The 69967-nt window shown below is 34.3% G+C and overlaps 4 protein-coding genes across 5 annotated transcripts; 1 reads left to right on the forward strand and 3 right to left on the reverse strand.

The window, feature by feature from the left end:
• Positions 1-5281: 5281 nt before the first annotated feature.
• LOC105780208 (DExH-box ATP-dependent RNA helicase DExH3) lies at positions 5282-20942 on the reverse strand. 2 transcript variants are annotated; one of them, XM_012604402.2, is made up of 19 exons: positions 20647-20942; positions 20350-20504; positions 20124-20211; positions 19783-20019; positions 18568-18663; positions 17612-17800; positions 17325-17484; positions 17094-17224; positions 16134-16304; positions 14003-14275; positions 13106-13300; positions 12345-12548; positions 11745-11814; positions 11214-11362; positions 8328-8636; positions 8178-8237; positions 7142-7294; positions 6938-7048; positions 5282-6213 (listed from the first exon to the last, which is right to left on the reverse strand). In XM_012604402.2, exons 1-19 carry the CDS (start codon positions 20848-20850, stop codon positions 5752-5754), a joined length of 3417 nt encoding a protein of 1138 aa, XP_012459856.1. In that variant the 5' UTR covers positions 20851-20942; the 3' UTR covers positions 5282-5751. The 2 variants fall into 2 exon arrangements, with proteins under 2 accessions (XP_012459856.1, XP_012459857.1); XM_012604403.2 differs by lacking the exon at positions 20647-20942 and having other exon boundaries at positions 19783-20003; positions 20350-20411.
• A 9782-nt stretch (positions 20943-30724) lies between these two features.
• Positions 30725-42392, reverse strand: LOC105779884 (replication factor C subunit 1). The gene is made up of 22 exons (XM_052629761.1): positions 42127-42392; positions 41733-41837; positions 40782-41363; positions 40634-40701; positions 40290-40365; positions 40148-40209; positions 39910-40058; positions 39352-39488; positions 38952-39140; positions 38720-38841; positions 38404-38611; positions 37707-37760; positions 37117-37286; positions 36360-36450; positions 35395-35576; positions 35256-35295; positions 34018-34142; positions 33071-33143; positions 32241-32333; positions 31916-32159; positions 31290-31346; positions 30725-31181 (listed from the first exon to the last, which is right to left on the reverse strand). The coding sequence occupies exons 1-22, from the start codon at positions 42127-42129 to the stop codon at positions 31033-31035; spliced, it is 2979 nt and encodes a 992-aa protein (XP_052485721.1). The 5' UTR covers positions 42130-42392; the 3' UTR covers positions 30725-31032.
• Positions 42393-50625: 8233 nt separating this feature from the next.
• On the reverse strand, positions 50626-54360 carry LOC105779186 (uncharacterized). Its single transcript, XM_012602938.2, has 2 exons — positions 54090-54360; positions 50626-51329 (listed from the first exon to the last, which is right to left on the reverse strand). Exons 1-2 carry the CDS (start codon positions 54223-54225, stop codon positions 50773-50775), a joined length of 693 nt encoding a protein of 230 aa, XP_012458392.1. The 5' UTR covers positions 54226-54360; the 3' UTR covers positions 50626-50772.
• Positions 54361-57250: 2890 nt separating this feature from the next.
• On the forward strand, positions 57251-60634 carry LOC105779187 (nuclear pore complex protein NUP1). Its single transcript, XM_052629284.1, is given in 8 exon segments — positions 57251-57268; positions 57314-57480; positions 57482-57512; positions 57620-57868; positions 57870-57950; positions 58034-58126; positions 58217-58345; positions 58413-60634. Coding segments are annotated over 8 exon segments (2664 nt in total). The 3' UTR covers positions 60309-60634.
• The last annotated feature ends 9333 nt before the right edge of the window (positions 60635-69967 follow it).

Here is a 69967-nt window from a genome sequence, read left to right on the forward strand (position 1 = left end):
AGCTGTAACATTCATACTCGACCAGCTCACCAAGTTTGGGTAACGGATGCTACAATTACCCGTCATATCTTACTAAATTCCTAATTGATTATTTGCAATCCTAGCCATAGTATATACTCTTACCCGTTACCAAATTTTCATAAGTAATAACAATAATAACTTCTCATTCTAAACGTTGAAATAATTACTATTCCATACAAGTATTGGGCTCATGTCGCCCTTCCAACCTAAGAGACTATAGCAATCATTTACAACTTAACGAGACATATGACTTTACTATGGTTATACTCAATAAATTCCCGAGGCGTGGCCTCTAAGGGTGCCCCTCTATATGCATGAAACAGCTACCCCCATTCACATGGGTCTAGCTATGACTGGCTTGATTCCCCCATCACAATCCTCGAGTCAAACATTAACCTTGCAACCAAATGGTTCAAATGTAAGTTCAGACGAACTTAGTGAGATTCCATTCAGTAATGCTATACAGGTTATCTAGTTCATGAGATAAGAAATGAAACGAAAAATTTTAAAACTCCCTATTTATCTTTAAGAGCATCATGGACATCCTGGTGTAGCCAATGCTTAGCATTCCTCGTGCTATAGTGGTGGTCTATCAGATAGTCCATCCCAATTGGCGAATTCTTACCGCGTTACCCTCACTGAGTCTTTCTTACAATTCTGCACGTGTTAGAATTTTTATTCAGGTGAAACCCCTTTTAAATCATTCTTATTAGCCATCTTGATTGGGAGATTTAGCGAATATGCGAACTCCTAGATCAAGGTGATTTCGTACCTGCCTAATGGACCTTATAGGACTATTCCATTTCTGGTTATTTTCCCACGATGTCCCCAAGGTATCAGTCAGTACCTAATGGCTCACTTTTCCTTAGGTTTTTCCTTGGCGAATTCATTGACATGCCCATGGTTCCATCTCATATCACCTTTGACGAGTTTCCGTATTATCTAGGTGGTTTATGCCTTTCTAGCAAACCTCTTTTATGCATATTCGTAATTTATCGTGTCATTCACGTTGTTCTTTCTAGGTGGTGAACTTCCTAGTTAGGGCCCCACGTTTTACATCTTGGCAGACTTATCTATGTTTACTGTCCCAACAGACTTTCTATAATGTCGTAACGCTATACCGTCATGGTCTAACTTAGCGTAATCCCTATGTTTAACATCCTAGCGGACTATTTGCGCTTGGGTACCAGCGAACTCCTTTGGTTTCCTTAATCAAACTAAGGTCTTACACCTTTCTCACTACGTATTCCCTTAATCCTGTCAGATCTCCCCGTGTTTACTATCCTGGCGGACTATTTGTTCTGTGCTTACTATCCCACCAGACTATCTCTATGGATACTATAGAGTCTTCCATCCATGGTCTTACTCAATATACCTGGTTGCCACATCGTCTTTCATTTATGGTCTTACACCGTATATCATATACCTTGTACCATGCTGTCATGACATCTTTCATCCTTGGCCTTATGTTACGTACCTCATACTTAGACTGTCATGACGTCTTTCATCTATGGTCTTACGTCATACACCGTCGTCACAATGTCGCCCTAAAAGACCAGTCAATACCACCATCATGATAAATACCTTTCTATCATTTTCATTTCCCGAATTCTCCTCCCATTACCTCCTTTACACCACCTAACCTTGATACTCGAACACCGTAATGTTCCTTCCGCAAGGTCCGAAGCTTCGCCCGTGACGATAACTAACAGGTTCACTCCCCATTTCCCTTCCTAACTTTATTTATCCATTCACAGTTTTCCCTACGGATATCATGCAATGTATGCAAGTGTTATCATACAACACAATAGCATGAAGTACTACAAACCCCTAAATCATACCATGATCATTTCATGCATACTGACATGCATCGGTGAATACTCATGTTATCATGCATACATGTCATACTAATCCAATAGAGAAAAAGAAGAATAGATAAATAGAATTATGAAGAATTTTGTTCCCAACTCGTCCTATTTTCCCTTGGCACGATCTCCACATACTGTTGTCACCTCTCAGTTCTAATTATTGTGTCTTCCACTATGGAACCAACCGGTTCTAGTCTAACCAAATTGGGTTTGAGATTTAACTTTCCCTAACCAGCCATTAAAATTTCTAAGTGTCTCATTAGTGCCCGTGAATTTTTACTCCTATTCAATTAGATCCCCGACTTTATTTCGAGTTCAGGTATTTAAGATAACCGGGTTTGACATTAGCCCTTATTCTTTTTTTTAGCTACACTTGACCATTTGCCTTTCGAAAGAGTCGAATTATTTTTTAATGGAAATGCTCACTAAAATATTATTTTTTTTAATTGTGTTGCATTGCAACCTATATGAGAGTTCAAGTGCACTTTATGCTTACATTGCTCTATTTATTTATATGCCACGTCAACAAGTAATAAAAATTTATTAGAATATTCTAAAATAAAAACATATAAAGTTCATAAAATTTAAAAAAACCATTAAGTATATATGGATTGTCATGCAAGGTTGCTATGCTTAAAATTTAACATTTTAGTTAGTATTTCCGTTTAAAAAACAATTCAATTCTTTTTAAAAGTTGTTGTTCAAACTTGATTCATTTTAAAAGTTGAAAGTCAATTTAGCCCAAAAAGAATAATAAATGCCAAATTGACATAAAATATAAACGTTAAAGGCTAAATTTATCATTATACTTATCATTAAGAATATTTTTATTCGTTGAAAACTTTCTCCGAACTTATACTAATATATATATATATATATATATATATATTATAAATTTAAAGTAAAAGTTATTTTATTATTAATAGTAATTCATATAGACCCTAATGGAATTACAAATTACTTATCTAAAACACAAATAGGATAAATGGTATTACTTTAGACATGTTTGAAAATAGACTTGTCCATGGGCTATGCCACTCGAAAAGTAAGAGGGTTTGGACAAAAATATAAGCTCGAAAATTGGGCTTGAGCAAAAAAATACCCATTTAAAAATGGGTCGAGCCTCGGGTAAGGCTTTTTTGAGCTAGGCTCGGCTCAAATAAGCAAAAAGACGCACACAAAAATTCTGTTGTTTTCTTGTTATTTTCTCATTGTTTTGCTACTATTTCACTGTTATGTTACTACTATTTTGTTGTTATTGTTTTGGTTATTGTATAACTCTTGTTTATTATTAATTTTGTTGCTATTTTAGAGGCATTTGTTTGTTAAGTTACACTATCTTAATATAAATATTTTTTTAATTTATTTCCAATTTGTTGGGAAACATTTATTTTAATATTTTTAGTATTGTTGATGTATTATATATATTTTAAAAATTATATAATAAAAAGAAGTAATTCGGACGGATCGAGCCAAATTTGAGTTTTAACATTTTTATCTGAGTCGGGTTTATATAAAATTTTGACAAAGCTTGACTTAAACTCGTCCCGACTCATGGACAGGACTATTTGAAGACTTTTGAGAATGTATGTTTATTTGATTGATGTGTGCTTTTTTTTTAATGATAAGCAAATTATGTATTTATATCCATATGAATTTTCAAAATTTGAATGATGATGGAGAAATTAGAGCACAATATTATTATATTATACTTTGAGGTTGGACATAATTTTCACTATTATTACCCTCAAAATTATTCTTTTGTGAGAAACAACAAACCAACTAGAAGGATCTAAGCTTTACGATGCGACCAACAATTTATTCAACAAATTCTAAAATATTGAATATGACTTTAATTCATTGAATTATTAAAAAGTATAATAAATATTTTTACATAAAAAAATCAAAATTGCTCTAAAAAAATGAATTTATGAAAATATAAAATATTCATTGAATTAAAATCCGAAATTTTCAATAAAAAATCTTACATATAAATACTATAGATGGTAAGAGAACATAAAACAAACACATAAAACCTTGAAACAGAATACAGTCATGCGCGTGCACGTCACACTCTTCTAGATGGAATTTAGCAACACAACACCCTTGTCTAAGGCTTCTAGATGGAAATATATTTTATTCATTAACCTTTCCACATCATACCTGACCTTTTAGGGTCTCTCGGAATTTGAAAAAATGATGTAAATTTTGGAAATTAGAGTTTTGGTAAAAAGAAAAAAAAACCCTCCATTGGGCAAAGAGAGAAGCATTGATGTATAAAAAACTGATGATAATGAAAGTTCAGAAAGCAAAAGCAACAAAACAGACAGAAAAGAAAGTAGTTCTATATTTTGATGAAATTTAAAACTGCATATCTTCAAAAAAACAGCAGAATAAAGGGGATAAACGTCCCTTTCAATGGAAAACAAGCAGATGATTGGTCCTCTAAAATGCCAACCACAAAAATTATCAATATTTTTAAAAGTAATAAATATGGTTTTCAGAATTAAAATTTCCTGAAAATATAGAGCATTAGCAGCACAAATTCTGAGATTTATTCCTTCACTACCGTCCTGTAATTGAATAAATTTGTATTAATGAATAAACCGACCCTTGTAAACTCCTTGCTTTTCAAGTAATAAACACCAATACATGCATGGGATGCCCATTCAATGGATTACCTTCAATTTTTTTTTATAATGAATTTCGCCCCCTTTTTTTTACTTTAAAATATCTTTTTCTATTTAACTTTAATGTATTTTTATATTTATATATTTTTACAAATCTAATTATATTCATTACATATTACCTTTTAATATAATTTACATTTATATACATCAAATTTCATATTTTCTAACCCCATTTTCTATGTGACACAATTTTACGTTTAAGTCATGTAAATTTCTGACATTACATTTTGTTAAATTAAAACACAAACAAACAAATTTAAATTATTTCCACCTAGATTAAAAAATAAGCACACTTAGATAAAATGCTTCTTATTTTCTCATGAAATTTGTTTGTTTTAATCTAGATAGAAATAATATAAATTTGTTTGTTTGTTTTAACCTAAAAATGTCATGTTAACATTTACACACGACTTAACAGAAATTTATTTCACATAGATAATAGAGTTAGTGAAACTTAATGAAATGTAAAAATTAAACCAAAATTAAAGTTTGATGTATATAAATGTACTAAATTAAAGTTGCTATATAACATTACAAGCTGTGTCAAAATTAATGTATAATTTTAATATTTATCTCTATTATCATTTCTAACCAAGTCTTCCTATACATATATATATATACACCACTGCCTATGTATCCCAACCATAAATTTTAGAAAAATAACATAACATGGTTTTTTCTCATTAAGCAGCAGTGTAACGATTATTAAAATGATTTTTATAGAAATAAACCTATAATTATTGCATTTTTCTTAAAAAAACCTAAAATGTTTAAATAATCCTTAAATCCTGCAAAAATATAATTGCAGAACTATTTCTTTACAGAGCTCAATGCAGCAGCCTACATGCAAATGCAATCATCAGCTTTTATGACGGTTGATGCTTGCATGCGAGGAGAGTTACCTTAATTTATACATACATCATGTATTTGTTTCAGAGATCTACATTCTCTGTTTCAGCGATCAGCTCAGACATCTGATGCAGATCCCTCAGACGTTCCTTGAGCCAGCTCCTCACTCTGATGTCACCGAGTTTCGGTAATTGATCATTGAAACAATTTGAGCACCAATCAGCAGTAGATATCGAAAGTTCTCTTCGTTTTAAACCCCCGACTCCAGGCCACTTAGAGCTACAATGGAAAGGCACATCACGCAGCAATAGAGAAAAGGATACCTATCGTCTTTTTGATCTTCGACGCTTCCCCAAAAGTTTTAACATGTTGTCAGTGACATCAAGAGGGGAACCATCATCACCACGACTATTGTCAGAGGTATGAGTCAACCATGCCAATGCTTCTACAGCGGCATCCCTCTCAGCAAGCTGCTTGTTTTTCATGGGCTTTCCCACAAACTGCATTCCTTTGAATTCCACTAGTGCCCTAAACTCATTTGTCTTTAGATGCTTCGTCTTGTATTTTGGAGGTGAGTGCCCAGCCCTCATTAACAAAGTCTGTAGCAAGCTCTTTGGATTTGTTCCATCCCTCGTGAATCTACTGTTGTCAGCAGAATCCTTGGGCTTCCTACTTGCACGGCCAAAAACAAATCGCCCTTCACATAAATCTCCAGACACTAGCTCTTGAACTGCAAGCATAAGGTACTTCCCTTCCTGGAGAATATCAACACTAGGATCTTGAAGCTGCATATAAGGCAACATATCATTTTAAACACAAGGCAGGTCATGCAGCAAAATACAAAAGTCAAAGCATAAAATCTATGTTAATCTCAACTGAGTGCCGGCTATGGGTATGTTCAAATTTTATTTTTTTAAGCTCTTTATATTTAGAGAGTCATTTTCCCAAACTCATGTCCATATGTGCATCGGACACAGATACCTGCTACATCTACACTATAGAGCACCTTAGCATGAACCGGAACTAAATAAATCCCACCAATGCTATATTTGATCTCATCCTAGAAGTCAGCAACAGGATTTAACAGCTATTTGCAATGCTCAATACATGAAATCTTGAATTCAATTAAATCGTGAGAAGAGAAAAGAATAGAAGCGCAAAAATTGTGGTGTGATGATTCAAAATGCCAACTGAATACATGAATTCTTTTTTCCCATTCTCGATAAACTATTCAGATTTTTTCAAACGGATAGGTGTGCTATAATCAGTGAGATAAAGAATTAACAACTCAGAAGAAAAAAAAGTACACTTAAGATATTGACATCCAAGTCGAGGCTGTATATATTATGCTAGTAAAATAAATATGGTAAAAATATCAAAAAGAAAGAATCAACTTTTGATTGATAAGACAAGCAGCAAAATCTTAACACTTAACACAAGACACATTTTGTAATTTCTAATATGTAAAAGAATGCATCATAAGAATTGCATATAGAAGTATTCTTTCACCTTCTTCTGAATAAGTCTATCAAGTTCTTCTTTGAGCTTCAAATAGCATTCAGCCAAGGTAGAATCCATGAAGAAATCAATGTACCCTTGCAACATTTTCAAATGCCCAACCTGGAAGCAACCAAGAGATTAGTTAGAAATTTTTTCACAGTTCAATCCTATAGGAAGGAAAATTATGCGTAGGTTTTCAAAAAATGAAATCACCTCTGCCCCACGGCTTAGAGAACCACCAAAGAGCATTAATATAGAATCTGATACGCCAGTGGAGTCACGTATGAAAACTGTATTGACCTTTACTTTTTCACCAAACACTAGCCACGGATAAGGTATTGTTTGGTACCGTGCATTCACAGAATTCTGAAACAAAAATCATTATCAGCCTCAAATAATAGCAGTGGCATCTGGAATTTAAATTCCACTAAATGCGCCTTTATCTTTTTTGATAACTGACAATAACGTTAACACAAAATTACAAGATGTAGTTCTGAGTAAATAACCCTTTCAATATCCACCCCAAGATTCACCTTTTTATGGTATTATTGACTAGCCATAGATGTCTGGCTAGTTATTAGGACCAACTGATCCATAAATTTGTATCCATGTATGATGAACTATGTAACTCAAAATTAGGGGTGACTGCTGGATAGGGTATGCTCAATTTTCAGGTTTACTATGTACTTGAAAGGTCAGTGAATAAAAACTAATAAATAATTCAAAATAATTTCTAAAACTGACAATATAAAGGCCTTGCATGGATTTCCAAAATAAGCTATTACTTCACAAATTTGTACTTTGGTGCCAAACTTAAAAATTTTGGCCCTTGTTACAAATATTTTCTTGACTTGTGTGCATGCGTATATAAACTAGAAAAAAAAGGTTGAAACAATCTGATTGGCAGCAGAAAATAAAATATAAAAGCAAAATGATTGACAATAACTTTCTTGCCTAAAGGAGTTCAAAGAATGTAAGAAAAAAATAATTTGTTGTTTTAATTTGCAACTTGAGTCCCCCATGATGAAATAAAATGCTGCCAAAGTTATTGTACAGGAAGCAAAATAATTAAATATCATTCTTGCTCTACTTCTGGTAAAGAAAAAGGCAATCTCAGGACAAGATTTGGTCTAGCTTCCTTTAAAAAATGCAGATAAGGATTATTGAATTTTTGTTTCATTGCAAAGGATGGGTTGCCAAGGAAGCATGGTTCATGGAACAATAGTCTTAATTTGGTGTTTTCACTTACAGCATATAACAAAACCTGGCCATCATCCATTGTTTTAAAAGACATTGATGTCTCTCTGTGCTGCATATAAGGCACAAAAATGAAGATGTCATCTCATATAATCAATAAGAAATATTGAAGCTGCATTTACAGATAATAAAGATGTCTCACCACTACAGATGCTATTCCAGGAAAGAGTCCAGAGCATATGACAGCTCGAACTAGAGACTGGTTGTGACTTAATTTATTGTTTGCAGCTACATCTGCATCTACCAAGCCAGCTTCTTTTAGAATATAACCAAATTGTTTCCTAAGAGAATGAATAGCCTGAAGAGTTTGTGCAGACAGGAAGTTTCTCCAACAATACTCATATGCTGATCCTTCTCTTTCCGCATCCTTCCAGCCTTCATAAGCACGGACAAGAGCCATGTGATCACTGTAGTCTTTCGCAGAAAATCTAGACTTGGCTGTCCCAGCTAACTAAAATATACAAAGGATAATTAGTCAAAGAAAAAATTGACTTAGCCCAGATATATTAAAAATTTTAAGATGGCAAAGAATGTTGGTAATACAAGCAATGATCTACAAATATCAACAGCCTACATGTCAAATGATCAAATTGATAACTGTTATCTTGTAGAAAATTAACTTAACAGAAATAAAAGTAATTAAGCACTTTGAAAAAAGCTACATAGAAGCACCAGACGGTTACGATACTATAAAATTAACAAGCTGCAGAAGAGATGGGCCTCAAATAGCAATAAGCAAAAGATCTTTGGTTGGGCTAATATGGAGTGCAAAAGGATATTTACAATAAAAACAGAATATACATCAATAATTCATAGTTCAGTGGTAGCAAGTCTTTCCACATAAAAGATGGAGCTTATAAGATTAATCAATTTTCAGGGTCAGAATTTGAGCCACTATTTTGACATTTAGAAAAATATGACCTTTTAAAAATAGACAAATGGAGTAAAATGCAAGTAAATAGCTAAGATTTATATGAGCCAAGTTCAGAGAAGTTGTGTAAACTACTTTAGAAACTCCCATTAAATTAGTCAAAACACACACTTATTCATAAACCTTGAGAGCTTTACAGCTACCAGAAGTGCCAATATCACAGTTACTTTTTCGGAAGCCAACAAAATGATTATAGCCAATTTGCTTTCTTTCCCTATCATCTACAACATCGAAATGAGATGCTTACATATATGCCTCTAGTTGTTCCTAGCAAGGCAGTCAATACTATACTGGTAGACATACCATTTTTCTACCGGTACTGGTATGTACCAGTACCGGTCTGTTTCGGTGTACCGTTTTGGAGTTATCGTTATTTTTGAAAAACATTTGATATGTGTATATGAAAAGTATATACAAATATCAAATAATGAGATTAAATAAATACAAATATCAAATAATTCTTTTTACAAAAAATTTAAAAATATATTAATTCTTTTTACAAATAAATAATAAAAATTTAAATTTAAAATATAATTTAAAATTAATTTTTTTTGGGTACCGGGCAGTACGGGCGAAATCAACCGGTATGCACCGGTACGAGTGGTACCGACTGAAATTTACACTGGAACAGAACCTAAAGTTTGTTGTTCTGGTTTACTATCAGAATGAAGCGCTCCAGCTGGTATGGGCGGTACCAGAATGGTACCCGACTACCATGGTTCCCGGTCAACTTTCTGGCATCAAATATCATTTTAATGAATTATCACCATAAAACCAAAAGTTGCGTTCAACTTGTACCTTAAAATAGCATTATGATGAATAAAGGCACAAAAATTATTCAAAGCAACCAGTATTTTTTTCTTCCTAGGAACAGTAGCCATTGTAGTCTTGTCCTGCACCTACCCACCCCAACTCAACCCCAATCTGCACTATGTGGATTCCAGAATAATTATTTGAAACTCATAAAAGAGAAAAGAAATGAAAACCCAGTAATGCAGAGGCATTATCCCATATGGTAAATCTGAATCCAGATTAATGTTGAATTACTTGCAAAATACTATTCTAGCAATAGTGGCAACCATTCTCCTTTTCCCTTCGTGTTTAAGCCCATTCACTCTTTTAGATTTTTTTTCCTTTTGTTTTTAAGAGTGCCTCTTTATGGTTTTATTTTTGGTTTGAGCCAATGGCACAATTAGAAAATTGTATTTTGATACTCTTTTATTTGTCTTCCTTCATTTTTAAAATTTTCCACTTTTCTAAAGAAAGCATTCATATATTCTTTTCCAATTCCTTACTTGTCCTTCCTCCCCTTTCTCTTAATTCAAATATTTGTTGTTACGTTTATTCGAGTTCTGATACAAATTTTAACTATACCTTTGTATATTAAATAAGTCTCACAATTGCAGCATCCGTTCTCTATGTCAATATCTCCAATTTGTTCTTTATGACAAATAAAGCTGAATTCTTCTCTATTTGTTGATCCTATCCTTCAGTACTCCATCAAACTAAGTGAATTGTTAAGTCACATTGTAGTGCAAATATAAAAGTTCTAATAAGTAAACACTTTACTATTACTACTTAAATCAAGTTAATTATATTATATGCACTATCAGTTTAATTTTTCTCATAAGAAGAAAAATTACATGTTAAATCTATCATACTAATGAAAAATACTTCCATGAATCACTTATACATGTATAACAAAATTTCTAAATTATATCATTCCAATACTAACAGTAAACTTATATATATCCGGATCTTTTCAATCAATAACTTAATGAAAACATAAAAGTTATGTCTTGCAAACTTGCTTTACATCACAACTGCAGAAGCAGCAGAACAACTAATGATTATCAAGGCGTCATTTTTTCTGTTCTCAATGTGGATTTGCAAGGAAAGAGAAAGAAAGGAGAATAATTTGAAGAGAGGAATGGAAACCATTATATGTTTTGATATACATTTTGCAAGAAGCATTTGGTAGTATCAAGGCAGTTCAGATCTTGTCATAGTTCTCAACACATGAGCAGCAAACATCAAAAGATAAGAAAGCAAAACACAGTTCAATATACCAAAAAGAACAGATGTTTATGCACTTACATCCTTCTTGTCTTGAGGCAAAAGAAAAGGATCCCTGACACTAAGTCCAGACACTATTGTTAATACAGGATCAAAGCAACGGAAGATGGCACCCATGATTAGCATTTTCCCAAGCTTGGGATCTACAGGAAGCATTGCCAAAAACTTTCCTGATTGGAAGAAGGGGGAAGACACAATAGAGGGAAATAAGTAACAATAGTGAATACCCCTTCAATTCCACATTGAACATGCACATTTGACTTGCACAAAGTTTAAGAAAAGAACTAGAACTCATGGTTTTTATTTTAAAATTCTGAAACATCATAAAAAACTAATGTCTAGTTTTTTAGTCCAAAAGGATGAAAAAGATCATGATAAATAAATGTATGAAACAGTAAAGTATTAGCTTGAGATATTCAAAAAAGGAAAGAAAACATAATTTTGAAACACCCAAAGAGGACAGATGAACATTCAATCAGTCATAAAGGAAAGAATAGATATAAAGTTTATGCTGCAAAACACATTTACCCAGCATAGCAATAGCAAACTAACCTAGATTAGTGAGATTTTCCTTCTCATCTAGTGCTCCAACCATTTTTAGAAAATCAATGGCGTTTTGGACCTGTCATTCATTATTTTGTCAATGAGCCATGTTGCAGTATTCATAAAAATGAAAACAAGAAAGAAAGAAATAAACAAGAGCTTAAGCGAAATTGCTAATAGGGAGACAATGGAAGTATCATATATATATATATAAATATATGTATGTATTGAGTATTGAGTATTGAGTATTGAGTGTTGAGTATTGATTATTCATTCTTGCACTGGGAAGAAACCGCTGTCTTGCCATCCTAACTTCCTTTTTCCCTTTCTTTTATTACTTTTGAAAGGATCTTAACCAGTTCACGCTATCTATAGTCATACATGCCTCGATTCTTGCATGTTTTCTATGAAGGAACATTTTTACATTCTCGCATGTTTTCGTAAGGTATCCAGTCACTGGAGTATTATTCTCATAATTTCTTCAATTAAACCTTGTTCTCTTATAGGAAATATAAAGATATGATTTCATACAGGTGAACCAAATTCAATAGTGTGGCAGATATAAATATGCTTAAACTATAACTAGTAAAAGCTTAAAATAATACTTACAGCCAATGGTTCTGGTGCTTGCAAAGCTGCTGACAAGAATCCTCCAATGCTTTCAACCTGCAAACTTTTTATTTGCAAGCAGAGAGAATTCAAAGGAGTTCTCAAAAGTTCAGGAAGTTGATACTCAGAGAAAGCTTCATAAACGCATCTTGGATATAGGTGGTAGCATTCGCCTGGCTGCACACGACCAGCTCTACCCCTTCTCTGGCCACCAAAATATCAATCAAAACCACTTACATCAGCCACAACAAGATAAAGTAGGCAACATAAACACAATGGGATCTGATATAACAGAGTCAACAATCAGAGTGTAACTCTTTTAAACATTGTTAAAAACACACGCTAGTCTTTGAAAATGTCTAAAGGTTGACCAAGGCCAAGAAGAACCTAACCATACTCTCAGGCAATCAAACACAAGTAGCATCTCCTGGACAACGCATATGAACACATGTACAAATAGAAAACTGAAAAAAAAAAAATCAGATTGCTAAACTTCTGTAACACCCAACAATTAACATAGCCAGATTTGTATAATAGGGGTATACATGTACAGTGTATACTCTACAGAGTATAATAGAGCTACACATGTACAGAGTATATGCAACAATTGACATAGACAAAATTTTATAATAGAGGTACACATATACAGAGTATACCCAACAATTGACATAGACAAAAGTTTATGATAGATACACATGTACAGAGTATACACATAAAAGGATAATCAAAATTACATAAACCTAGTTTCAAAGGATACTTACTTGCCGGGCTGATGCTTGAGATATCCAGGAAGGTAGCAAACATGGTGTATTATTGAGAGCATCGTATGTGGTCTCTTTTGCTTTTCCACAATCTACCACAAAAACTATATCATTGATTGTAATGCTTGCCTCTGCCATATTTGTAGCAAGAACAATTTTACGTATATTGGGAGGCGGTTTCTCAAATATTAATTTCTGCAATAATAACAACAGAAGACAGCCAAATGAATGAAATGAACCTGTACAAGAGCATAGTTGCCCTTTGCTTTAAAAGCTTAATCTTCATTTAATGGTATCTTTGCTTTGAGATGGTTCAAGAAAGTATGTTAGGCTCCTGAGCTAAAAAATTTAAGTTATTAGCAAAGGGATATATACTAACTGCATTTCTAAAACCCCTCCAAAATTGTGGTAAAAGGGATCAAACTATTACAGTGATTGATAGCATCAATGAAAGAATTTTCCAGAACTCAAGTTTGGTGCTTGCCAGCTACTTAGCTTTATCATATGGCATTGCTTATCTTTATGGGAAACAACTAAATGCTAGCACATTTGGTTCTCCAAAACCTCTGGATCAAAAGTTAATATTTCATGGTTTTAGGTCAAGGTAAATTTCTTCATCCATGGCCTGCCTACTTGCTATCTTTAGTTTCCAATTCTGTATTGATACATATCATCTCTTATTTTTCGTTGCAAAACTAAATGCTGAGCACCCATTAACTAAAAGTTACTGTGCTTGAATTTTATTTGAATTTTGAAATGCTTAGATTTAATGTGAAAATGTGAATGCAATTTCTTTAGAATGATAATGCCTTCATTTTCTATTCATTGTTTGGGCAACCTTCAATCATAAATTATAGCCAAAACTTCAAGTGATTCAGAGAGCAGAAATAAATCTACCTGTTCAGATGTTGCCATAGAACCATGGCATGTTAGAAGCAGAACCCTGTTAGGATCTCCCAAAAGAGGATGAGCTTTAAGTTGATCCCTCAAAGAACTGATATCTTCCCAACCAGTCATAAATACTAGCACAGCACCTGGTCTTTCCTTTCGGCATATATGGCATAGAACTGCTTCGATAAGATTGAATCCTATGCAATCAGGCATCCAACATGCAAGAGAATCACGTGCTCTTGAACTATAATTCTCAAAGCTTGATTTGTTGAGAGCATCCTGCAGAAATATGAGAAAAGGCGAAACATTTAGAGATAATCAGAATTTTTGTATTTAAGTTTAGCTTTAGAGGGTTTCAATCAAACACTATTCAGAAACAGGTATAACTGTCACACTATTCAGAAACAGGTACAACTGTCAAAATAAAAACAACAAAACCTGGCCTTAAAGTAAGTAATCATATCATAATGCCCCCCCCCCCCAAAAAAAAAAAAAAGCAAAAAAAAGAAGCAAACATTACATGATATAATGCTATTCGCTGGTCAGACAACTCCTATCCGAGGACAATGATGAATAATTGCAAAAGCCTTACTACAATAAGTCAAACTCAAATATGCTCAATGCTACATCTTACAAAAAAGACTATACAACTTTGTTTGAACAATAGAAAGTTCAATTTAGTGAAATCAATAGAGTAATGTAAGTCAGATGATCATCATCCGGTCCCAGTTATTCTAAGGTAGCTTCCTATGAGGGTTGATGCTTGTGACATTTCAGCATCAACTGCTATTTAGCCTCACTAGTCCTATGTATTTGCAAGAAAGCACAATTCCAACAACATGCATTACAAGTGGGATTAGAAACTCTTCTAATCTAAGTACACATAAATCCAGACTTTTCATCTGTTCAGTGGCTGCTAAGTCACACACCCAGACACTGCACATTAGCTACAGACGAAATAGTGCCTTAGACCTTTTCAAACGAAGTGCATTTGATCAGCCAGACTTTTTATAAGGTGATGAGCAAAAAAAAAACTTGATTGAAATTCTCGCCAAATTTGTTTTTCTAATTGTTCCTTTTCCTTTAGAGAAAAAGGATTAATATCAAATTATCTACTCCATAATGTAAGTATTTAACAACACAGATGGAACTACACAGAAATCCTTCATTGGGGGGGGGGGGCGTGTTAGAAAATTGACCAACAAAAGAAAAAGAAAATTTTGCAGTATAAACTGTACCAGTCTTTAAAAGTGTAACATCAGAATTACATATCTACAGACACAAATATACCTGCTTTACTTGGGCAAGGCCCTTTGGCCTCAATTAATATAAAGGTTCTAGTTTTCAAAGTGTTCCTTGCACCCTTAGCAATCCAATACCAAACAAAATTGACTTTCTTTTCTACTATCCTCTTTTAAGTACAACAGTCTGAACTTTGAAGTAGAGTAAGCCAAACCAAACTGACCAAATTGATTCCAACTCCAAAGTTGCCACTAAAGGAAGTAACTTCGATGAATTTTTAATCCTCCCAACAAATCATCACTTCTGGGGTAGAAACTAGAGGTGCTCATGGGCCGGGCCGGGCCGGGTTCCAGTGCCCGAGGCCCGGCCCATCTTCTAAGCGGGCCTCGTTTTTTTTCCCAAGCCCATATTTCGGGCCTATATTTTTACCCAAACCCTCCCATATTTCGGGCGGGCAGTCGGGCCGGGCCCGGCCCATGAGCACCTCTAGTAGAAACTATACCATGCCCACGCCCGCCACCAAAAAATATGCAGATCAGATTGAAAATATCCAGTTGGGACACTTACTTTCAAACTAAACTACCCCCAGAAAGGAAGACCAGAGTCCAAAGCTCCTCCTTTTAACTTAACCATCAGACATGTTCTTAAATAATTATACAAAAGCCCAATTAGGAATTGCAAGAAGAAGAGGAAGAAGAAACCCCATATGAAAAATTTTGAAAATATCACTGCATTCATCAATGGGACAAATGCCAACAATCCTACAAATTTTAGATTGCTTAAAAGTTAAATCGAACATTATCTTTCTAACAGCAATTAATTATCACTATTCCAAACAATGATTCCCAAAAATGCCATGATGTCCCCAGCTGATAACCAAGTAATTGTAGCATACCTCTACAAGAGCAGTAATCTGGTTTTTCCTTTTCCGTGGGGCAAGTTGCTTCTGCATTTTCCACATTTTCTCTTGGCCATAATCATCAATTTGATTGAAAGAAGTCAACTTATATCCAGTAAATTCCAAAACATCTTCCAGAAAATGTGCCCTGACCGGATACGTAAAACCCTGAGCATACATGAACAAAATTAGACTAGCACAAAGAAGAATTTGGGTAAAAGGATCTCACTAAATCCCATCCAGAGTAAAATATGTCAAAATCATGAACAGGTTTAAGATAAATAGTTGAAACAATAAAAGAAACATGAAATGAATAGACAAGCAATAACACAGAAACATTCAAATGCACCCCTTTTCCCATCAACATGCATGGTAAGAAGAGAAAAATAAAGATAAAGGAAGGAAAAAAAAATGATTAACTCCTTCAGGATGCAAAAATGGATTTAATTATATGAAGCAACTGAAATGTTATTATTTACTATTTTAGCGTTCAAACTAAGATTTATCATGAATTTGATAAGTTCACGATATCAATCCTGTGAAGGTTGTAAAAAGTAGGGACAAGTTTAATCATTAAAAGAATCAAACCAAAAATGAATTCCTCTATTGAAGTGTGTATATGGGTGGTCTGTAGGTAAGACAACTTTGCTGACCAACAGACCTAGAAATTTGGCAGATTTTGGAATGAATAAAGAAACTACATTTAGGTTTCCCAAGAATACAGAACAATTTTGTAGTCAATTAGATGTACAATCAATCCAACTCCAAAAGCCATATATGAATAACTAAAATCACATGCGTAGACTCTTATTTCCAACTGAAATAGAGATGATACATATGATAAAGCAGAGCTTATTATTCAGATTGATGACACACCCAGCTTGCATATTCTGTGAACACATATTAACAGAAACCTACAAATCAGTACACAAAGAGTAAGCTCAACTTCTAACTTACTGGAATGTGAATTTTAGGTGCCCCGCCAAAATAATTGGAGAAAAGCTCAGCATTCAAAGTGGCACTCATTAAAATTAATCTCAAATCTTGGCGACGTGGAAGAAGATCCTTCAACACAATAAGTAGAAAATCTGGAAAATTTCCCAAAAGGGCAACATACAATATTAAGAATCACACTAGATGGCTTTTCAAGAGTGAAAACACATAAAACAGAGTCTAATAGGATGGCACCTTCATTCATTCCTCGCTCATGTATTTCATCAACAAAAACATGAGTTATACCATTCAAGTTCCGGTCACTCAGCAGCCGCCTGAGTAAAATTCCACTGGTACAAAAAAGCAGTTGGGTATTTTTCCCTTTCATTCCCTCTAATCGAACTTTATAACCAACCTACCAAAAAATATCTATTGGAGCATGGAAGCAAGAATAAAGAAGTTTTCAAAATTAAAACTGCTGTGAGCAAGAATTTTATAATATTGTCCGCATGTGCTTGTTTATTGAAGAAGACAATACTTACTGTTTCCCCAAGTGGCTCTCCTCTTTCTGAAGACACTCTTTCTGCAACTGCCATAGCAGATATTCTTCGAGGCTGTGTGCAAATTATGCTACAGAATGCTCCACGACCAGTTTCTATTTCTGACTCCAATATGTATTGTGGAAGTTGAGTGGTCTTGCCACATCCAGTCTCCCCCGATATCACTATGACCTAAAATAGTAGTAAACAATTAACAGTGGTACTAGAAGCACAGGCATGAATAAGATTAGGTGCTAATTAACTCTAAAGAAATTCAGAATGCACTGCTTTTTTTAGTATATTTGATGCAGGGTGGAATATAGAGTAATCATTTACACACAAAACATGTTCTAAATTCATGATTAGTCCAACTTGTATCATACTATAATAAGCAACTAAAAATCTGTTAGCTGCAATTCAAATTAACACACAAGGAAAGGTACCTTATGTGTTGTTTCACAATTTTCTAGAATAAAAGAAAACAAAAGGCTAGAAAAACTACAACAACCAATAACCAAGAAGAATATGTAATATGCAACAGTCCTTCCCAATTTTTTCTTTAAAGCAGTAGAAAGAGACACATACATTGTCAAAATTTCTTACCAGGAGAATCTTCTCCTTTGGTACTCAATAATATATCCTTCTATATTCAAGTTTCTTCTTCTTTAAGAGATTCCTAATGAATTAAGTGGATTCAATTTCCTTAACATATCAATTTGCCGATACAAGTCATGATCAATACTAAGAATGTAATTAGCAAAGGCGAGAAAAAAAAAAAGAAAAAAGAAGAAAGACATCTCTATATAATTAATCAGAGGCATAAAGAAGATCAAACCAAACAAATGCAAAGAAATGAAAACCAGAAACTTCTCTAAACAGAAAAGTGAATACAAGGACATCTCTCAGCGACAGTGTTGTATGATTGAATATGCTTAGTTCAAATGATCACATGCACAAACCTGATTACGTGCAATTGCTTGCAGAAGCCTTTCCTTTTCCTTGAATGCAGGCAGAGATTTCCGAAATTCCATCATCTTCTTGCCTTCAGGTGATTCCTGAAAATGTGAAGGAGAACTGATAAAAAGGATATAAATGGTGGTTCTTTTGCACTTTTTACCAGCCTTCTACAAGTATATACAGCATGATACAATGTAAGTGCTTCCAATTTACAACAAAAATGGACCCAAAAAAATCACTTTATCATAGGGGAAGCAATCAAAACCAACTAGGCATGTAATTGACTTGCAAATGAAGGAATTTGAACCTCAAGGCCGCACCCAAAAACTCTCTGCGTGAAATCAATACCAAGTTACTTGTGGTTTAGCTTAGAGTAAATGCGCCAAGGCAAATCCAAGACAACTCGGAGGCAACACACAGAAAATTGTGTCTGATTTGGACTATTCCACCACTTCAACACAAAATTGACATACATTTGATCCTTGGTTGGTGATCAACAGAAGGCAATGTGTATAATAACCCAACTCATTTAACATAGTTTCCCTCACTGAGCATATACAACCCAACCCATGCAGATAATATATTAAGCAGGTCAATTTTGTGTTATTATGAATTACTTAAAGAAAAAGTAACACAAAGGACGAAACAATGGAAAATAAATAGGTCAGCTCCCTATCTTGCTCTAAACAGGGATGTAATTTGCAAGAGCGAGACTATGATTTACCATCCACCATTAAAAACAGAAAACTACAGATGCAAACAATGATATCAAGTTTCAAAATAAACACTAAAAGAGCAAGAATATGAAAGGAGACAGACAGACAGACAGACGGAGAACCATTATCAGGGAGATCAATGGCAGTAAAGAGAGGATTACCATTGTACTCATCAAATAACTACTTGCAATAGAACCATGATGAAGAGTACATGCCATTAATGCTTGAAATTTGAATATATTGTCAACAATTCAGGTACTGATTAAAATACAACATCACATATGCAGATCAAAACTTGTAAGTAACGGAGAAAAACTTCATATCTAAAACCAAAATAAATGGTCAAATAAAGGGAAAAAGGTACAAAACCATGAAAGTTTATCATAGAAAGCAAAAGGCTAGAAATTGAATGTCACAAACGTTACGCAATTAACAAACCAGTCATGCCCCCCAAGCTCTTACAGGTGCACAAAGGAAGAAGAAATTTGAAAAAGGTCATACCTGCCAAGCTCTTTGCATGTTCCGTAATCGCAAACTCCTCCTTTGAAGAACCTTTTCCATAACAGAACTATCCAGAAATGAATCTGGATTCTCATCTGGGTTCACATATTCAGCCGGATCAATGGAATTAGCAATATCTGAATTCTCGCCAACCTTCCCAGAATTTAACTGCAGCCGATCAAGGTACTCTTGCAGTAAACCCTCAACTCTCCTTTGTAAGCCTAATGGTACAACAACCTAAAAAAGTAAACCATCAGAAATTCCAATTCTCCTTTCAGGCAAGAATTAATTTTAAGCTTGATGAACTTAATAGGCTGTCAAGCACTCCCAGAGCTTGTTACCTCCCGTTGTGGCCGTTTATCATCCAAATCTGGCCTATAGTTAGGAAGTGGAACCTTGCTTGCAACAACCACTTTTCCATACATTTCACTGATACATAAGAAAAAAAAATGCATAATCAGGGCAGAAATTCCATTCTCATCATGCCACATACATATAAATATTCAAAAATATATTTCCCCATACATCAAATATATTGTTCAAAGCATGTAAAGGTAGTATATATACCTGTAAAGTCCCATCCTTTTAGCAAGGTTGGAAATTTGTTCATAGTCTCTCCTATCTCTTTTATCTCTAGATATAATTTCTTGGTCATTTTCACTACGTGACAGCATGCCGAGTTTCCATTTCCATTCATCAATGTTGGCAACCGAAGACGACGCCTAATTACATCAATCAATTATAAACATAGCTATCGATTAACAATCAGAGAAGCTTTTTTCTTTTCGATTTTCATGAAATGCAAGTGAAAAGAAAAACACACAATTCAAGTAGGAGGAAAGGAGTTGAGATAAGGAAGAAAACCTTATGACTCTCGAAATCACACTCGTATTCATCGTCTGAGAACTGCTCTACGGCGTACCCGCATAAACGGCGTCGTAGAGGAAGATAGAACCTGGCAGAAGAAGTATTTGGGAGTATGAAAGGGAGTGAATCAAACAAGGTGGAGACCCTAGCGTTAGTGAAATTGAATCCCAAAAGGAAACATCTGAGCTTTGGATTTTGCATTATAAGCGGAAGAGCATTTGAATTCAAAAAAAAAAAAATCGAACAAATTCAATAGACTACATATAAAATCTGATTTTTTTTTTGTGGGGGGGGGGGGGGGTTTAGGGTTTTGGGAATCAAATTTCTTTCATGAATGGAAAGCTGGGCAAGAAGATGATGATGATGGAAGGGGAATGTTTGTGAAAGCCCATTAAGGCATAGCCCACTGGAGATGAGTTCGTTTGTTTTGGTTTTTTTTTTTTTTTGTATTAATTTGATTTAGGTTAAATTAAGGTTCAATGAATATTTGACACATGTGTTATATGAAAAAAAATATAGCTATTTAATTAGGATAAAGAAACTTTGAGATATTAAATTGTATGCTGAAACTAAACTCAGGTACTAAATTAAGACAAAAAAACTTCAAATATCAAAATGAAAATATTCAAGTACCAAATTGAATATTGAAGCCAAATACAAGTACCAAATGGTATATTAACCCTTTGATTTGGTATCTGAGTTTGATTTTAAGGTTTAATTTGATACTCCGGCTAAACGATATAATGAGGTTCAATAAATGTTTAACACATGTGTTATAGGGAAAAAAATAAGTATTTAACTGGGACAAAATCTTGAGGTACTATGTAACACTTCATTCCCGACTCAATCACCGAGTCCAATAATTGAAACACCACATTTGTGGCCAAATCAACTACAATTTCATTTCAATATTGAATGAGAACAATTCATACAAGTTAAAATGAGTTTTAACACTTCTAAAAACATTGTCTATTCAAGTTCGGGTCATAAGTAAGCTTATGAAAGCTCTTATGATACTTTGGTAGCAATTGAAGGGTTGAAATATAAAACTATCAAAACAGGGTAGTTGTTGTCGCAACATTAACAAGTAGTGTGGCAACATTGTGGGCAACAACTTTATGTCACTATTTCAAAAGGGTTAAGTCGCGACCATGGAGGCAATAACCCGATAACGCGACATAAGTAGAGGAAACATCATGACATTGGAGGCAGTGAGATAGTGTCGAGACTTCAGCAAAGGCAAGTTACAACATTGCAGGTAGTGAGCTAAGGGTCGTGATACCAACGGAAGAGAGTCACAAATTTGTGGACATATTCTCCAAGTTTTGCATATTTTCCCTTAAACCTGCCAAATACCAATTTTAAATGGTCTAAGTGACCCAAAAACTCATCACACTACATTGTAGGCATTATTTCAAATGGCAAATTACCATACTTGTTACCACATATCGACTTCGTACCATGTCAACTAAACCTATACACGAAAGAGTCATAAGGCTCGTAATAATAAAAGGACTTGATCAATAATATATACCAAGTATTAGGTATTTCCTAGTTCCATCGTAATAAGGTTAAGCATAACACTTTTACACAAGAGTTTGACCATTACTTACAAAAGACATATTCTGCTATTTACTTTTACTGAAAACTAAAAAAAAATGACTGAAACAGAGGAGAAATTGTATTCTCCTGATGGGTAGAAAGAGTAAAGTAAGTACTACTTTGCATGCTTTGCTTAAGTATATGCCACAACATTAAATACAAACATAAGCATACTCTGATCATCTCGTAGATAGTGTGGTATCCGCACCAAGCTGGCTTCAAGGATTCTGATAATTATAGATATACACATAAAGAAACAATGATAGGTAAGCATTCAATGTTTAGTAAGTTCAAATGGAATTTAATATACTTACCTTGATCATAGGTGAGCATGTTAAATACCAAGTGAACTAAGCACAAGTCTAGCTAACAAGGCACATAACATTAAAGCAAGGTGACCATAGGAAACATATGTATTCATATATCAAATATCATAACGACAACCAAAAGCATCATGAAATCGTACCACTTATTATAAGATCATATAGTTATCATTTGCTTTCAATAAGCTACTCGTCTATACCATAATGGTTATAGTTACAAAGGTTTATAGTATAGCATACCAAGTTCATTTTTTTATTACTCGATTTCATTTTCAATTTAATGTTTTTTTCCCAATGCAATCTTAGTAAAAATGGACTCGGACACGTAGGTAAACTACACCACAGCAAGATAGCTCAAAAAAGCATGAACTACACCGCACCAAAGCACATGAGTACAAAGCCCGTAGGCAACAAATGCATATACATATGCAAATACATCTCTCCACCACACCGAAGCCTTCATAGAGACAATGCATACTCAATGCTCCACAACAAAATCCAGATCCTAAAATATCATAACATAGTCTCCACATTAATATCAAACTCGTAAGAAATGCGCATACAACCATATTGACATGTCAATTGTATCCTAGTTTTTCTACTAAATTTATATGGGCATCTAACATCCATATATGTATTTACATAAGTTGTGACAATCACATATGCAATTAGTAACACATTTAAAGATCTTTTCCCATTCTCTTGGCTACATTTCAGCAGACATATCATCTTTCATATAAACATTACTTTCATTTCATAGTTCACGTATCATTATTCAACTTACCACAAAACGCACTCCAATTCATTAATGTTTCCTTCTCAATTATGTCAATTCCATTATAAACTTGGCATGAATTATAACTAGAGATAAAATCAAAAAAAAAAAAACACAAGCATACATATCAAACAAGGAAGGATAGTAAGTTCCATGAGAACTTACCTTTTAAAACACAAAATGATTAAAATTTTCAAAGCTTAATCAACAACTTTAGCCTTTCCTTTACTTGCTCCACTTCTTTCTCCATACAAGTATATATATACACAACCAATGAAATTAAACATATAATAGTTATTCAATGGTTCACCAATAATAATGTCATGAGATGCATGACTCTAGTTAACCCTTTTGAATCTCAATGTCTAACATACTCATATTTTTCGATATTTATCATTGAATCAAAGTTCAATTTCATTTTCTCTCATTAGGGACCTTGTACTTCTAATCTATAGTATATATATTTTAATAAGTTTCAATTTATTCAATTAAGTCCCTAATGTCATAAAATTAAACATATAGCTTAGTTGAATTTCAAATCAATTCCAACACTTTCTCTACTTTCCAACTTAGTTTTAACATGCTCAAAACTCATACTTGATTTTCACATCAAAATTAAACTCAATTCTATCAAATACTCATTAATGGAAATTTGATAAACATTTAACACTTAAAAAAATCTAAAACATGGGTAAGCTTAATCTAGATTAATTAATCTCAATTCTATAAAAATCTACCTTGGTGAAATTTGGAATAGTTTGACTAGAAAACCAAAGAGATTTTTCTCCCTTCTCCACTAAGCATAAACAACTCAAACAAGGAGAAGAGAAGATGAATGCCTTTCATCTTTCCACTAACTTCCTATTTGTATCAAGATTTAAATATAATTAATCCTAATTAACTAAAATTTTTCCTTTAAAACATAATTAATCTATTACTTAGTCCTTCTTAATAGAAAGTAAGTGGATCAACATCGACATCCACTAATTCCATACAATTTAATGGTTAAATAATCACTTAATCCCTTGTCTATTTGCTAGATGGGTCCTTTTGCATTTTTCCCAATTAAAATTCAATAGTAATTAAACTTGTACAATTTAGTATTTATATTTTAATTAACGGTTTTCTCGTTTAAAATTTTCAATCATTCATTAATATATTTTTATACTAACTCCGCAAATCTTCCCGTTCATATTTTCATTGACATGGCTTAGGGAATTGAGTTTCAAAACTGTATTTTTCGACATCAGTAAAAGTTGGGTCATTACATACTAAATTAATTGAACATTAAAGTCAAACTCAGGTACTAAATTGGGGGTGATAATACGCTTTTAACTCATCATGAGGCATTTGCTAGAGTACATTTCATACATAATACCTCTTTAGGTGCCTAGCATTTTATTTCCTAGGGACTGTTTTGTCTCTCGTATCAGCTAAGTTGTAAGCTTTGAAGCCAACTTCTTGACCACCTTGTACAGGTCTTCCCAATTGGGAGCCATTTTTCTTCTTTGAATTGGTGTGAAGCTTACTTCTATGTTCCTCATTACCAGATCACCCACTTGGAATTGTTTATTTCTAACTTTGGAATTGTAATTGTTGGTTACCTGTTGGTTTCTTGCAGCCAACTTGGCTTCAACTTGTTCTCTTTTTTCCTCCAAAAGGTCAAGGTTGGCTCAAAGCATTTCTACGTTGAGACCACGCTCATAGTGCGCAGTTCTAAAGGAGCTGATTATGATTTCAGTGGGGACCACGATCTCTGTTCCAAATATTAGATCAAAAGGAGTTTCCATTGTTCCAGTATGTGAAGTGGCTCATAGTATGCAGTTTTAAAAGAGATGATTATGATTTCAGTGGAGACCACGACCTCTCTTTCAAACATTAGATTAAAGGGAGTTTCCCCTGTTCTAGTATGTGAAGTGGTTCAAAAGGCTCATAATATCCCAAACAGCTCCTCCAACCAAGCCTCTTTTGCCTCACCTACTTTCTTCTTGAGAGAGATCAAGATCTTTTTGTTTGTAGCCTCGGCTTGCCCATTTGTCTGAAGGGTTTTCACTGAACTCTTTGCTGCTGTAATCTTGAGGCTTTGACAAAACTCCTCAAATTTCCCTTGAAATTGTATGTCGTTGTCAGTATTGATGACATGGGGAAGACCGTACCTACATATGATTACCTTCCAGACGAAGTTCTCAATCTGCCTTTTTGTTATAGTGGCAAACAACTCCTCTCCCTTCAACACTATGAAATATTCCAGTGACTATTATGAATTTTTTTCCTACCTACGACCTTTACGAAAGGACGAAGGATGTCCATTCCCCAAGTAGTAAATGGACAATTGCTAAGATGGCTTGCAATGATTTTGCAGGTGTATGAGGTACGAAGCGAATTTTTGGCACGACTCACACTTCACTACCATTTTCAAGGCTTCTTTATGAATGGTTGGCCAATAATAGCCCTACTTTAGAATTTTCTTAGTTAGATATCTTCCTCTCATGTGATGCTTACAAATATCTTGATGAACCTCTCGAAGGACATAGTTTGCTTCATTGGGACTTAAGCACTAGATAAGGGGTTGGGAAAAGCTCTTCTTATACAAGACTTCATCTATGAGCGCCACTTTATTTCTCAACTTCACCCTTTCGGCCTAAAATTTAACTTTTGGTACATCGTATCCCTCATCAATGCAACACGTTTTTTGTTAGTCTTAGCTCGAATGTGCACGATGATCTAGTAAGATTTTGCTTCTTTGTTGGACCTCTATTGCTGCCACTAACTTGGACAATGCATCGGTTCGAGAATTTTCACTCTGAGCTATCTATTGTAGATTATGGTTTGAAAATTACACAACAACCAATAAACTGCTAATGATACTTGGCTAACACTGACTCATTTACTTCATATTCCCCAATCACTTGCTTGGTCGCTAGCTGAGAGTTTGTATACACCTAGATATTTTGTACCCCAAGTCGGATATCCAGCTTAAGTTTTATTGTCAATGCTTTATCTCATGCCACATTATAAAATCATTAAACCCAAAAGATAATCCATCGTGCCATTCATTGTTTTAAGGGTCAACAAGCAAGATTCCAATGCCAACACCATCCTTCCCAGCAGACCCGTCCACAAATAGGGTCCACCGAGGTTCAGGTGAGGGATTCTCTTGACTTGCATTACTTGGTTCCCTTTCCACCCAAAGGGTGCCCTTTTCCACCATAGCTTGATCTTTTTCCACTGGTAACTGAGAGAAGGAACATTTTGCAACAAGTTCTGCAAGGGCTTAAGCTTTAATAGCTTTCCTTATTAGGAAATCTAGTCTGAACTCGCTTAGCTCAATGCTCCATTTAACCATTCTTCTTGAAGAAACAATTCTCTGCAATAACTCCTTTAAGGTTTGATCCGACAAGACCATGACTGGGTAGGCCTAAAAGTATTGCAGAATCTTTCTAACAGCTATTACCAAGGCGAAGATAATTTTCTCAATCTTTCTACTATTCTTTCTATTAGTCGTTGCACCACCTTTATTGTTCGAGGGGGGGGGGGGGTTCATCTCCAAAATAGTTGTTATTTTCTCTAAATTGGCTTCAATTCCTTTTCTAGAAATTAAAAACTTCAGGAACTTTCCTAGCCCAACCCCAAAGGCACACTTCGCAAGGTTGAGACGCATGCTATATCCTCGAAGAACTTGGAACACCTCTTATAGGTCCTTTAGGTGTTACTCCATAGTGGTGCTTTTAATCATCATATCTCTACATATAAAAGGCATCACCTTGTAACAGAACAAGTCATCCTCTATAATAAAGGAAGTTTTCTCCTTGTCCTCGGGTCTATCTGGATCAGGTTGTAACTTGAAAATGCATCCTTAAAACTCATATATTTATGGCCAATAATCTAATCGACTAAAACCTGTCGATGAAGGGCAAAGGGAAACTATCCTTTGGGCATGCATTATTCAGGTTGGTGAAATCTACACATATCTGCCAATTTCCTTTGGGCTTCTTAACCATCACCACGTTCGAAACCCAATCAAGATACATCACTTCTTGGTTAAACCTAGCGGAGAGGAGTTTTGCCACCTCTGTTCTGGCTCATTGAATCTTCTCATTTGAAAGTTTCCTTTTTTCTACTTGGTAAGTTTTGTCGAGTCGTTGACATTTAATGAGTGGAGAATCATCGAGGGGTCAATACCTGTCATGTCTATGGCAATCCATGCAAAGACGTCTGCATTTACTCATCAGAAACCTCATCATATCTCTCCTTTCTAGTTTTGGGAGACTAGCAACAATTTTGGTTATTTTATCTGTTTCACCTTCAAAAGGGGGAAATTGTCGGTTTACTCGACGAAATTTGCTTTATACAGACTTAATTTCGGACCCATATCCTGGCTTTCTAAATTGAGAGCAGCCTTGTCCAAGAGATTCACCTGATTGCCAATGTTTATACGGGTTTTTCCACCTTGTCTCGAAGAGATCCCTTGTTGTGACAACTGCAAAGACATAAGATGGCAGTGCCTTACTATTTGTTGGTTGACTTTCATGTAACTCGTTCATCGAGGGGTGGGGAACTTGCCTGTCAAGCTAAAGGGTAGCCAAAATTAACTTTTTTTTCCATCAACGGCTTCCCAACAATAGTGTTGAAGGCTGAAGGCTGAAGGCTGATCTACCACTAAGAACTTTGCGTCAACTGTCACGGTATGGTCCTTAGCTCCCTTGGTTATATGTAGGATAATGGAGCCTTATGCCTCGGTTGGTTAGGAAAGCCATAGATGGGGCTTTATCTTCCTAACTGTGATTTTGAAAGACTCGTTTGCTAAAAAGCTTTCCAATGTAGGACCTCTACCACGCTACCACTGTCGATGAAAATCTGCTCTACATCAAAATCACATATCCAAGTTGTTACTGACAATGATCATTGGCCGTCTCATCTAGAACCATTTCTGCATCCATGTTTTCAAAAGTAACCCTCCAATCTTCATCGGACGAGCTTTATTTATTGTTGTACTTATAAACAAAACACTTCATGAGCTAGCCATCCTTTTAAGAGAGAGGGTCCATTTCTCTGGCCCCCAAACTATCACGTTGATAATGCTCCCACGCAGGTTGCTTTCCTTCAGATTTAAACTGCCTATCGTGGGTTTCTTCTTGGTCCATGAACCCATGTTTGTGTCTACCTATGAACTAAGTTAGCTTCCCTCTGAGTTGCGGTATGTTTGTTGTAGTTGTGGTTGGAATTCTTGAGACTGCTTGAATTGTTCTTGAACTGTTGTTGTGGCTCTAGGAATTGTTGAGAGCTAGCGTTCTTGTTTTGGGTTGTGCAAGTTTGGATAGGCCTCGTAATATATTTGCTAGTACGGATATGGCTGAGCATAATAGTTGTAGGGGTCATGGTAGTAGGTTTAAAAGTTTTGATTTGCTTGAGTTTGGTTAACATTTTGAGATTGGTTTTGAGCTTGATCGGTAAGGATATTTGATGTCACTTTGGGAGTGAGTCTCTATTAATTAATTAAATTATTAAAAACCATAAAAATAAAAAAATATATTTAAAAAAAAAGAAAATTTATTCAATTGTTTCTTTTAATTTGATTAATTAGTTCAGCCTTTATCTATGAACCAAAACCTCGGTAGGTTCCTAGTTCGGCCGACCAGTCCAATTCTGAAAATATTGGTTTGGATTAATAAAAGAAGTTTTCAATCCTGTTAGGTCAAGTAAGAAGACAATGAAATTCAAAAATAAAAATATATATATATATATCTGTAATTTTCTCAAACCTCGAAAGGATGAATTTCAAGTATTGTTGGTAATATTTTTAGAAGCGCATAAAGCCACACATTACTTTTGTAATCCTCACCATCAACCATTGCTTAGTTTTCAAATTCTTTACTATACTACACATGGCGTAAAAATGAACATGTCATCAAGTCTATCATTACTTGGGGAGTTGCCACCCTAGACTAGAAGCTCAAGTTGGCCATCCCTTAAGAATTGGGAAAAGATAAAACTTTTAGAGCCGAAATAGTAAGAAAGCAACAGTGAACATGTAACTTTTTTAACTGTATCAAACTTCAGGATAACTCACTGCGCTCTTTGATATAGTACTTTTACTGAAATCCTGAGAATACTACCGTTGGATCTCATGTTGCCAACGCTAGTCTCCTTGGATAAGCTAGCGAAATAGAGACCCACTCTTGTGGTACCACCTACAAGGTTTGTTGGGAAATGAGTTGCTCGGATTTGACTTTCTGACCGGTATGAAATGCACTACCGATGATAGGTCGATGTCCTCTCGTTGTCACTCGGTAGCAGTGGAAGCTCCTCATGGGCGGTTATTAGCTATTTGGGGAGGATCTTTTCTGACGTTGCCATCGTTGCCAACAATTGGTTTCCCCGACAGTGTATAAGTATGTGAAGGAGAGGTTTGTGGAGTGGCAACAAGATGACGACAAAGAAAAGAGAAAAAAATCCATTTGGAATAATTAATACCTCAGTTTTAGCTAAATCAACTAATATGTCACTAGTGGATTAACATAAAACTATTAATTAAAGTGATTAAATTGAGAAAAGGAAAAAAAATTTAGAGTAATCAAAAGACAAATTTATTTTAGGGTGACTTTAAATGTATTTCACCCTAAAATAATTGTCTTGACTTGCATGTTATAGTGATTAAAACTTATGTCAAGATACCCAATTGATACGAGTTCAAACTATATAACTTCCATTCTAATATAAAAAACATTTTAAATGATAATTTTAATACTATAATAAACAACAAAAACCTATATTGATCAACTCAATAATTTCTCCAAACTTATAATTTTATATAAATAGTAAAAGATAGTTAAATTATACATATAGATAAAAATATATAAAACCCTATAACTCATGTTTTTCATTTCTTGACTTGAAAAATCTACATTATAGCTCTAATTTCCGTTTTCTAAATATATACATGCCACATTATTTTCATAAAATTACATGATAAAATTTTATCATCTCAATAATGTTAATTTATTTACAAAAAGAAGAGCTTAATTATTATATAAGTAGTAAAATAACTTGTTCAGGACAGAATAATTAAACTAAATTTAAAACTTAAAATAAGATGAGAAACTCTAGTGAAAAATACCTCTTTAAAATAAGTAAAATGCCTCCCTTAATCAAAAGGGGCGGTGACTAAAAATCATTGATCATACTAAAACATATTCGAAAACAATAATACTCTTTACCATTACATGACCTCTTAAAGTGGACAAATGACTATTGTTGATATGCAGACTGAGAGGCATATTATAATGTCAATACTCCTACCAAACAAGTCAGGAAATTGGAGGCTCAGATTAAACGAATATAGTGCAAAAGAATGCCAAGTGTAAAACATCAGGGATTCACTAAGGTTGGGCATCTTTGACTTAAAAAAGTGCATTTGGGTCTTCATCCATAATGATGGTTTTAACGGAATGTGTTGCCCAATTCACCAATTCATAACAAACATACATACATACTCAAATGGGCTCAAACAGTTTTGCAACAAACCCCATAGAAATAGGAAAAGTATTCTCCAAAACACTACCAACATCGAAGACTTTAGAAGCGATGGCGGTGGCGTCGTCGCCATCGAGGGGACATACTACTTACACTGCTTATAAACACTGCCAAAATTGTAAAATGTCCACTCTAACATATACGCACTTCTTACCTTTTTCTTTTTGCACCAGCTCCCGAGCCACGCCCACCTTTCTTTTCTGCAGATGCAGCCCTACCACCACCTTTTGCTCTACCAGATGGCGCCTTCTTAGCACTTGAATTCCCTGTCCCTTTCAACTCCATTTGTACTTCGATTCCTGGATAAAACAATGCAAAATATTTAAAAAATGATTAATTAGTGAGGTTGGGGTAATATAATAATAACTTATCAATCAAGAACAAAAGGATGAGATAACATCAGCTACCTTTCGAATTCAAACTCTGAAGTTCGGCCTGCAGCTTCTCACCATTGGTAGTACCTTCTGGTGTGCCAAGTCAAAAGGCATAAATATAATTACTTAATGAACATATTCGGATATTCACCCATAAGATCATGACTTTTGATCTAGATTATCTTATGGGGGCGGGTTTACAAAATGGCCGACAGCCAGCACCCCTAGTACAATCAAGGCCTAGTGGAGCCCAATACACATCACACAGGTGAAAAACCAAAAAACTTTCTACACCCTCACTAAGCAACTTTTTCCTTTCACTTCGATGCCAATAGCATCGCAATTTTCCCTGATATAATGATAAATCCAATGTCCTTGTCCACTTTATTTCGCATTAGTAAGCAGTATAACATATTTCCCCTGCCACTTTAGTAGGTTCGAAAGTATGTGTGTTTCCATTTTATCTCACTTATTACTTTTAGTCTGTAAACAAATAATTTTTCTTAGAATCAGAAAGTAGAGAGACCTCTGGCAAGATCATGTCAGATCAAATGAGCCTAAAAACAAGTGAGACATTGCTAAGGACATAATAGAAAGATGGGAAATTTAGTAAGTAAATGTGAAATGACTTGACACATATATTCAACAAAAGTAATTACCCAAGTCCTCTGTGTCTGAAGTGTTCTCATCATTTTCTGGCAATTCGTCACCATTCTCCTCCCCTAATACATCATCTGATGGCTCTAGAATTGCAGCAATCCGCTTCTTTGGGGCTTTTTTCATTCCAGGAAGAGTTACTAAATCTGCAGCTCGTATTATTCGTGTTTTGCTTCCTTCCTTGTATGCTTTTGTCAGTGCTGCTTTGACAGCTGGTGGAATGCCTTCCATTGGATTTGGATAGCCCTGAGCACAAATTATTAAAAAAAAAAAAAAAACCCAACCAACCAAACAAACTATGCATGTTATATAGAGAAGTAGCGTTACCTGGAATTTAGATAACTCCACGATGGTATCGAAATCCTCTTGGCTTATTGAGTAAGCGTTCATACACTCTAAAACCTGCTTAACAGCTTCATCCTGCTCCACATCAGAGAAAAATGGGAACACTTTAAAACAGCAACCCTTCAAATAAATACAAGGCACAAAGGGCAACTGCAAACACATCCAGATGTTTGTATACACCAACAAACCACAATGAATGGAAGAACAAAATAAAATAAATAACAGAAACAGGAGAAGCCACGGGTACAAGATAAATAATGAACATGCATCATAATAAACAGATGAACAGAAATAAAATAAATGAAACTAGGAAATTAGAGATGCAATAGGTAAAGGAGAGTATGGAAACTAATTCTTCAGGCCCACAAATCAGGCATCATGCAGAAGCAAAAGAATAGCAGCAAAGCAAATTGTGAGGTGGTCAAAGGTTCCAATGAACAAAATTCACAGCAAGGGATACCAATCGATAGTTGTAAAGAGTGATGAACACAGCCCCTTCCCTATTCCACCCATCTCTCAAACATGCAAACTCAACAAACAAGGAGCTAATAAAAATTATAAAAAGAGGTAGAGAGGGAGAAAGGGTGGATAAGAGTAACCTATGTCCATTTAGAGTAATAAAAACCAATGGAGAACAAAGAGTTCATAAGTTGCTTTTATATAATTCAGAAAGAGTACAAATAACATTAGTGGTTCATTGCATGCCCAAAATAGAGGCATGAAATGGATTAGATGATAGGGCACTGGTCATACAAGGCACGTCCTAGTCTTACATGTAAAATACATACAAATGAAAAATGTAAGTTTCAAACCTTAGGCATGTCTCGAAGCGGATTGGTCAATCTTTTCAGAAGAATTGTGAGATATTCAAGTCGAAGAGTTTCTCTGTATCATTTACAGTACACAAAACATTATACAACATAGGATAAATCAACAAAGACAAGGTAGTCATCTCAGGTGTAATAAATGTTGGAACTAGTAAAAATAACATGAAACGTTGAATAAGCTGCCTTCTTCTTTCAATATCCTCCTACGGTTCGTGTCAATGAGTAATATAATTTTTATTAAGGGCATGACTCTGACACAAGCATGCAAAAATCTATAAGCAGACATGAGCATTCACATAGATGAATGTGGGAAATGAGCAAATAAATTCAATTGAGTTCTTCAGTTGTCACTTTCTATCTCTCTGAACACAATAAGACTTAAATATTGAAAGCCAATGCCTAAAAATCAATCAAGCTAGCCACAGAGTAAAACTTAGAACAAAAGTTCTGATTAAAAAAATGTCAATCAATGTTATCTCCTTTAACTGATTGACATAACCAGATTATGGGAGGGCATTTTCTGAAATGAGTATGGGAATCTTTTGGTTTATGTCAAGGCTGTTCGATCATCAAGCTAGCAAATAAAACTGATGAGATTAAACATCTGCGTCAGTACATCTCAGTATGCCAGCAGTTGCACTGAAAAGTAGAATTAGTCAGACTTCAGTAGTAGGCTCTCCGCTTCAGTTAATTTGCCTATCAAAATTGGCTATGCAAATGCAATAAATGATGAGGCAAGAAAAGCAAAACATTAATGATGATTCAAGCTTGTTACAACATTATAACTTATCAAAGATTCAGCTATGCATATCAATGGAGGATATGGATAATAAAATCTAAGCGATGCTAGCATGCCTTGAATTATGTGTTCAGCAAACACAACCCAAAATGTTTTAAACTCACGATAGTTATAAAACATAATTATGAATTACCTTCCTGAACAAGACTCACGAGAAGCAAGGAAATGAACATGAAGATCCTCCAAAAGCCTATAATTTTTGCTCATGGTTGAATTCTTTCCCAGCCAGCCACCAAATCTATTGAAATTGCGTTCTCCCTGCAAATATGAGACCAGCCTTAAATATTAGGACCTATCTAAATTTCAACAGGATATCATCATTAATAAAAGTGCTAAAAGTTAAGCTTCATCACAGAAGGTTCTACTCTAAGCATCTGAACAAGAAAATGACAAGAACTTTTAGATTTTATTCCTAATGGAGGCAATTTTGTAAAAGCATGTGGTAGCAATTTCCTTGAATTCTAATGCATCAAACACTGCCTAGTACATACAGATTCATGAGAATAAGTAGCAAAAGTGAAATCAAAAGAAGCCACCAAAGAAGAGTTGCCAAACAGTATTTGTGTCCCCTTTCTCTCCTCGAGACTCTAGCTGCCTCCAAGGCAGAAGTGTAGGGCCTTACATGCTGATCAGATAATGCCTCTTAATTCTCTTAATTGTGATCGACTGGGATTTAAGACATGGGTGCTACAGTTTTGGAAGCTACTTGTTTGGTAAAGTTGTGTTTTAGTGTATGTCAAGCTATACTAGAGAAATTCTGATGTAACATATTTTAGGGGTGCTTCTCTACTAGGGTCAGGACAGGAGTAGCTGTGTGCAGATTATTTGGTTTGGACTGCTGTTTTCAAAGGTATCAATGGAAGTTTAGGTTGTTCTGTAAGAAGGTTTCCAAGCAACGGTTGAGTATATGATCTGAAGTGAAGAGAATAAACACATCCACACTCAAATCACTTGGAAGATAGTGGCACTGGTCAAGTCATAATCATCTTGTTTAGGCATTGGATTCCTTTCAAGAAAAACAATAGGAGGATAGAATAGAACACAATGAAAACAAAAGCTACTGAGCTCCAATACAGGATTGGGAACAAAATGAAACCTTATAAGCACATCAGTCATCAAAGGACAAAAACTGAGTTAGCCATGATCAGATTTCTTAAAAGCACAACAATTCAATATTTTGGATTGAAAAATTATTTACGCCTAGTAGAAAAATAGATGTTAAAGCACCTTCCATACAGTACTTGTCAACATTGTAAGAGGCATACAGTAAAAACTAACAAGTTCATTTTTTTTAAAAAGGGAACTGGAAACAATTATGGCAAAATATTAAAAGTTATAACTACAACCAAGAACCTTCATGATAATACTCACCTGTTCAAGCGTCTCTCTTTGTCCATGTAGCAATGCAGCACTGATGAAACAAAAAATATACACATATATATCACACGGCAAAATGAAAATAATTTGAAGAGCTCTTGATAGTTTAAGGCCTGAAGAAAACAACACATACGGAATGATACATGATGAAAGGGCACTAGTTTGTGAGAGCTGCCACTGTCGATATCTTCGAATCTGCACGTTTATTATATCACCATCACCAATAGACTCAGCAGCTCGGGCAATTGAGTTCATTCGTTTAATTCCACTGTCATCTTTACCAATTGAACTGGGCCTATAATTGATATAATTTTCCTGCATGTAGAAAAAATACCAACAATTAGCAAGTAGTTGCAACATGAGCAACAGGTAACTGTCTCACCACACATGCAAGTATTGCATTATAGAAAATGATGGTTTAGGCAAAACAAAAACATAGAACAATTAATCAAACAAGTGTACACAAAAGAATGCAAACGAACTAGCTAAAACTAGAAAATACTAGCACAGTAGAGAGGAAAGAACAGTGCAACTTTCAAGCTAAGAACTCTAATCTTCAGCTGTGGGGCACACTAGTAACAGAGCTCACATAACACAAGGGAAATCTTACAAACCAACACCCAAAATTATGCATAAGTTGGAAACCACTTCCGGGACAGGAACTAAAATGAGCATAAAGTCCTCCAGTAGATAAACTAAGGACCAAGGAAAAACTCCTGCCTTCATGAGGGCCACTATGGTATTGTGGTGTTTATAGTCATAGCAAAAAGAACACCTACTCAACCTAAAACCATATAATGGACAAATGAAAAGCAACATTTCTAGACAAACCTTTGTACTTTTATTTGATTTACTACCATCTTCCAGATACTATTTATAGTCTCGAAAGTTCTAAGAAATACCATAGTATTAGAAATGATCAACCAATAGAGCCAAAATACATGGAAATAGGGCCAGCAAACAAAGGCACTAAAGTTTTCTACATTTTTTCATTGATTCAGAGAATCCCAACATAATAGGTTTGAGGTCTCCAGGAAGATCTTTCATAAATGAATAATAGCAACCAAACTTACGGAGACAAGCAAGAAAAGGTATAACCTGAACAAGAAGTGGGACTAGATCAGGATCGCTCATGCTTAGATCAATTCTTTCGTCCATCCTCAACTTTCCGCCATTAAAACCAAACAGCCTAAATTACAACAGATTCAGATGAGAGACATGAGGAAGGAGAAAGAGATTAGTAACTAACAACATATTGGTTACCATAAGCTTCAACAGAGGTAAAACCAAATTATCATTAAATCTGCAAGCACAATTGAACATTTGTAAATGCCTCATGATTAGGGATTTCAATTGACAGGAAAAAATAGGATTGTATTAGAATTCTTCTCAATGATTGACCAGTAAAAACATGAAAATTCTAAAACTCATCAATAAATCATGCTTGAGCGAATAACATACATTCTAATGGTGACATAATTGTGAGGCACCAAAACTATATATTTTACATCACAAAACAAATGAACCACAAAAAGATGGATTATTTTGTGGAAGGATTTTGTGATCCGTAAAACTTGAATTTGCACTTGCCAAAACCATTGAGTTATTGGAAGTGACAAGGGAGATAAATACTAAGAGAAAATACAGGATTAGCTACATCCATGATTAAGTAGCTCAGTAACAAATATGGCACATATGATCAAACAGTAAGAGAGAAGCAAGAGGGAGGAGATATGATTAATCAGAAGAGACCAAAGTCCATTTTAGATAGAAAATGACAGTAAGAGAAATCATATCTAGGAAAAATCAATCAAAGAGCAACACCCAGCAAAACTTATAAGCTCTTAGTTCATACTTATCAACAGCTGTGAAGGGGGACATATCTTCATCCTTGGAACTGCTAAGAAGGCGTTGCTTTATGTCATTGTAATTAATAACAGACATGGACAGACTCATGTACTGCAACTGATTTAGGGCCATGCGCATGTCTCCGTTCACTCTTTCTGCAAGTTCCTCAAGAGCAATCTGGAAAATTTAAAAAAAAAAAAAGATTATTTTTCTTTTTTTTTTTTTTTTCTTTGGTGAAGGGAAGGGGTGGGGAGGAAGAGCTGGAGGGAGAACATAGCAGATCTTAGGTGAGGGTAACAAGAAGTATAATCATAACAACAAGAGCAGTAGCTATACACCTAACAGTGAATGAGGAATACAAAAAACAGAAAAGGTGTTGAGCTTCCAAAAGTAAATTTATCCCAACTTAAAACATGCCAAAATCGTTAGATTACACTTTCTCCAAAACTTAGTAGACAAATTATCTCAAAACCAAAATGAGAGAGAGAGTTCATTGAGCCAGAATCCAGTAAGTCCATCACTAAATCACAACTCAATTTATACCATAAACCATTTGGAACAGCAATGGAACAGGAATACACTCCGAGTGATTTTTACCTCATTAACTTGAAGACCTTCAGCATTTGCAACTTGCATTAATCTCTTTGCCATCTGTCATGCATAAAGTTCAAAGTTAGAAACTGGAATGATGATACTCTTCTCAGAAGGGAGAATCCCACCCCTGAGCCCCCAAAGAAACAAGATTAATTTGTGTAGAAAGGAAACTTCATATAACTGCATTAAATTGCATAAAGTTCAGAGTTAGAAACTGAAATGATGATGGAGAACCCCACCCGTGATCCCCCCAAAGAAGCAAAAGCGCTATAAGAAAGAAACTTCATATTGTTACTTTTTTTGCCTTTCATTTTTGCGCACCCGAGGTGGGGGGAGGGGGATTGGGATTCAACAGGCACTTTGTTGAAAACCCTAGTCCACATCCATGCCACATGCACTGATGCACACAAAATTAAGACCCATTTAACTAATATAGACTTGTATGAGTTTATATTTGTTTAACAGATCACAGGACTCAACAGAAAAACTGGACTGAAACAATAGTGTTAATAAACAAAAAACAGTTTATTAACCAACAATAATAACAGGTGGCTGAAATAACCAGCAAAGTCTGGTGCTCTCAGCAACATAAAAATAGGCTTGCACTAATTTTAGTAAAACACAGTGCATATTGGCTCTTCAGAGCAAAAAATAGGCAGTAATCAAAAGAAACATCTATAAAAGTAATAACAAAGATTACCTGCTGTTTTGTAGGTTTACGGTAACTGAGAAGCAAACAGTAGTTTACAAGGCTCTTCAGCTTCTGACTGTAGCGGTCATTACAGATGCAAATGATTGGTATTTTGGAAATCTTTATGCTAGCAATAAGATCAGCAATGCCACCTCTATCACCAGCAGACATGCCATCCACCTCATCCATAATCAGGACAGTCTTTGGATGTTTTGAACTGCAATTTCCATTAAAAGTTTATAGCTCGAGTGAGAAAATAATTGAGAAGGGATTAAAAAATTCCTGTGCAGTACTGATGCAGGACTGAAGAAGCACAAAAACAAACCGGTCCATATTAACACCCAAGGCTTCATTGCTAACTAGTTCCTTTATGGAATTTGCATTGCTTCCACCTATTCCTTTAGAAACATTGGCGTCAGCCTTTCCACGACTATCACTAGCATTTACCTATATGACACACACAAAGGATACAAAGCAAGAACGGGTATATAAATTTTGTGCAGTGTAATCAGAATTTAACTAATAATCAAGATTTCTTTGGGTAAAATAAACTTCACCTCAATGGTCTGGAAACCTAGCATCTGACTAACCAACTTTGCTGATGTAGTTTTCCCAATTCCAGGTGTTCCACTTAATAGAACAGCCTTTTTAGCACCAGAATCATTTTGCTTTTTGCCCTTTCCCTTGCTTCCAGTACCAAGAAATTGCTTGTTCCATTGTGTCAGCCAATCATGGAGTTGTTTAACCTGCAGCCATGACAGAAAGAGATCATAATGAGAATGCTTCTACCATATGATCAGTCGCTCAGACTCAGGACTCCTCGACAAAGATTTGTAAATCAAAACCCATATCAATGGCCATCAGATATGTCTGCACAAGTAAAAAATACGGCTACTAACCTTCTGAAGACAAATCATAATGTAACTACTAACAAACAATGGCAGAACATACTCATACCAGTGACTGATTCCCAGTGATTTCATTTGGAACTTTTGGCCTATATTTTTCAGTCCATGGCAGAGAAGAATGCTGGACTGGTTGCCCTCTTTTCTTGGCAGATGAGACACTTGGACTCGGACTTTTGGTTAATGTTGCTGAAGAGTTGTCAATGAAAGAAGCAAGATAAGTTTAAGACCATGCGCTTAAAATAAAATTAATGGCATTCAGAGTCCATCCATGAGAAAACAACATAGAAACAATTCACAGAGAGATATATACAGGACAACAATATTCAGCAATAGTAGCATCAGACTGATCTCAAACACCAATTTCCATATTTCACACCACTACTCATAATCTGTCAAATGCATTCTACACGTTGCCAAATAGTATTCAACAATGACAATTCATCAGCCTTCATTATAAATTTTGGCTTGAAAGAATAAGTCTTTTCGCAAGTCCCATTTCTAGAAAGTAATAGTCATGCCACAACAAACATATATGCTGCTAAATGCAGTTGACCACTAAAATAATGCACCAGAAGCAAAAAAGAAAAAAATGATATTTAGAGCATACCCTTCACTTCCGTCTGTTGGGGACTCTTCTTAGGTAGAGAAGGAGCAACAGTGACTGCAGATTTGTTTGACTGTCCTTTCAAAGGAGCTTTTCCATGATTTGAAGCACGGATCATGTCAAACAATCCATCCTCAGTAAGAAATTTAGTGCTACAGTAAGAAATAGAAACTAAGCATAAACAAGAGTAAAAAACCAATAGGATACAAACTAAAATTTTCAAACAAGATAAAAAACAAACCCAAGCTCTTTGGCTTTAGAGGACTTTCGACCTCCAATATCTTCATCACACAAAAGATAATTCTGCAGATGGACAACATTAACCACTCTCAAATATTAGGACCAGGAAATTAAGCTATTATCGGGTAGAAAAATGTATTAACCGTTTTTTTGCTGACAGATCCAGTAACACGACCACCATATCGTTTGATTAAGTCCTCTGCTTCTTCCCTTTCTAAACTGTAAGGTCAAAGTTCAATGATTATGGGACCATGAAGAGCCAATAACATCAAGGGAAGTCATTCGTTCATAAGAAAAATATATATTTAAGAAAGAACACACAATAATAGTCGCAAGAAATATCATAATGATAATAACCTTCCTAGAAAAATACTGTTTATTGGTCCAAGCTGCTGAGAAATATGTGCATGTGCATCAAGAATAGTTTTACACAGGACATCAAGTGGAATAAGTACTTGCATACCAATATGAGTAACAAATACAATACCTGTCAAGTGTTCCACTAATTACAAAAGTTAGACCAGTTAAGCAATCAGGGGCACCTTCAGGGACTTCCTGACAGGACAGAAATTCAGCGTTACTGAGATCAATAGACCCCTATAACATTAAATCAGAAATTGCTTTTATATCTTCACCTTCTCTCCTTTATGTGGAGGGTCTTTCCTTTCTCCAAAATTCATAAATCCACCCCGTCCACCACCTCTGCCTCTTCCACTAGCTGATCCTGTTGATGCACCCCTACCACCACGAGCCCTTCCACCAGACTTCACAGGAGACTCCAAATCTTTAATATCCTCTTCATCACTTTCGTCAATATCACCACCTCTGCCTCTTCCGCCAGCTGGGCCTTTTGATGCACCCCTGCCACCACGAACCTTTCCACCTGGCTTTACAGGAGACTTCAAATCTTTAACATCATCTTCATCACTTTCATCAATATCTACAGCTTTTTGTGCAACACCCTTGCCTGAACCACTCTTCAGTTTCTTACTAGGAGTGACATCAACAGAGTTCTTAGATTTGGGCAGAACAAAGTCATCATCAACATCGACTTTGCTTGGTTTCTTTGAAGGTGGGGCTTTTTCACTACTTTCATTTTGAACTTTTCTCTTGACTGGAAGTTCCTCATTTTCTTGTTCATCTTTTGGCTTTTGCTTTTCTGCAGGAAAATACTTACTAGTTTTCCTTCTGCCAGAATTTTCTTGGCCTCCAGGTACCTTGATTAATTGCAAAATGGAAAGGGAAAAAAACAGATTAAAAAATAAACAATTAAGACCAAGTTCCACCGACATCTTCATGTTTACATAGGGGAAACAACAGGTAGAGATCCATATCTGCTCATATGCTTTTTTTCACGCATCTCCTCTAAGTACAAGATTTAATACATGGAGCCAGCCCATTAAGTATAGATTGAGCCACAGTATTCCCAGAACTATGAAACAGCCTAAATTGAATCTTTAGATGGAAATGCATGAAATTCATTCAAATCAATCTCGACAATATAACCAAAAGTCTAAGAATAGAGAATCATGCTGAAACCTTATTCTGGACAAAATAAACATACATGAGACAAGAAATATACTCACAGAATCTGTTTTGGTTTCTGCTGCATTTGCCGGCTTTGAAGCAGTGCCATTGCCTTTGCCTTTGCCTTTATCATGTGCTTTCATAAACCACTTCCTAATATCCGACTGCAATTAACAATAAAGTAAGGCCCATTGAACAAAAATAAACAAAGCATCAACATAATTAAAAATTAAGTTTTACATATAAACCTCAATTTCCCTCATAACTAAAAAGTATCACATTTCATATATGAACCCTAATTCCTACTTGATTCTTGACGAATAACGAAAAATAATTGGGAAAAAAGCCTCTGTTTTTTTAGCCCAATTTTTTTAATATAAATAAAAAACCCTTAAACCCTAACTATCCATTGTTCATGTTTAAAATTGAAAGAAATTAGGTTCAGGAACTCACCATATCCGGTGCTTAAACAAACCCAATTTCTTCGGGATTTCACTTTCTCAAAACAATCTGCAAGAGAAATTTCACCCGATGTAGGTTTAACCAAACAATGCACTCGTAATTTTGTCAGATGAAACTTCAAAAACAGCAAACTTATCAAAGGGTTGCCCAAACAAAGCAGGGACTTTAGTTTCCAGTGTAGGGTTTCCTTGAAAGTTTAAACTGGAAAGTGAAAGGACTCTTTTTTTCTTTTTATTTATTCTCTACTTCCATTTTTAGTGCCCGGGAAGCCTGATTCTTATAAATTCATTAGTACGCGGGACGAGTACGGGGTGTGTCACCCTGTAGGCATATTGGGTAAATTTTAATTTTAGTCATTTATAAAGGGGATTAAATTAGTTTTGGTCCCTGAATTTTAAAAATTACAATATAATTACTTACGTTATAATCAATGAATCATAAACTCCTGCTAATGGTATAACACCTCTCACCTAGTCCATTCATCAGACCTGAGCTATGGAGTACTACAGTCAAAGCCGAAACAAACACATTCAATTCACATTGATTAATTCAAATAAAAATAGAATTGCTTCATAAATACACAATTAACATTCAGATTAAACATGAGTCAGACAATTATAGTAAATTTAGATTCATGCATTTTTTTTCTTTTTTGAAATATACAACTGATAGCACTAAACATACTTTAGTTTGAAATATCTATATTAGTGGAGACGCAAAATTCCAGCTACGATATTGATAGAGATCCGTGCGCTGACGGTGACCGAAATACCAAAAAAGTAAGATTCAAGGAAGCTGTTGATGGGGAAGCCACTAATATGGTTATTAATTCTGATCAACAACTGATTATGTCTTTTAAAGATAAGCTTTTGGGGGGAGGTGTTGCCTCCTCTGATGGGAATCTTGAAGGGATTTTTGGAAAGAATGAGAGTGATTTTGAACTTTTGGAAGGAGATTTGAATATGTCCATGGTTAATGGGATTCCGACAATCTCTTTCTCAAACTGCATCAAGGACATACTGTTCAAAGAAATGGAGTTGACGATCAATCTCAAGCTGTTAAGGCGTGACATTGGATACAACGTGCTTCACAATCGTATCCTTAATCTCTAGAAACCTGCAAAATCTTTTCATCTAATGGATATTACTAATGGATATTTTTTAGTTAAGTTTCAGGATATTGATGATTACAACAAAGTCTTAACCCAAGGTCCATGGATCATATTCAGGCAATATCTTACTGTGCAACCGTGGACAAAAATGTTTAATCCAGTGTAGCCTTACCCTAGCATGGTGATGGCTTGGATTCGTTTGTCGGGCCTTCCGGGATACCTGTACAAAAGGAAAATTGTTGAAGCTATTGGAGAACTAATCAAAAAAGTCGTCAAATTAGATTTACAAGTTGATAACAGAACCAATGGACGGTTTGCCCGCTTGGCAGTATTCATCAATTATTAAGGGAACGTTGTTCTTTCTTGTAGAGATCTCTATCGAATATTTGGCCTCTTATACGTGAGAAACTCCTCTGATCAATTGGAGATGGGCGCAATATTAACTGTTGGAAGGATTCTTGGGTTCTTAATGTTAGGCCTTTATACAAAAAGATAGCTTGCAATTCTAGCTTGGATATGGATTGTTCCCTTAGCGATATGGTCACGGAAAATGGGGATTGAAATTTAGATTTCTTCCGTCTAAGTTACATGAAGATATCATTCATCAGATTGTCGGGATTCTGCCACCTCAATCAAACTCTGGCATGGATAGAATTATTTGGGGGTACCACGTCTAGCACTTTCTCAATTAAAAGTGCGTACAAGAAACTTCGATAATGTTCATGGAATGCAAAAGAGGATGTTTGAAAATTACCGTGGAAATATCAGGGACCACAAAGGGTTAAAGTGTTCATTTAGATTGCTATTAAACACTGTCTACTCACCAATGTTAAAAGGATACAAAGAGGATTGGGATTAGATACTGCTTATGGTACATGCGGCCATAATTATGAGAGTGTCCTTCATGTTCTAAGGGATTGCACAACGGCAAGAGATATATAGATGCAATTAATCCCTACAGGTAAACAATCTTTTTTTTTTGCAAGGTCTCTATATGAATGGATGGGGCTTAATTTACGGAATCAGCAAGCCGTAAACCTAGTGGGATGAGTCAATTAGTCTTGTCTGTTCGGGATTATCATTTGGCGCATTTGGAAGAATCGGAACCTATGCTTATTTCAAGGTCTTTCGTGGAGTACTGATAAGGTTATCAAAGCCTCTCTATGTTGGGCAAAGTAGTATGTTTCGATGTCAGATTCGCAAGGCATTAAATTTTTAAGTTCGGATTTAGTTCTGATTTCTTCGGATGGTTGGGTCTATTTGAACACGGATGGTTTGGTTAAATCTATGGATATGTTTGCCGCAGCTGGAGGGCTTCTACAAGATCATAATGGGAATTGGATTGTTGGTTTCACAAGGTATTTGGATAATTGTGAAGTTATTGATTCAGAATTATAGGGCATCCTTGATGGGTTGCAAATTGCTCTTGATCGTGGCTATCAGAAAGTCATCATTCGGATAGATAATCTTGAAGTTGTTAACCTTATTCATGAAGGAGTTCGTAATGGTTCTAATTCTGCTTTAGTTAGGAGAATGCTTTTTTTTTAAGCTCCTAAGTCACTGGAATCTTAAACATATTCCTAAAGAAGAGAATAGAATTGCAGACAGGATAGTCAAGTTTAGGCGGGACAAGGAACCGGGTTTGCGGTTGGTTAACAAGGATTATGTGTTGAGTTTTTTTAATATTTGATACTTGAGTTGTAATTTCTTTTTCACCAAAAAAAAGTTTAATGCATAATCATCAAATGTAACTTTTCTCGGGCCTTATATGAGATTATGTATGCTCTAATATCAACCTAGAATTTAACTAGTATTGATTTGCAATATTTTCAAAATTATAGATAAATTAAATCATAAATAAATCCTTCAAATAATCAATCATTTCATAAACATTTAAATATTATGATATACAATTAAATTCAAGTCTTATTCGAGCTTACGAAAGCTCTTAAGTTACCCGAACACAAATAAATATCAAATTGAAACATTTTCAAAAGATAAAGTTAATCATGTAAAATAGGGATCACACAGCCATGTACCATCGTGTAACTCCCTATGACAGTGTGATCCAAAATACCAATTTCACCAAAAGATACATGGTTGCGTGGCTAGGTCATGTAGCAAACGAGAACCGTGTAACTTGAATGACTCTTACATTACAGTGGTTACGTGGTCGTGTCACCAGTTCGTGTGTAACACACAATTATGTGCCAGCCTGTGTGGTATAAAATATGCCATTTAACTACCCAATTCATTTCAAGACAAACCAATGACTCAAATGGTGCATATTTGGCCATTCAAACCTATACAAAACCAACTAATACTTATATCCATACATGCATTTAGCCAACTGCAAGACCATTCAACCAAACCACATGAAATGATCACATGGTCAACCTTAACAAATTAAGTATTCATCAACTTCTCAAACAAGGCACTTCCATCATCTTAACATTTCAAACTTAACCAAAACATGACGTATATCAAATTCCTAATCACCTAGCCAATATGTCTCATTGGCACCATTTCACAATAATGTTATAAGAATAGCAAACCATTCAACTAATTTGATACAAATCTATACCATTTCTATCACATTGATCCAACTTTTTTCCCCTTCAAATTAATCATTAGAGATTTTCAAATATAACATATCACAATGTTGACAAGCATACTTCAAACATCATAATAAAACATCCCAAAACCAATCACACTCTTAGTTCAAACATATGAATACCGTAATTACTTAACATATACAATTCAAGCTCTAAATACATATCATGTATAAATCCAAAATAGGCATATTATATTGACCATATCATCGCCATTCAAAAAAAAAAAACACATTTTCACTTCAAAACCTATACACATGCCACATAATCGGACCTGGAACAGATTAAAAATCTATCGAGACTGAAGTTGGATAGTGTGAGCCTTGGAGATGATTCGATAGACACATTCCGCAAAGTGCCAACTACAGAAAACAAAAAATGAAATAGAGTAAGCATTAAATATGCTTAGTAAGTTCATAGGTTCAAAACAATGTAACTTACATTAATTCTCATATTACAAACAAAGTAATTAACTAAGCATTTTCCTGTTACCACAATTCACAACAATGGAGAGAACATCAAAAGTAAGTCTCAAAGCAATTCAATTTATACAATGTCATTCAACTCAATTTAATGTCATTTAATCAGTATCGTCAAATATTTATATACTTAAGTAACATTATTCAATCATCATATAACATATCCATTCGGAACACATATCATCATTTTAGTATCATCATTTCAGTCATTTAACACTTTCAATTTATACAATTCAATCCAAATCAATAATCTTCCATCGAAACCTTTGAGCAGAAACAACATTTCCAACATTCCAATTTCAAATAACCAATTCCAATCACAATGCACAATATCAAACAATCAGTTTCTTTTAACTTTAACCATTTAGCTCAATGAAATATAATGAACATATATGGATACACGGGTAACCACCCAAAACATACCTGATTGCTCAAACGAGCTATACTATCCATATACACACCTGGGCACTGAGTGCCAAGCCTGTAGGTTATACATCCCTCTAAAAACACACTTGGGCACTAAGTGTCAAGCTCGTAGGCTATACATCCCTTCAGAACACACCTAAATCTCCTTAGAGATAAACTCAATAATCCGCAACAAATGTAGGATTCTGGCACCATCAGTGGATTTCTCATACATCTATATCACATCTCATACAAATCCTGTACAACGCACGAATAACCTTATTGGCATGCCATTTGTATCCTATCCTATCATTCATTCGGGCACGATTTACACATCAATATCATTTATTACAATTTATTCCATTTCTTAAATTTTGTACAGTTCCAACAACAATTCAAAATATAATCACATATCATCAATTTAGTCCACTTGATGTCAAAATAATATATATACACCTTTTAAAAATATAGCATGACCATGTATATATCATATACTCGTGTAGTAAATTTTACATTCAATCAACATTGTATATCTATCTGTATTTTTCACAAATCTCACATTTTCTATTATAGTCATATTTATGCCATAAGTTATTGAAATTACATTTATATACAATTAATAAATACAATCACACAAATCAAGAATAAATAAAAAAAGTTCCATATGATCTTACCTAGAAAATGATAACTACAAAGTGTCGAGACTAATCTGCAATTTCTCCTATTTCTTGATTAACTTCTAATTTATTTAAATCCTAGATCTATAATAATTCATTACCAATTATCGAGCCAATTACCTTATAACATCAAATTCAAGGCATATGAAAACTTAATTTCATTTTACATAAGTTCTCTAAATTTTTATATTTTATTCAATTTAGTCCCTAAAATCAAAACTAACATGATTTTCACATTTAAGCCCCATTTTTCATTTCAATTTCAATTTCATCCTGTATAGCCCTATAAATTCAATAATTACAGAAATTTCATGTCTACAATTTAGTCCCTATTTCATCTCCAAGCTTAACCACTAACATAATTGCAAAAAAAACTCCAAATTTCATTAATGGTAACATTTAAGATCTTTAACAATTTTGAAAATGAAGGTATGCAAAGTAACCTCTTAAAATTAGCAATTACAAAGTAGCAAAAGTAATATGCTAATAAAGTCCAATAAAACACAATTTGATTGAGATTTAGTTCTCAAGGTAAACAACAACTCGATAAATGATTTTCCATAATCCAAGGGTTGTAATTGTTCAATCTAATCCAATCCAATCTTCACTAGGCAACAAATTGGTTTCCATAGTTAGGCTTTCATATATTCAAAATATCAACATAATTACTAGCCAAAATATTTTATTTCAATAAATTGCCAACACCATATATGATAAGTTATCCTACACTGTCGCAGGGATGGACGATTGTAGGCACTACCAAGTGCCACTCAGATGTTTCTTCACTACTTGCCTCATTTTTTTTTTGTGGAATATAAAGAAATTTAATGATTTGTTAGTAGGTTACATGAGCCACTTATAGCAATATTATGATTAAAATGATTGCATACCTTATTATATAATAAATAAATTTAATGATATGTTAGTAAGTTACATATGCCATTTGAATAAATACTAGTTCATCTATATAAAAAATAATTCGGAGGACATGTTCACCTTCCCTGCAAAGTGGATCCTTCCTTTCACCAAATGTTGTCAAAAAAAAACTTTTGAGGGAGAAGATCTTAATGTGTCGGCACAATTACTTTATTATTGTAAAAATAGCCCTATGAAAATTAAGGAGTTATTTATTTTGAATAACATTTAGGATGTGTTTGGTTTGCCAAATTTTAGATTACATTCTGTAATAGGATTACAAGAATGTAATATTATGGGTGTAATGTAAAATTCCCTTCTTCGGTTCATTTGGTTGGAATATAAGATTCAAGTGTTTGATGATTTAATCTAACATTACTTAGAAGCATATTTTACTCAATTATTTTTTCATAAAATTTGTTTTTTAAACAAGTTTAATTCCTTTAATATTTTTAGTCTCAATTTAGCATAAATTATTACAATTTTTACTTTTTATTATAAATTCTATATTAATAAGTAAATATACGATGTTGAAATAAGTTTATAAATCGTAATTATAATAATTCATGAAAAGTGATTGCAACACTAACCATAATTATAAATATAATCATAATTAATATATTAATAAATAAATTATTAAATATAATATAATAATTGTAATTATAATGCATGACATTTACAGTTTCACTATTAAAAAGATATTTTTTGTTTTTAATTAGTTTTAAATTTTATTAAAAAATCCTAAATTGATTAAAACAATAAAAACAATGAGTAAATTGGTCCAAAATTTAATATTATGCCCGTAATCTAAGATAACTTAGGGAATTGGTCGTAAAATGGGTCATAATAATATTACACTCTATATTACGACATCTTAGCACTCCGTAATATGAGATTATGAGATGCCCGAAATGTTAACAATCCAAACACCTTAATCTCATTCCGATATGCGACACTATGGGCGAACCAAACACCCTCTTAGGTATACTGCTTAGAGAAAAAAAAATTGAGCTAACAAGATGGCCTTGTCAAGATAATAGGTGGCCTATAGGTGCCTAAGAAGAGTTGGATAAATAATAATTGGTGTGTAGTAACAACCTAAGGATTTTGTTCGCCAAATTCTTGATCGTTACAAAATAAGACTTATAAATTAACGCAAACGAAGGATCCTTATCTGTTAGGTTTTTTGTGCTTAGTTTAATAAATTCATCATATTTGATAAATTATTAAAATGGGCAAACTATTTATTCATGAAAATTTACAAATGTCATTTATTATCTTTAATCTAAAATGTTTTTAATGGTTTTGTATGTCAAGCAAATTATAACTTATTGATTATTTAAAGTTTAACTAATATTAAGTTGCATTAGATGAATTGGTTGTAATGCAAAAGACAACTTATATTAGTAGGTAATTTAAAGGGTCGATAGTCCATGGGTCAAACTGAGCAAATGATTCATGTTAGGACTATTATGTCATCTATAAGTTCAATTGGGCAGATACATTGTCTTGTCTATTGGAGTTGGATGACTCCTATAAATAGAGATATAAATGTGTTTGTCTGGACTGATAACACATTAGACAGGACCCAAGTTGAATGAATCCTACAACCATTTATGAATTAACTCACTCGTAACGTTCATAGTGTAACATACCTAAATCTTGAGTAAATGAATTACCTCTCATGTACTTTGATATGTTGAAAACTTGTGCTCTCAAAGTAGTGGGTCGAAAATTGGTATGATGGGTACATAGCTTATGTATAATATGACTTCGCTGACAATAGTGGAATTATAGCTTGATAAAAATAGTAAATGTTATCCTCTCAACAGTGTCGTATGAATTATGAAATGGAACATGATCATAGGTCATTTTTCTTAGACAAATGATTTTATCATTATCAATACGAGTAATGCTCGTTTTCATTGCAAAAGATACTATGATGACCATGAGATAAAAATAATCAAATGAGGTGAACAAATTTAGCCTTAAGTGATGTCGGATATCCTATGAGGATAACACACATACTACAAGGTGATTGATCTAAAGCTGGAGATAAATAGTTTTAGTAGTATATAATGTGGAGTTCAATCATGATATTTTTGTCAGATTAACTCTCTAAGTAAATAACAATGTAATTAATAGATTAAGAGTCGAACTTCATTACATTTTATTTTAACCCTAATTATATATGTCTAATCGATGTCTAATCTCTTGACATATTGTGTTTAATCTGAATATTGTCTTGGAATCGTAAACAATTGAATAAGAAAAATAGTTTATTGGATTTACTTATCGGAGTAATAAGTATTTTTTCGATATAATGATGAGTTTGATATAAAATTAATTTAACGAGTTATAAATATTTATATATTTAAATTGTTAAACAATAAAACTAAGTACAATTTGTTGAAAGAGATGAACTAAGAGGTGCCTAGTTAATGAGAAATGGTATAAAAGAGAGAAGCTCCTAGTGCCATAATAATCAGCACTGCTGCGCCCACATTCACCATCAAATTCACATCCGGAGAGGAAGGTTGCAGATTGTTTTGGGGCATGGATGGCGTGGACGAATATTCCTTGCCATTCTCATTGCTTTCATCTGCTGCTCTCTTGTTGGCATCATCAGTCTGATCTTTCTTTTCCAGATTGTTTTGGGGCATGGATGGCGTGGACGAATATTCCTTGCCATTCTCATTGCTTTCATCTGCTGCTTTCTTGTTGGCATCATCAGTTTGATCTTTCTTTTCCCCTTCATCACTTTTGGCATTAACCCCTGTCTGTTTATGTTGCTGTGATAAAACCTTGGGGAATTTAAGGGAGAGAGTGCCTTTCTCAAATTCTTTGAGCATGTTAGACAAGTCGCAATCATCGGGAATGTTGAATGTTTCGTTTACAGGGAGCAATCTGTTGTTGGGAAGCCGACGCTTTCCTTCAACCTTTACCCGTTGTTTTGAGTACTCCGGGCTTATTGTTAATTGCTCCATTGTAAACCCTGCTTCACCATTAATTTTAATGCATAGTCACATCATTATTCATTACTCAATCTTTAGTTTAAAACTAAATTTTAATATTATGAAACAAAATTATGAGTGAATTTATAAAATTAATTCAAATTTCAAATAAATTAGATGACTACTAATGCTACTTGTTATTATTATTATTATTATTAATTTTAAGGATAAATTACCAAAATAGTCATTTTTATTTGTCTCGGGTTACATATTAGTCACTTATGTTTGAAATGTTACGCTTTAGTCACTTACGTTATTGTTTTGTAACATTTTAGTCACTGAGCGTTAATTGTCGTTAACAGTGTAGCTTTAAACTGACATGACACGTTAAATCATCATTTCAAAAGAAATTTTTAGGTTAAATTTTAGCTCCAAACGAAAAAAATATAGGGACCAACTGTATAATTTAACCTAAAATTTTTGTTTGAAATGATGATTTAACATGCTACGTTAACTTATTGTTACACCGTTAACGATAATTAACGGCTTAGTGACTAAAATGTTACAATACGTTAACGCAAGTGATGGAAATGTAATATTTTAAACATAAGTAACTAAAATGTAACTTGAGGTAGATAAAAGTGACTATTTTGATAGTTTACTTTAATTTTAATTCATTTAAAACTTAGTTCAATAATAATTAATTGTAATATGTTTAACAAAATAGGAAATTAATTTGTCAAAATGCTAGCAAAATAATCTTCACTATATGGTTAATTTACATAAATAATATAAAAAAATTAATTTCTGAAATGGGTTGTCAGTGGGATTAATTACAAAAATTGTATGTTTTTTGGGTGGAGTCTTTCTCATAGGCGCCACCACTTTTTTATAATAATTTTTTTATTTTTTAAAATATTTTTTTATTGGTGACGCCTTTCTAATAGGCGCTACTGGTGACTCCTGTCTGATAGGAACCACTGGTCAAATAAAAATAAAATTACATTATAAAAAAAATTACATTAATAAAAAATCAATAAACGACTCTAAACTTAACACTAACAATTTATATAACCTAATCATAAATTACTAATTAAATAACTATAAAATATTTTTTAAAATTACATTACTAAAAAATCACAAAACCTAAACTAAACACTAACAATTTATAAACTAATCATAAATTACTAACAAATAACTATAACATTTTTAAAAAGAATTTACATTACTAAAAAATTGTTAGTGTTTAGTTTAGAGTTTTGTGATTTTTTAGTAATGTAATTTTAAAAAAATAATTTTATAGTTATTTTGTTAGTAACTTATGATTAGATTATATAAATTGTTAGTGTTTTGTGTTTTTGATTTATTAGTAATGTAAATTCTTTTTTTTAAATGTTATAGTTATTTTGTTAGTAATTTATAATTAATTTATAAATTGTTAGTGTTTAGTTTAGAGTTTTGTGATTTTTAGTAATGTAATTTTGTTAAAAAAATAATTTTATAGTTATTTTGTTAGTAATTTATGATTAGGTTGTATAAATTGTTAGTGTTTAGTTTAGTGCTTTGTGATTTTTTATTAATGTACATATTTTATAATGTTATTTTATTTTATTTGACCAGTGACGCCTATTAGATAGGAGTCACCAGTGGCGCCTATGAGAAAGGCGCCACCAATAAAATAATATTTAAGAAAAAATATTACTGTGAGAAAGGCTCCACCAAAAAAATATATCATTTTCGTAATTAATCCCACTGACAACCCATTTCAAAAATTAATTTTTATATTATTTATGTAAATTAACCTCACTATATGTATAATAAATCACATTGGAAAATGATTGTATAAAACAATGAGGTTACATCATCTATATCAATTTTCCAATAGTTTAATGCCACATCAGCATTTTCATCCTGAAAAAAACTAAATCCAAATGAAAATCCTAAAATTCAAGATGAAATTACAGATATGACATTAAATTATTAAAAAGTAAATTAAATATATCTGTTTTATACTATCATTTTTCAATTTAAAATGTTAATAAATTACTCATAATGATAATTTGTCTAAATGCTAGAATTATTATACCTATAATAAATCATTTATGTATTAATAATTTAAAATGCCACTTATCATTCAATATAGTATGCCAAAACTTTAAAAACATATATATATATATATGATAATCCAATTAATTTTAAAAATTTAAATTGAAAAATATAAATGTTGATTAAGTATTAGTTCAATTGGTATGGATATTGTTGTCAATGCAGAGGACGTGGGCTTGAGTGCATTAAAGCGCATTATTTTCCTATTTATGGGTTGAGGAGGGTATGGGTAGTTTTAAGCATTGTGTCAAAAATAACACATATGATCAGAATCTATAATGAATTTGGTTACTAATGTAATAATATGAAGAGATTTTTATTTATTACATATGATTACAATAGTTAATCATAAAATAAAGAATAGTTAGTATAGATATAAACTTAAAATTAGAAATATAAATAAAACTTTTCCTTCTTTTTACTAAAAATATGTCACGGAATGATTAAATATATTATCAATTGAATTAACTTTAATCCTTAAACAAGATAAACATATTTTATCAATAATGTCGATGTCGATTGAGTTAATATTCAACCGGTTTTAAGCAAAAATGTTAAATAAATTATTTGATATTTTTTAAAAAATAAGATAAAGCCTTTTAAAAAAATAAAAAAAAGGAATATGAATTAGAAAAATAAGAAGGCTTGGAAATAAAGAGAAAATGTTAGAAAAGAAGCAGCAGCAGAAGAAATACCAGGAAGATAAAGAAACAAGACCTTAGCTTCATTTTCATGAACCCATTCTGATTTGGGTTTGAAAGTACGAGATTGAGAAGGTAGCTGCTGAGGAAGGGCAGCCGCTGAAACCCCACTAGTTGTTGAGCTCATCATGCTGGACCGATCCTGCCAAAAACTATACACTTCTTTTGTTTCATTTGCTCTATCAAATTTATATCTAATATATATGTATGAAATTGGAATTTTGGAATTGGATTGTTAACTATATTAAGCAATTCCTTTTTTGCTTCTCCTGCTTTTCCAACGTTTATATATATAGGTTAGTCATGGAGGAGGTATAACTTGTTAAAGAGGAAACACCCTACCCTCTCTTTGGCTTTTATGCATGAAGGGATCAATTACCTATTTTATATGTATATATATATAGGTTAGTCATGGAGGAGGTATAACTTGTTAAAGAGGAAACACCCTCTTCTTGGCTTTTATACATGAAGAAGGGATCAATTACCTATTTATATGATTTTTATTTGTTTCATCCATTCTCTCTCTCTCTCTCTCTCTCTCTCTCTCTATAAACAAAAAAGTTTTAATAAAAAAATTCAACAGTTATATTTATAAATATATATATATATATATATATATAAATTGAAGATTTTATTAAATGATGGGGGAGGATTGAGGAGATAAGTCTAACCCTTGCAACCTCCCTTATAACATGTCTATTAAATTCTGTAAATCCTGACTAAGATGTAGTTAACATTTGAGCTCCTTATTAAAATTTGTAGATCCTTCATCTCCCTTATGACAAATCCTCCTGATTAAAATGTAGTGAACTTCAAAATGATTTCTTTGAGTTTGCTACTAAATTCTGTAAATCCTCTTGATAGTAACCATTTTTTTACCCTTCAAAGTTGTTTCTACTGTCGATTTCATGTCAACAATGCATAAAACTCTCTTATAGTCTTCATTCTCAAAGAAGGTAAAGGAAATTTGTTCCTGTACTGAACTTTCTCTTACATTTCGACCCACCAGGTTGCTTTCTTTTACCTTTAAACTCTTAAATGAGTGAGGTAGAAAAAAGAACTGGGAAAACTTTCTTCATAAATTGATTAAAGCTTGTTATCATAATTCTTATATTGCTGGCGATAGTTTACCTCAGATCGTTAGAATCCATTGCATAGCTGACTTCCAAGATGGTAGATTTCATGAGGTGGGGGGGGGGGTCCATTTGATAGTAATTAGTTAGTGACAAAAGTGTAATCAAAATTTCAACTTAGCACTGAATGTTTAAAAGTTCACAATTTAGTACTTGGAAGTTGGCGTCCATCTATTTGCTCCCAAAACTAGAACGTCAGTCAAATGAGTGGTGTTGCTCGGAATACGAGACTATAAGATGCTTGGAATATTGATAATCCAAACACCATAATCTCATTCTGAAATGTAACATTATGAGTGAACCAAACACCCCCTAAATATATTGCTTAAAGAAAAAAATTGAGCTAACAATATGGCATCGTCAAGATAATAGGTGGCCTATAGGTGCCTAATATGAGTTGGATAAATAATAATCGGTGTGTAGTAAGAAGCTAATGGTTTTGTTCGCCAAATTCTTGACCTTCACAAAAGAAGATTTATAAATAAATGCAACAAAGAATCTTTATCTATTAGGTTTTGTGTGTTCTTAGTTTAATAAATCCATCATATTTGATAAATTATTAAAATGGTCAAATTAATTATTCAAGAAAATATACAAATGTCATTTATTATCTTTATGCTAAAATGTTCTTAATGTTTTTGTATGTCAAGCAAATGGTTAAGCAGATTTGACTTATTGATTATTTTAAGTTTAACTATTATTAAGTTGTATTATATGAATTGATTGTAATGCAAAAGGTAACTTATTTTAGTAGGTAATCTAAATGGTCGATAGTCCATGGGTCAAATTAAGCAAATAATTCATGTTAAGACTATTATGTTATTTATAAGTTCAATTGGGGAGATAACTTGTCTTGGCTATCGGAGCTAAATGACTTAGAAATAGAGATATAAATATGTTTGCTTGGACTGATAACACATTAGACAAGACCCAAGTTGAATTAATCCTAAAACCATTTATGAATTAACTTACTTGTGACGTCCACAGTGTAACTTACCTAAATCTTGAGTAAGCGATTTAACATATGTGCATGACTCTCATGTATTTTGATATGTTGAAAACTTGTGCTCTCAAGGTAGTGAGTCAAAAATTGGTATGTTGGGTACTTACCTTTTGTATAATATGACTTTGATTACAATAGTGGAATTCAGGGGTGAAGCTAACATTATTTTTTAGGGGGCCGAAATTAAATTTTAATTTTTTAATAGCATACATCTTCATAAATTTTAAAGGATTAAATCAAATTGAGAAGTCACATAAAAAATGTAACATAATTTTTATTTCATATTTTACACTATAATATATAAAATCCTCACCTAATTGATAAGTCACAATTAAAGTTTTTTTTATTTTCTTTCAATTGCGACAAAACAAAAAGCAACAACTAATTAAGGGGTTGATTATATTACATATTCTGTCCGTTTTTCAAGTACAAAATCACCTTTGCTTTAACTCAACACCACCACCTTATTTATGAGAAAGGATTGTATAAAAGTGACACCACCTCATCTCTGTATCCATTTTCAATAGTTCAATGTCACATTAATATTTATATACTGAAAAAAATTAAATCTTAAATTCAAAATGAAATTGCCGATATAGCATTAAATTATTGAAAAGGGATAATATACTTATTTCATACAATTCTTTCCCTATTTATTACTTTTCCTATAACTTCACTGCAATAAAATAAAGAATAGAATAGTTACAATTGTTGTCAATTATGTTATCATAATCTGATTCAATGATAATTTTTTAGAACAAAATTCATAATCTTAGAATAATCAAAAATAAATTGTTAACACGTCAATATTATTTTCAATAATTTTGCTAACCGTTGTTATAAGTTTATAAAGTGAGAACACATTAGGGTGCTTAAACAAGTGAAATCCATGTCAAACTGAAGATGTTGTGCATGGTCTCATGACTTGGGGTATATAGGTAATTGATGGGTAGCATGTTATCACTTGAACTAAACTATGTGATAAGTCATCAAGTCAAGTTCAAAATTTTCAACCTGTCATGGTTCAGTCTCTTGAAGTACTCTAAAATACTTTGACTTTGTAAATCTGTTAAGATTCTCAGCAAAATCAAAAAATAAAACGTGACGTGTTGCGGGTCATTGATCATTTGACGAGGTTACTATGCTCAAGAAGTGCTGATATTCCTGGTGGAAATGAAGAAAAGAGGCCTGAATTGATCTCAGTGGTATCTCATGACAAGAAAGAAGAATTTCCAAAGACCCCAGTTAGTGACTGGGAACCATCTTATTTCAACACCTGTTGTCAGCTCAAAGAAAAGCTTTCTTTCCTTCAATTTGCTTTTGGGCTAACATATCTTCAAATGATTTTTACTAGTCTGTATAATTTTAATTTCATAGATTGAAAAAAGAAGACAAACACTTTTATGGTTCTGCGGGTCATTGAAGATGTTGTTGCTTCATCTGCTGAGCTTGCAAAAGCTTACATGGGTAGTAGGACGCCAAAAGAATCTGTATCAAGGCCTGGACTACAAAATCAAGTGTCTAGGGGAGATTTAACTTGTCCAAGCAATAAAAATTTCCCTTCTATGTCTTCCACAATGTCACTTGTACCAAGATCTTCCGGTCTTGTTGGTAATCTTGGAAACAGTTTTGTGACCCCCAAGATTAAGGGGCAGGTCTGCAATATACAGCATGGCACGGACACCTTATTCCAGGGTTAATTCATCAACTCTCCTCAAGGTTGTTATGCTTTGCTATCTTTCCTCTTCTTTAATTGCTTGTTTGTCATTTGTCTAATCCGAGTTTTTGGCTAATTCTTTTAGAGTTCTGGCACTGCAAGTGATGCTTTTGGTGGATCTTCATCATCATCTGAGAGTGCTTGGGAGCAAAAGAGAATTTCTGGGCTCTACACAAGGGTTACTTATTCAGGATCTTTGTATTTCTCCCTTTGAGCCCTCTTTCTGTCTAGACAGTATCATTCAGTGGATATTTTCTTTTCTTAGCAGGTTTTAAAGCGCAGGAGTTCAGTATTAGACAATGATATAGGACCAGTTGATCAGCATGATATAGGTTTTAAAGCGCATGATATTGGATTGAGGAGGGATATCCATAAGCTTCACTTTTGGATCAGTTGGGTGTCCATTACATAGCTAACAATCCCCCTTTCTTTCTTTAATGCTTTGTTGCCTTATTATTTGTCAGATAAAACTGCCAATATTGCTAACATTCCCCCTTTCTTTCTTTCTTTCTTTCAGCTGTGCTACTACTGCTCCTGGTACAACCAATTATTTGTCAGATAAAACTGATAAGGAGAGCAATCTGAATGGCATCTTCTGTAGGACACCTGAAGCTGCAATCACCTCTTCTGTATCAACTTCAATATCAGCTGGAAGTAAGTTCAAGTTTGGTGCGTCAGCAGATGGTTATACCTTTTATAATGGGTCTTCTGCTTCTAGTCCTTTTTCGTTCTCTTCTCTGGAGCCTTCTCTAGTCCCGAGTAATTGTCAAAGTTCCTCCAGTGCAACTGCCACCAAAAATGACTCTTCTGCTGCTACCATCACCTCTGCAAGTGCAACTGCAAATGCCAGCAACAGCTTTACCAGCAGCCTCTCTGTGGAGGCTTCAATCCCTTCCTTTACAGGTCCACCCGTTTTCAAGTTTTCATCCTCTGGGGACCCATCAACTTCAGTTTCAACATTATCAGCAACTTCAGGGGAAGCAACTGAATCTAAGACACAGGATACAAAACTTGGCAATGTAGGTATCTTTCCTTTTGGTAGTACATCTGCTTTTACTGTCTCTGGAAGTAGTATTTTTGGTGGTACAAGTGCTGCAAGCAGCTCTGCTGGTACAACAGCTGAAGTCGCAAGCTCTGGAACTAGCAGTTCCAGTGGTATATCTTCCACTATTACGAACTCTGGAAGTGGCTTTTTCAGCAGCACATTTTCCCCAGTGACAAGCACAAGCAATGGTATCTTCGGTGGTACATCTGCAAGTACAAGCACAGGCAATGGTATCTTTGGTTGTACATCTGCAACTACAAGCACGGGCACTGGTTTATTTGGTGATACATCTGCAACTACAAGCACTGGCAATGGCATCTCTGGTGGTACATCAGCAACAAGCACAGTTAGTAGTATTTTTGGTGGTACGTCTTTCCCAGAATCTGGTACAGGAAGTAGTATTTTTGCCGCTAAAGCTGCAGTCACGATCACTGGAAGCAACATCTTTGGATTCAGTGCTCCAGCTACATCCACATCTGCTTCACAATCTCAGGGTTTAAATCCTTTCAATGCTGTTAATACCCAAGCATCTGCTGCAGGAACTGGCATTGGTAGCTCAACTCAGAGCACGCCCATTCAGTTCTCCTCATTTGCATCATCTTCATCTTTTGGATTGACTGGGAATGCAACCTTTTCCTCTGGCAGTTCGATTTTTGGGTCTTCGGCATCTGTAGCTAAACCTTTTAGTTCAGGTTCAAGTTTTGGAATAAGTTCTTCCTTTTCAGAAACCAAGTCTCTGAGCTCTAGCAGTGGCATTGCTGGTGGTGCGTTTGGTTCCACTTGGCAAGCTCCCAAGACACCCACATTTGGTTCATCATCAGGATTTTCTTTTGGATCATCAACTTCTGTTAGTGCTCCTAGTGGTGCATCTTCTATCTTTGGGTCATCCACCGGTGCCTCTTCAAGTTCCATATTTTCATTCACTTCCGCTGCAGCTGCCACTCCGTCACTGCCTGTGTTTGGTAATACGAGTCCTGGCTTGGTGTTTGGGTCGACGCCCTCTAGTAATAATGATCAAATGGAAGATAGTATGGTGGAGGACACAGTTCAGGCTTCACCGGCTGTTGTGACATTTAGTCAACAGCCAATCTCACCACCCGCTTCTGGGTTCGTTTTTGGTTCATCAAACCCACCAGCAGCAGGTTCTGTCCCATTTGGAACCCGACCAAGCATGGCCGCACCACAGAATCCATCTCCATTTCTGGCTTCTGGTAGTCTGGAATTTGGTGGTGGAGGGAGCTTCTCATTGGGCACCAATGGTGGTGACAAGTCTGCCAGAAAATATGTGAAGGTCCGCAAACAGCGGAAAAAGTAAAAAGGTTTAATTACTTCGAGGCAACTCTTTCATGCGAGAGACTTAAGTGATTGATTGAATAATTATTCTGGCAGATTAGAGGAGCTGCTGATTGTTGCTGTATGTTGTAGCCATCAGAATGTCATTGATGCCGGCACAAATGTGAGGAGCTGTTAAAAATGTTGCTGTTATTTCATGATTTCTATGGGATGCTGGCAGAAGTTGGTCGCAATTTTGTATGTTCTTCCTGGTAAAAAATTGAGACAACATTTGGAACTGTACTACTAGTATTAGTTAGCTGATAAATTTTCTGGTTTGAGCTATTGTGCTTTTGGACTTGTTCTGTGTACCCTTATATGTAACATAAATCGATGGTAAAAAGAATCAAAGACTATGGAAATGGTTATGAATTTCATTTTAGGGATGATCTCTTTTTTTCTTCTTTTAAAGGGTTTGTAGTATCATAGTTTGTTGAGCTCAAGTATTCAATCATAAATTATAACAGGCAGCGACGATTAGAAAATCCTTTGGGACCATTCTTCTCTTTGACATTCATCCTAGGTGGTTCCATGGCTTTGCAAGTAGATACTGGAAAAGCATTCTGAGTTTCGCCTTTAAAATGAAGCTATCAAAATGAGCATCACTAAGGGAGATGTTGTGTGGATGTGCTTCTAGGTAAAAGTTCACAATTGGGCAAGGAAAATATTCAAGGAACCATAGTTGGTAAGATAAGGTTCACATAGTTTATCCTCCTTTCCAAATTGTGAACGAATGAAGGCATTGGATGTCCCCAATTTCGGTTCCTCCCTCACTCAAGTCCACCCAAGGCATCAAAATATTCTCCCCTCGCCACTACCGTAACTGCGGTGCAACAAGTGGGAAAGATGGCTTTCCTAGCCATTGACACCCACAATACGACTCTTGCTTCACGTCTAGCAAAGGAGTCTTCATTAAATTTCGATTTAGCTTAAAAATTCATCCTATTTGCTTTGTGTTTACAATACTAGTAAGTGATGCTTTAATTGTCTTTGTATCCTTAACTATCCATTCACTCCAAGGGTATTATTGCTCATGAAATCCCTCTGTTCTTACATTCCCATTCAGTAGTTTATCACCAAAGACTAAATGGGACTTTTGGCATCTAATTGCAATGCCACCGATTGAGAAAAGGTGTCCTGTAAAATCTTCATTTTTTATTTATTTATTAATCAAGCTTGTAAAAGTTCCCTCTGACCATGTCAGCATTGGTAGAAAGAGAAGTAGTCTTCTCAGACTACCATCACCATCATCTCTGGAGAAAGCCTATGCACCTCACTAGCTTTGAATGTGAAGCATTGAACCAGAAAACTTATATAGGTCCGGAGCCCCTCTATTAATAGCTAGATTTTAAAGGTGAAACTCAGAATGCTTTTCCAGTATCTACTTGCAAAGCCATGGAACCACCTAGGATGAATGTCAAAGAGAAGAATGGTCCCAAAGGGTTTTCAAATTGCCTCTGCCTGTTATAATTTATGATAGAATACTTGAGCTCAACAAACTATGATTCTACAAACCCTTTAAAAGAAGAAAAAAAGAGATCATCCCTAAAATGAAATTCATAACCATTTCCATAGTCTTTGATTCTTTTTTCCTTGGATTTATGTTACATATAAGGGTACACAGAACAAGGCCAAAAGCACAATAGCTCAAACCAGAAAATTTATCAGCTAACTAATACTAATAGTACAGTTCCAAATGTTGTCTCAATTTTTTACCAGGAAGAACATACAAAATTGAGACCAACTTCTGCCAGCAGCCCATAGAAATCATGAAATAACAGCAACATTTTTAACAGCTCCTCACATTTGTGCCGGCATCAATGACATTCTGATGGCTACAACATACAGCAACAATCAGCAGCTCCTCTAATCTGCCAGAATAATTATTCAATCAATCACTTAAGTCTCTCGCATGAAAGAGTTGCCTCGAAGTAATTAAACCTTTTTCTTCTTCCGCTGTTTGCGGACCTTCACATATTTTCTGGCAGACTTGTCACCACCATTGGTGCCCAATGAGAAGCTCCGTCCACCACCAAATTCCGGACTACCAGAAGCCAGAAATGGAGATGGATTCTGTGGTGCGGCCATGCTTGGTCGGGTTCCAAATGGGACAGAACCTGCTGCTGATGGGTTTGATGCACCAAAAACGAACCCAGAAGCGGGTGGTGAGATTGGCTGTTGACTAAATGTCACAACAGCCGGTGAAGCCTGAACTGTGTCCTCCACCATACTATCTTCCATTTGATCATTATTACTAGAGGGCGTTGACCCAAACACCAAGTCAGGACTCGTATTACCAAACACAGGCTGTGACGGAGTGGCAGCTGCAGCGGAAGTGAATGAAAATACAGAACTTGAAGAGGCACCGATGGATGACCCAAAGAGTAGATGCACCGCTAGGAGCACTAACAGAAGTTGATGGTCCAAAGGAAAAGCCTGATTAATGAACCAAATGTGGGTGTCTTGGGAGCTTGCCAAGTGGATCCAAATGCACCACCAGCAATGCCACTGCTAGAGCTTAGAGACTTGGTTTCTGAAGAGGAAGAACTTATTCCAAAACTTGAACCTGAACTAAAAGGTTTAGCTACAGATGCCGAAGACCCAAAAATCGAACTGCCAGAGGAAAAGGTTGCATTCCCAGTCAATCCAAAAGATGAAGATGATGCAGATGAGGAAAACTGAATGGGCGTGCTCTGAGTTGAGGTACCAATGCCAGTTCCTGCAGCAGATGCTTGGGTATTTACAGCATTGAAAGGATTTAAACCCTCAGACTGTGAAGTAGATGTGGATGTAGCTGGAGCACTGGATCCAACGATGTTTCTTCCAGTGGTCCTGACTGCAGCTTTAGTGGCAAAAATACGACTTCCTGTACCAGATACTGGGAAAGACGTACCACCAAAAATACTACTACCTGTGCTTGTTGCAGATGTACCCCCAAAGATGCCATTGCCTGTGCTTGTAGCTGCTGATGTACCACCAAATAAACCCGTGCCCGTGCTTGTAGTTGCAGATGTACCACCAAAGATACCATTGCCTGTGCTTGTACTTGCAGATGTACCACCGAAGATACCATTGCTTGTGCTTGTCACTGGGGAAAATGTGCTGCTGAAAAAGCCACTTCCAGAGTTCGTAATAGTGGAAGATATACCACTGGAACTGCTATTTCCAGAGTTTGCGACTTCAGCTGTTGTACCAGCAGAGCTGCTTGCAGCACTTGTACCACCAAAAATACTACTTCCAGAGCCAGTAAAAGCAGATGTACTACCAAAAGGAAAGATACCTACATTGCCAAGTTTTGTATCCTGTGCTAAGATTCAGTTGCTTCCCCTGAAGTTGCTGATAATGTTGAAACTGAAGTTGATGGGTCCCCAGAGGATGAAAACTTGAAAACAGGTGCACCTGTAAAGGAAGGGATTGAAGCCTCCACAGAGGGCCTGCTGGTAAAGCTGATGCTGGCATTCGCAGTTGCACTTGCAGAGGTGATGGTAGCAGCAGAAGTGTCATTTTTGGTGGCAGTTGCACTGGAGGAACTTTGACAATTACTCGGGACTAGAGAAGGCACCGGAGAAGAGAACGAAAAAGGACTAGAAGCACAAGACCCATGATTAAAGGTAGAACCATCTGCTGACGTATCAAACTTGAACTTCCAGCTGATATTGAGGTTGATATTGAAGTTGATTGGTGTTGCGAAGTGGACATAATGGCAAACTCAGAATGCAAATCTGCGAGCTCATTTAAGTTTACGCGCTCTACATCTCATCCAAAGTTGCAAACTCATTCATCACTGAGAGCTCATTTGAAGATGTGAGTTCACCCAAAGATGCGAGCTCATCAAAAGATGTGAACTATTAGTATAATTTATTCAAAAAAATTCGAAACTCAAATCCATATATTTTGCATGTATGCAGATGAGGTTTGATGGTGAAACAAGAGCTACAGAAATCAATGGTACTGAGTTGCACTTCAATAGTGTCACTGGCATTCTCCTTCTAAGCATGCCATCAATGGCAGGAGGTAATATATATAATTTTGATATCTCCATGTAGTCATGGTTTTTTTTTTAATTATATAATCTCGTGTTATAATTTCATTGTAATAGAACCAATTAAAAAATATTTTTTAATTTTAAAATTCAGGTTTGATATAGAGGCACACTTGATTCATGAAAGTGCATACGGTAAGATTGTTGTAATAGGGATCATGTACAAGATTGAAAGACCAGATCCTTTCCTATTATCGGTAAGTAAAAACATTTATTTCTCGGACGTAAATATTTTATATGGATAATCATATTCGTAGGAATGAAATCAGAAATTTTATGTTGGGGGCAAGATAAAATTAAAGTTTCATGAATTTGATCTCTAAACTTGACAATATTTTTAAATTTAATTCTTGAATTTATTTTTGGTCTACATTAGTTTCGGCACTTGGTAGTTTTTCTTAATTTAGTCCATGAATTGAATTTTGTTAAGGTATAATGTCGTGATGCTTTGAGATTATGTCACGTAATCACTTGAATTTTTTTAAATAAAATTTCTTTATAATTTCTTTTGTAATTTTTTAGATTTCATATAATTTTTTAAAATTTAGGCAATGACATGGCACAATCTCAAATTGCCACACCATCTCTCTTGAATAGAATCCAAGTTTACAGGTTAAATTGTAAAAAGTTACCAAGTTCCTGGACTAATATAGACAAAAAAAAGGTCAAGGACCAAGTTGAAAAAAATTGTCAAATTCAGGAACTAAATGGTAGTTTATCCTGTTTTAAAATAATTTTTAAATTAAAAAAATAAATTTTCGAATGGCCAAAAAAAAACCACATATGGCTAAAGCAAAAAAAATCAAATCAAACCATTTATACTTAAGAAGGACTAAAAGTGAAATTATACCATTAATAATTTGTGTTATTGCAGATAGATAGATACATAGGCTCTTTAACTGTTCCTCCTTGTAGGGATGAGCAAAATTTGATTCGACTTGAAAAAATCGAAAAAAATTCGAATTTCGAGTTAAACGAATCGAGTTATTCGAGTTAATCGAGTTATTCGAATCAACTCGAATTTTTTTTTCGAATTTCGAGTTCGAATCGAGTTGAGTTTTCGAATTCGAATAACTCGAATAATTCGAATAATTCGAATATCAAACTATAATATTTTACAGTTTTACCCTAAACTCCCAAACTTTTTTACTTTTCCCTCAAAATTTTACTCCTTCCCACTTTCTCCCAAAATTTTACTCCTCCCAACCCTCAATCTACCCAAAATCCATTTCCCACCAAAATTTTACTCTTCCATTCATTTTTTTTCAAAATTTTACTCCCAAAACCCTCAAAACCTTTTATTTTCCCCCAAAATTTTTACTCCCTCCCACTTTTCCCCTAAAACTTTTATTCTCTTCCCATCCCACCTCCCATCTACCCCAAACCTCCCCCTCCAATTTTTTTAATATTTTCCTCCAAAATTTTACTCCCCTATTTACTTTCCCTCAAACTTTTATTCCCCAAAACTTTTTATTTTCCCCTAAACTTTTACTTCTCACCCTTTACTCTCAAATAAAAAATCAAAATTATTCAAAAAAAATCACTAAACATAAATAGTAATAATTTTATTTATATATACTATTTATATTATTAAATTAAATTTCACATTTTATATTATTTATATTATTGAATTGTTTAGTCATATTGAATATTTATATTAAAATTGAATTCTTAATTATGCCATAAAATATTCGTGTTAAAATTTTATATTGGTATCAATTTCAAAATTTATTTTAAAATAAATTTTATTAAAAATCATATTTTTATATTTAATATATTTTTAATTCCAAAATACATAGTGACAATAATCCCAAGATAATTGAAACAACTAAGCAAACAAATAAGCTAACCAAGATATAAAAAATTAATAAATAAATTATGAGGTGATGAAAGTTAATAAAAATTTGATTAAGGTGGACAAATTTTATTACGATGGGTGACAATGGTTACAAGGACCCAAAATTATTTTTTAAAATTTAACTCGAACAAATATATTCGATTCGATTCGATTCGATTCGAATTCCATCTCACTCGACTCGATTCGAGAAAACTTCAAATAAAGTTAGGATGATAAAATGAAATTCGAAAACTCGATTAACTCGAAAATTTTCGATTCGATTCGATTCGATTCGATCGAATGCTCACTCCTACCTCCTTGTACTGAAAATGTTGTTTGGAGCTTTGTCCAAAAGGTCCATTAATTCCCTCAAAATTAATTAAATACTAATAAATCTTTTGTTTTTTTTTTGTTCTTTAATTCGTTATCTACAATGGTGTAATTTATCTTTAAAATAGTTTACGGATCATTAAAATCCTTTTTTTTTGGTAAATTGCATTAAAAGTCACTCAACTTTGATGTAATTAACAAAATAATCACTTTAATTTCAATTCAGTAACTCAACTTTCAAAAAATAATAAATCAGTTACTAATGTTATCGAAAAGTGACAAATCAGTAATATTTTCCATTACAGGCCTAACGGAACAATTGACGTGACCGGTTAACTAGCTGATGTTGCGAGTTAACTTGCCACGTTGAGCGAAGCAAAGTTTCAATTGAGTCACTCAATTTTTAAAAAATAATAAATCAATCACTAACATTTTCGAAAAGTGACAAACCAATCACCCATTAACATCGTTATTGAAAAGTTACAAATCAGTAACTCAGTAACATTTTTTATTACAGGCCTAACGGGACAAGTGACGTGACTAGTAAACTAGTTGATGTGGCTAGTTAACTTGCCACGTTAGACGAGGCAAAGTTGAGTGACTTTTTTTTTGTCCTTCCTTTTTCGTTTTTTAAATAAATGGTCCAATATTTTTACTTTTTGCATAAATGACCCAATATGTTTATGGTTCTTCTCCATCCCGACAATCTCGGCGTCACCGCCTCTGCCACAACCATCATTGGCGTCACCATCGTTGACATCCAAACCACCACCCTATCTTTTTTTTCTTTTTCAAACCCCCAATAGAGGAGCCACCACGATTGGCATCCGACTATATCTTTTTGCTGTCCAAAGTCATTAACTCTGAAAAATCAGATCGAAATGGGATTGGAGACAATTTTGGTTCAAACTATCAATACCCACAACCAAATCGGTGAGGAAAATATCCTCCAAAGCAATATTCAAGCAATTCAAGAACCACAACGACTCGGATTTGTCGAAATCTTCATAGGATATGATGATATAAACAAAAGGGTCGTTGATTAAGCTAAACAACACTAACTCCATTGTCAACATTATTAAGTTGCAGAAAACAAACTTAAAAGAAAAACAAGGGGAACATCCAGACAAACCAAACAATCGATTGAACCCATGATTTTCGAGAACAAAGGAAGCGGTTCCTCCAAAGGGACAACCAAACGCCGACAAGTGAAATGGGTTAGGTCAGTGATTAGCAAGATCCCAATGTCGAAATCGGGTTTGGTATTTTAGAAAAGGAGGATGAGAGATGGATCAGAAGAAGAGCGGCGGAGATGGTCGGCAACAGAAGTTCGGGTTGAGGTGAGGTAAGCCCAATCCTTGAAAAGGGATTTGAATCAAATCACGAACTTAAGGGGTAATCTAGAAAGGATATCATCATAAATGATAAATCTAACATATTTTAATCTCATTTTTAATGCATTTTTGGATGAATATGTATACAAATTGGTGAATTTAATGCTCCTAATCCTTTGAATTCATGTTCCTATACTTAGGTGAGCATTTGGGAGCTAAAGGAGTGAAAAACAAACGAAAATTGAGCAAAAAGAGCAAATTTCAGGAGCCACACGAGCTGGACACAAGGCTGTGTGAGCCACACATTCTGAACACATGGCCATGTGCCAGCCTGTGTCGATTTCGTAACTTGCTTTCCAAACACGCGGAAAAACACAATTTTTAAGCTTTCTAAGCATTCTGAAGTCTATAAATACAATTAGAAAAAGAGATATGGGGGCCATCAGAGAAATTTTAAGAAACAACTCGAAGAACACCATTGAAGCCAACTCTAAAGCAAATTTCCATCAAGATTGAAGACCTCATTTTAATTTCTTTTGAAGTTTTTATGAGTTTCTTTATGTCTTGTGGTTACTCTAATTTTGAGATGTTTTATTTCAAAATTATGAACTAATTCCCTAGATACCTAGGGAAGATGAAACCTATAATGAATCCTATTATTTAATTTCTGTTCTACGCAATAAATACTTGACTATTGTTCTCAACTATGTGTGTTTATTTCTTGTTTTAATATTTCTGGGATATTAATTCATGTTTAATGTGCTTAATTAAGTGGCAGGAAAGTCCCTATTTAAGAGTAGATCTAGCATAATTGAGTGGAGTTACATGCAATCCTAGAAATAGGACGATATAAATCTACCGGATTAGAGTCAAATCTAAAAAGGGAAGTCATAGATCGAGTTAATGCGACGATAGGGGTTTTAATTAGAAAGAGATTTCAATTAATCAACCCAGAGTCAGTTGTTCTTACTCTCGAAAGAGATATTAGCATAATTTATGGATTTCTATGGATCAAGATACCAAGTGAATACATTTTTTAATTTAGATTCATAATAATAGGTGAAGTCTAGGTGGATTCTTTCTTGGGTATTTTCTTTCTCATTGGTTATCTTTCGAATATTTTCCTCATTCATTCTCTATTGAGTTCTTAATTAAATTAGTTTAGTAAATTTAGTTTAAAATACATCACTCTAATTTGTCACTAAATAATAAGAAAACAATAATTCTGTGATTGTATATAGTAAATTTAGTGAATTTCGGTTTGTATTTCTATAATCAATTTAGTTGTTAATTGTTATAATTCAATTTAATGCATATGGTAAGTGTTGAGGTGAGAATTATTGTGTTTTGCATCTGAATGGATTGATTTAATATGTGATGAATTTATTGAATTTATATTGATTGAATTGGTATATATATATTGAATATATTGATTATTTGAATTGAAATGAATATTGGTTGTATTTGAAAAGTGAATTGAAACTCTATTAACTGTATGGGCTGAGTCAAATATAGATAGTATGCTATAGGACTAGAAGAGTTCAGGGATTTCTTCGACTTCGAGTCGATGAGACACTGGGTGTCAATTTACTACTTTGGATTAATTCGATGAGGCACCGGGTGCCAATTTACTTCGATTTAACTAATGAGACACTGGGTGTCAATTTATTACTTCGAATTATCTGATGAGGCACTGGGTGTCAAACTGGTGTGTTTTAGCTAGATCTGTGTATCCGTCCGAGTTTGAGTCGTGTTAATAGGGGTAAACGAATAATAAAGTTTTATAATTGATATTGAAATGGTATGGTATGAGAAATGGAAGTGAAATAGTGAATTGAAAATATAATGTGAAATATGTTGCAAATATATGGAATATATGAGTTATATACTCATGAAATGACTATGGAATGGATATTGCAATTGTATAATGAAATGTGAAATAAATTGTGAAAAGCTATTTATATAACAAGTATGAGAATTGAGATATTTGTGAAACAAATGAAATATTATATGGCTTTTGTCATAATTAAATATTAATATGTGTTTATATTTCAATTGTATATTTGTAATTTCTTATCTTTAAATATTCGGATTATAAA

The sequence above is a fragment of the Gossypium raimondii genome, chromosome 4, assembly GCF_025698545.1.
Source record: "Gossypium raimondii isolate GPD5lz chromosome 4, ASM2569854v1, whole genome shotgun sequence".
Taxonomy (NCBI): domain Eukaryota; kingdom Viridiplantae; phylum Streptophyta; class Magnoliopsida; order Malvales; family Malvaceae; genus Gossypium; species Gossypium raimondii.

Bases quoted from the DNA above. Each gene is read 5' to 3' on its own strand.
- LOC105780208 (XM_012604402.2), bottom strand. From the start codon at position 20,850: ATGCAAAATCCAAAGCTCAGATGTTTCCTTTTGGGATTCAATTTCACT. The intron at 17,225-17,324 runs GTGCCATCCTAT...GAAATTTTCCAG, and splicing joins TGAGCGAGGAATGAATGAAG to ATTTTCTACTTATTGTGTTG. The intron at 11,815-12,344 runs GTAAGTATTATT...AATGAATGACAG, and splicing joins AAGCACCAGAACCATTGGCT to GTCCAAAACGCCATTGATTT.
- LOC105779884 (XM_052629761.1), bottom strand. The intron at 36,451-37,116 runs GTATGAACTAAG...GTTGTAATTTAG, and splicing joins CCCTTCACAGCTGTTGATAA to GCTGTTTGGTTTTAATGGCG. The intron at 32,334-33,070 runs GTTTGAAACTTA...GATGTGGAGCAG, and splicing joins CGCTTCGAGACATGCCTAAG to GATGAAGCTGTTAAGCAGGT.
- LOC105779186 (XM_012602938.2), bottom strand. From the start codon at position 54,225: ATGATGAGCTCAACAACTAGTGGGGTTTCAGCGGCTGCCCTTCCTCAG. The intron at 51,330-54,089 runs GTATTTCTTCTG...ATGGTGAAGCAG, and splicing joins CTTGTTTCTTTATCTTCCTG to GGTTTACAATGGAGCAATTA.